The sequence below is a fragment of the Punica granatum genome, chromosome 3 (genome assembly GCF_007655135.1).
Source record: "Punica granatum isolate Tunisia-2019 chromosome 3, ASM765513v2, whole genome shotgun sequence".
Lineage (NCBI taxonomy): Eukaryota > Viridiplantae > Streptophyta > Magnoliopsida > Myrtales > Lythraceae > Punica > Punica granatum.
The window spans coordinates 5462746-5531425 of NC_045129.1; the positions used below are offsets into that span (position 1 = coordinate 5462746).

A 68680-nucleotide genomic window follows, 5' to 3' on the forward strand; every position below is an offset into this window, starting at 1 on the left:
TATAAAACCACCTAACCTATAAATGTCGGGTTTGGTTTTGCTTGATGGGTGGGGGATAAGACTCAGATGCATCATCGACGGCTGAGATCCGATGGAGGAGGCAGATATTTTTATGGGAGTTTTTTGTGTGTGTCCAGAAGGTTCTCTGTTTCCTCTCTGCAGTCAGCAGAGTCATCCATCCTTTGATTTTGACTTTCATGGTGGAATTCTATTTTCGGCGACACTTTCCTTGCCGGCCGTAAAAAGTGCTTGTGACATGACAGTAGGACTTATAAGGGACCTCGATTCTTGTCGAGAGCTACGGTCGAGAAAGAATGTCATACGGATTCTGATCTAACCACTATGAACAATAAGACCGTGTAAGAGAATTAATTCTACCATATACCGCATCGATATAGTAATTGTTCTGTCATTTTTCAATGGGACAGATCTCTCCTATATCAACTCGACGAGTGCTCGTCAAGTTTTGCTATGTGATTTGCGATTCGATTGAGAGTAATGGCACGAGCATGCGGCGTAAAGTGTGAAGCAATGTTCTCTCAAAACTGTCGAATATAACTTGACAAGATAAGCTGGTGAATGAGCAATAAAATCTTATTTAGACCGAATATATATTACTCATTGTGAGTAAGATGCGGTCATACTAAATACTGTCAGTTCTTCCTTGAGATGATGATGGCAAATAAAATGATGACGAACCACCTGATCGACTTGATATCAGGATTCTTTTATTATCATGAATCTCCCGTATCTCTCGATATCGGGAAAGGTCTATAATTTTACCTTTTAAGTATGCATTTCTCCATAGTTTATGATGCTACACATACATAGAGATTATTAATTAAGAACATTAGTGATGAATTGTCTTTTTTTTTTTTAAAATTACAAAGAGAGTCTCGTGCGTTTAATAAAATAGAAGTGAATGAGTACTTTTTAACTCGATGGCAACATGGAAATAAACAGCGTTATCCCCACAGAGCCGCCCAATCGATCCGGTTAATGTCATGGCAGGGGCACTGAAAAGTTTGCGGGATCCCACCCGCCCGTACAAACCAGAAATTCTAGCGCCAGTCCCATTCCCATTATTTCCTTTCCTTTCGGGTTCGGTGGTCTGTGAAATGTGCTAAGACATTGGTTCGTGTTGCAATTCCAGCCAAACATGTTGCCATCCTCACTTTTGGGTCCTAGATTATAGATTAGATGTTTACCACATTAACGTTGTGGAATTTCTCGGTTACATGCGCCCTCGCTCGAGGATGAGAAGTGCTCGTGATGGATATAGACCGGCCAGATTGAACCAAATTTGAGTCTGCTCCGACAGGATCAAACAAGATGTAAATTCAACTGTACGATCCACACGATGGCTAAGGCTCAACCAATCAATCAGACGGTTGATCTAGAATGCAAAATCCGCTATAACGTACATTTATAGCAGTTACTACAAAATTTGTGAGTAACGTTATATCTAATATGAAAACAGGACTCGTATCAAAAAATAACTAAGATCATGATATATGTTTTTATCCTCTATTTAAACGGTGAAAGAGACAGAAATATGGATAGGGGTTAGGATTTCTTTTTCTTCTTTCAGCTCAATAAATGAGAAAGGTGGTTGAAATAGTTGAGTATTACTATTACCACAAGGAAGAACGATAATTCTCCATATGGAATTCCTTTGTAATCGAAAAAAAAAATCATAATTCTGGGCCAAATTGATCGGCTATTGGTTGGTGCAAATTGATCAGTATATTATGTAACAAAGAATGAATAAAGATGGCGTGCCCCAGTGGCTCATGGTCTCATCTGCTAATTAAGAAATTCTTTATTCAATATCCAGTGAGATTATCGGTAAAGAATTTTTTTTTATTTAATAGCATCAATAGTTCAAAAACAACTTTTGATTGGTCCATTTATTAGCTATTAGAATAAAAGGGACTGAGCAGGGCAATTTTCCTTAAGATTTTGATATTTTAAGGAAATTTACGTATATTGTTTCTTAAATTTTGATAAAATCACTTATATTTACTCCATAATTCAGAAAAGATATATTCATATTCATCCCTTTAAAGAACCTCGTCCCCCCTTAATTCAAATTCCGCGTCGGTCCGTGTACGAAGCACCAATAACTGATGGACTAAGACCCTTCGGAGTCCATCTAAATCAAACAGTCTTGAGACCCTAACGAACTGTACATTTAATGAACGATAGAAATTTTCATAAAAAAATATATAACAATATATATTTTCTTATGAGGTTAATATATAACGATACATTTGTTTTTAGTTTTCGACTTTTGGTTGCTCGTACACCCTGTTCTTCTCTTCTGCTTTCAACTGAGAAGAATAATGCTCACATCCTCAGAACACAAGTTGACAGCAGAAAAAAGAGCCAAGTGGTACGACAATTTAATTTGTGTGTATATATGTTCGGCTAATATCCAGCCTGTTGACAGTCGGGACAGATTAATCCATCTAAACCTTAGGATGCCGTGACACAACGTAGACCGACAAATGGACTCCATAAGCGATTGGTACCGACACACAGATGGTTATCCGCATAAACTTTCGCTTTTAACCGATATCACCATAATATTAACAACAGATACTTTGAATGAGGAGAATATGGATCTCATCGAGATGTTATTTACTGTCACCGGCTCAGCGTGTGCTTTACATTACAAGTGCGCGTTCCGGCCGCGGGAATCCCGGGAATAGAAGCCATAGAAGAAAGGGGGGGCGACAAGTGACCAGCTACATTAATGAATTTTTCGAAGTGGTCCTAAATGCAGAAAGATCAAGAGGAACTAGCGAGATAGTACATCCCCCAAGTGGTCCTGAAGAAAAACATAGAAACGCATACAGGAAATGTCCCACGTGATACGAATCCACAGTGTTTGATTCTGGAAACGCCGTTACTACGCTTTCGAGTTTCATGTGCCTCGCACATTTTTCCTGTATCGACGTAGCTTTGGTGCCCCTCCATTATGGCCGTATACAAACACATTCACGATCAATTACCCGATGACATCTAGGAATCGACTTTGAAAGAGGAAAGGCACGCAGTTGATTTCTCTTCATAATCTTCTCGTCATAATTAAGCTCACAACTCAAAAACGAAACTGTACAGATCTCGTTGTTACAATAAGATGTAGTTGTTCTGTTCTATATAGGTTGTTTAAGCGAAGCTTGTGTGGAAACAGTAGTCTAATTTTCTATGCATTTGAGTATCGCAGAAGGACATGGATGGAGTATGGGACAAAAATATGGAATAATAATAATTATTATTATTATTAAAAACGAAGAGATTTGTAAATTGAAAAATGTTGGGTTTCTTCAGCAAGTAGATTTAATTTAAAAATTTGTGGGCAAATGGGGAGTCCAAGTTGAGGCCCTCCAGAAAAGACCATATTAAATTATTAATGCGGTCCATTCATTCACATCTCCCGTCACTTTAAAAGAAAAAAGTTGTTTTCATTCAAGTTGAAAGAAAGAATCAGAAAAAAAAAATAGAAAATCAAAAGGCAGTTTCTTGATAGTTACTTAAGATTTGGAGCGTTATAAGTGTCATTAATCTCGACGGAAAACAGTTTTAGTTCGACTTGGTTGCATATCATTTATCCTATCGCGCGACAGACATATGCTGCTTTTGTTAAGACATCTTGATAGTTTCTCGAGTGAATTGGGTTTGTGGAGATTGCCGCTTGAGAGGTTGTTGGGCGTGTTAGACTCGAAACAACAATAAGGTGATAGGGACCATTCCGCGGGAGCACTTGTCCTAGTAGGGCCCGATTGGAGATAAGTTGAGCTCTCTTATTTCGTTTCCCCCCACACCACAAATTTTTTTTTTTGGCACACACTCTAATATCAAAAAACTTAATTTATCCCGATTAATTGGATCGAACCGGACCAATTCACTAAAGGATAAAGCTCTCACAGTATAAATTTTTTCTGTTTACGAGATTTAAACTCGAAATCTTACTTGAAAAAAACAAGCCTCGAATCACTTAAACCAGTCCATATTAGTACCCCTACCGCCATTTGATAAATTATTAAACTCAACCATTTCCAAAAATAGAAATAAAACTATAAGTTGGAAGCAGCTGGTGAAACAGGCCATGTCCGTTGCTTCGCTGCAGTCATCAACCTATTTGGTACATACAATAATTTCAAGAAAGAAAATTGAAAAATTGATATATAACTCAGTGGAAGTACCTCACAGTCGAAAGTAGAACCAAATGTAATTCATAGGCTGAGAACTGTCTCATAATCTCACAGAAATAATATATAACAGCTTATAGCCTTCACATGTGCGCCTATAAAATTATTGGACTCCGAATGAAAGAGCACCCGACTGATTCTCAAATCAATTGCAGTTCTCAGTCAAGACTCAATCTCGAGTTAAACATCCCAAAAAACACTGCATACAATTTTATTCCATCTAAGCTTCACAAAAACTGTTTTAATTTACAGAATGGAAAGGGTAAGGAGTTTGGAAAGGATCATCGGGTCCTCTGATAAATCAATAACCTTAATGTTGTGTTAAGCAAGGTCTGAGAAGTCCTAGGATTTCCATCTCCGGTTCTATTTTCCGCCTGAAGGCTAAACAAAGATAGCTCCATCAAGAGTTATAAGTATCCGACCTCCGATTGGATGAGAACTCAGCTAACTTCAACTATGAGCTCCGAGCTGGTCTGGATCTACAATCTTGAAAATCTGTCAAAGACGAAACAACGAAGTTGGAAAAATAACTTAGTCAGTTCCAAGTAAAAGTTTGATCTTCTGGGAATAAGAGCCAGAATCGTGGATCCACTGGACTGGGCTGAGGTTGGGCACGACTTTTCCAGGCCTAGAATGGTGCCTGATCAGCCCAAATTAGTCATTTTTTTATTAAGAATATAAAGGAAAAAAATTTTGGATAAGCAAAAAAAAAGAAAAAAAGCATAATATTGTGAATGACCAAAGCATAATATTGTGATTTTTCCGACATTTTTGTGTCGAAGGTGGATCAACGGAGGGAAAGTTGGTACCAGGCCCAACCCACGTACTTGACCCAGCCAATTCTTTGGTGCGCGGATTCAGGCTGGGAGAGCAGTAATGAAGGCTGCCTGGCTCGCACCCAGTCCAGCAGAAGAGTATTTTCTTTTACACTATTCATAGCTTGCATAGAAGCTCGAGCTTACCAGATTGATGTGCGGTCTAGCTTTATTGTGCTCTGAGTGCTTTGACCCAATCAATTTCCACCCTGAAATCACCAGGTCCTGTCCTTGCACCAGAAACTCCACCCTCGGCATTGACCGACAGTGACATCCCAAGAACACGAGAGGGATTCATCTCCAACTTTGCATCTATTACATTTCCTCTCCATGTTGGCAAATATCGATCAAGAGGAATCTGGAAGGCAAATGCATTACTAGAATTATTTGGGGAAAGGAAAAATGAGGAGAAAATTGAACGACAAGTCTATTCCTGTGACCCTTCATCATTTGAACATACGTCATCTTGCGATCTTGGTCATCTATATGAAATTGAGGGATGCATCACTCAAAACCACTTGGCAGGGTAATTGCTAGACCTACCTTAGCAACGTACCAATTGTCCTTCGGCGCGAAAACAAAAGCCTGCCACGAATTATCTTCTAGTTGTCCTGGTGAATTCACCCAGTTCTCTGTATAGATCTGCATCAGATATTGTTACAGGATCAGTTTAAAATAGTTAGAAACTTGGAAAGGTGGGAAAACACAATTTAGCAAAAAGGTGCAGCGAAGGAAGCATACAGTGGATATGTAACATCTGCCATCTCCTTTAAGCTTTAGAGCTATGGTATCATATGAGTCCAAGTCAATGAAGCCATCAAACTACCAAAGAAAAGATTAAATAAGTGAGAACTCCAGTTGCTCGTACTAAGAACTCTGGTATAAGGATATAAGAATAAGGAGACATTTTGAAGACCAAATCTTCAATTCACCTTCTTGGACCGCATTCCACAAAACCCACTACGAGTGAAATTCCATTTTGCATCCTCTGCAACATCTAAGGAAAGGCTACCAGAAAATATTCCTGGGGAAGAAAAGAGAGATAATAGGTCTCAGAGTCAAGTTTTAACGGCATATAAAAGCAACAGTATATATCATCTAGAGGATACTTGCAGAAAATAAAAAGGTATTTAGAATCAGCAGCCGAAAGTTGCATGGTGAAATTAAAGTGGCTAAATTTAACAAATACAGAGGTGCTTTTGTCATACAAAGCATCGAGTTCAAATTCTATGCATCTGGATATTTTGGTTAAAGCACCAGCATGCAGAAACAACCTATATGTTGGGTAGTGACATTACCCTTTGGTCCATTTCCATCATCCGCAATCTCCAAAGAAGCTGAGGACAGGCCTGAAATAGTAATAGTGATCCACGAATCAACTGTTAGCGACTACAGTACATAGCATTGCCAATTTAACAGCACATTGTAAAAGGTCATAATCTGTATAAAAATAGCAGGAGATCAAGTCATGCTATAATCTCATTACCTCCATATTCTGAATCTGAATATAGATGCCACCTTTTGAGCTCTTCTTTCGAATTAAAATTGAAAATATATTTCTCACTAGGGGGGACCAAGTCTTCGAGGTTCCATGTAAGAGCTGAGATATGATACCGAGTAGAAATCATCAATAAACATGAAGTAGTCACAATGGACATAGGAGAAATTACTTTCTTAAAAAATGACCAACCAAAGAGTTTAGGGGAATAACATTGTGCTTATGCACAGCAGAAGCTTGGTTTCAAAGAGAGAGGGGACAAGAGAGAGAGAGACTCAGGAACTAATAGAGTTCCAGGAAAAGAATTATTACGTACACCTGTATTCTCCATTGCTTTCGACCGGATCAAAAGACAATTAACAAAATTCAACCAGCAAAAAACAATCTTTTACTGATAATAGTTGATAGAATAAAGCTCCACGCCTACTTATTTCATCAACTTTACAGAAGTATGTCAATGGGCGTCGACACATTATACAGCGGCAGCATTGATAAAGGTGAAAAATCCCAGGATGAAGAATAAATTAATGGTACAAAATATATAACCATCTGAACTATCATTGACCATTACCTCTCTTGGTTGCATTTACAGAGGATTGCCAAAGAGCTCTAAACCTGGACATCTCGGCTTCCAATCAGACTTTACAGATCAAAGAGAAGGCTTTCGGACTTTGGAGTTCTCACAATATCTTGTAGGAAATAAAAGCAGCCAATATCAGATGAGTCAAAGCAACACAAAGTGATGCAGAATCACAGATGTGGATGCAGTCAAGACTTTCCATGAAAAACAACTTCTCGAAAAGCAGAAAAGCACAAATTTTACATTCTTGACAATTGACATATCACCTGGAGAATGAAGCTAGAGCCTACCCATTAGAATACTAATATGCCCAATGCAACATTCATACTACAAAATAGATTCGTCTCAATGCATATGCAACGCCTTCGCACGGCCCGGAAATGCAGAAAAGAAAAACGCAAATGAATGACGATGCTCCGAACCAACAGGTTTTAACATTCAATTGAGGCACAGGCCAAGAAAGTAAAATATTAAGCACAGCTACGCTGCAAAAGCAAGACATGTGCCATGACCCAACAATGCGATTCAGCCCCAGCAAAGAGGCACGCCCCCACACGGTTCCGAAAAGCCGAAAGCGTGGAACTTTTATGGTGAAATCACCTTAATAAGCTGCTCCAGAACACAATTCAAATTGGAAATCGGGCAGTATCACTTCAACTAATGGATCATTCGGCAAGTCCGCAGCAGAGAGCGGACAAGTTGAAATGGAGAATTTGTAAGAGAGTAGAACGAGCGAAGTGCACGCCGAGGTGGGAATCAAAGCAAGTAAAAGAGAGAGAGAGAGAAGAGGAGCAGACCAGACTTCCGGTATAGCTTGAGCTTCTCCGCGGTGCGGTGGCAACTCCCGCAGTTCACCTTCAGAAGCTCCAACTCTTATAAATTGTACGTGCGTGAAGAGAGAGAGAGAGAGAGAGAGAGAGACGAAAGAGAATGAACCGGTTGCCCGTGGCTGATGCGGTCTGATTCGGTTCGATTGAATTGGGTTTAGTCTGTGTTACAGCGGCCATCGGTTTGGACTGACACACATATATATCGATTGAGCTTCAAGGCGTCATTTTTCCAACTGACACACGTATTGATTGCCGATCCTTTCGCTTCTTGCTGATCTGGGACGTCAGGGTCACAGCTCCATTCTCCCTCCTCGCTCGTCGATTGCTTGATGATTCTAAGGATCAAGAGCTTCGCCGTCGTCTTGTGAAGTTCGCGGCCTTCACGAGCTATATAACTTGCAGAAGGAAGGATAGCTCTTCGTCTTCACTCTTCAGGGTCAACGGAGCTCTAGAGAGCCTCCCGCCGGAACTTCATATTGGGCCGAAAGGTTACGGTTCGAATTTTCACTAGGCCCAATAAGGACAATAATATGGATAAATTTCCCAAAAAAGATGATTTTTTCGAAATTTATTATATATCTTTTCACATCATCTAATTTTGTCCAAGAAAATATGTGAATGTGCCCTAACCGTCCTCCTCCGCTATTCTCATGATCTCGTGCTGAGCCACCGAACGGAACCCTTGAGGCGTCACTTCATGAGTGGAGGAGGGGCCTCGACTGACTCGGAAAAGTCTAATAATTTTTAACTTAATTTAATTATAAACTTTTTAAAATTAAATAATGGTTCCATAATTTTTTTATTTTCAAAAAAATACCTTAGCTCCCCTCTCCATCATCGCACTGTTCATCTTCTTCCTCTCTCGCTCCATTTTCGACCTAATAGAATTGCTACATTGTCCTCCTCTTGGGAAGAAAAAGTATTTGCATTGCACGAGCCTTTATTGAAACATAGCATAATATCTTACCAACTCTCAATTAAGTTGGAGGTCCTGGAACGAACTATTGTGAGATATAAACATTACAGTCCTTGAACCTTCCTTGGAAAAGAAAAAAAAACGCTAATATACATGCATATTTTGCGTACTATTGATTTACAATGATTAGTAAAAAGGACTCAATCAACATTGATATATTTGGCCCAATATTTCTAATAATGATAGAGAATTAATTTATGCATATCTATATGTTAGAATTCTTTGTCATACTACAACAACATCACTTTGTAGTATAACAAATATCAGAAACCTGCTTGAAAATATCACATTTGCAACCGCAATTTCAATCAAATTATGGTTTCAAAAACTCTCACCAAACACCATATCTACTTAAAATTATAAGAAAAAGTGATTATGAAACCTTCCACCGCACTCCCAAATGAATTCTATAAATGACTATGGTGCAAATATATATTTTAAGTTTAAAAACTGTGACGAATGCGAGTAGAATTTTTTTTTTTGGGTTATGAAACGGAGCAAATGCGAATAGATTTTAATGAAAATATATAGTGGACAGAAATCGCACCACATTCTTTGCATATCTATATGATTAGTTTAGTATCATTTTCTAACTCCTTTCTCAAGTTCATGGCACCCCTATTTGATTTCTTAACCCGTTTAATAAAATATAAGTAATTAAAAAGATAGAATATTATAAAAATTTGATTCCTTAATTTTCTTTTAATAATCCACTTTTAGCATGATCTTTTTTTTCTTTTATAATTGTAACTTTAATTTAAGTTCAAGCATGGTTTTCAGTGGTGCAGATGTCAAATCTATTATATTTGATAAATGTTTGGACTAAGCTAATTATATTCTTTTGCCTCTTAAATTAGAAGCATATAATATAATAATAATCAATATACAAGAGCAGTCGTTTATATTTAGAAATTTGGACGTATATAATTTGCTATTAATTTATGTTTAAATGCTTGTTTTGTTTCAAGTGAAGGATTGGCTAATGGAGTTTGTAGACCAACCAATTGACTTTCCTATTTATAACCGAAGAAACAAACGGAAGGGAAAGGAAAAGGCAACCCGACAGTTAAGAACACATCAACACAAAAACCTTTGGAGAAAATCACGTTTGACCGCTACAACCCCATTTCCAGCCCCCTCCTTTCCCCACCTCCGCCGTCCACCACCGCCTCCCTCCGCCGCCCTCACCACAAGTTCTTATTACTTGTGATTGGAAATTTTTACATTGTCGCAACTTGTCGGATTCTTCTTCTCTTCGGTCTCCATCGTCACGTAGATTGTGATCTTGGGCCGAGGTAACATCATTGGAGGGATTGGTTTCCGGGTTTTGTTTGTTTCGTTAGTCCGCTTTGGCCATGGCGGACATCGTGAAGCAGATCCTAGCGCGGCCGATACAGCTGGCGGACCAGGTCACGAAGGCTGCGGATGAAGTGAACATATCATTCAGGCAGGACTGCGCCGAGATCAAGGCTAAGACAGAGAAGCTGGCAGGGCTCCTCCGCCAGGCGGCCAGGGCCAGCAGTGACCTCTATGAGCGGCCTACGCGTCGCATCATTGACGACACGGAGCAGGTCCTTGACAAGGCCCTCATCCTCGTCCACAAATGCCGTGGCAACAGCCTCATCAAGCGGGTCTTTACCATCATTCCCACTGCTGCGTTCCGTAAGATCTCCATGCAGCTCGAGAACTCCATTGGGGACGTCGCGTGGCTCCTCCGTGTGTCTGCCTCCACGGACAACCGGGACGATGAGTACCTGGGGCTCCCTCCCATTGCATCAAACGAGCCCATCCTCTGCCTCATTTGGGAGCAGGTCGCAATCCTCTACACCGGCTCGCTCGAGGACCGGTCTGATGCTGCCGCCTCGCTGGTCTCCCTTGCCCGGGACAATGACCGCTATGGGAAGTTGATCATTGAGGAAGGCGGTGTCCCACCGTTGCTGAAGCTCGCCAAGGAAGGGAGGATGGAGGGGCAGGAGAATGCGGCGCGGGCGATAGGCCTGCTGGGGCGGGACCCGGAGAGCGTGGAGCAGATCGTTAATGCTGGGGTGTGCTCCGTGTTCGCGAAGATCCTCAAGGAAGGGCACATGAAGGTGCAGGTGGTGGTGGCATGGGCGGTGTCAGAGCTAGCTGCGAACCACCCCAAGTGCCAAGATCACTTCGCCCAGAACAATGTGATTCGACTCCTCGTGAGCCACCTGGCGTTCGAGACCGTGCAGGAGCACAGCAAGTACGCAATCGCAACCAAGCAGAAGATGTCTATCCATTCGGTGGTCATGGCAAATAGTAGCAACAACAGCAGCGGCGATGATCATCACTCGGAAAACCTGCACAAGGCCGATGATTTCCATATGCCGCACCCCATAGGGCACGAGACTTCGAGCCAAATGCACAACGTGGTGACCAACACAATGAACCAGCAGCAGGGCGGTGCGGCCGAAAAGCCGCCACTGCAGAGCCACTCCAAGAACAGTAGTGGGAATACTAGTAAGTCCAACCACCACCACCATCATGTGGCCTTTGCAGGGGGAAGCATCAAGGGAAGAGAATTTGAGGACCCAGCGACCAAGGCCCAGATGAAGGAAATGGCAGCGCGTGCCCTCTGGCAGCTCTCGAAGGGCAACGTCGGGATATGCCGGAGCATCACGGAGTCAAGGGCCCTGCTCTGCTTTGCGATACTGCTGGAGAAGGGGCCGGATGATGTGCAGTACTATTCTGCTATGGCACTTATGGAGATAGCAGAGGTGGCGGAGGAGCACGCAGAGCTGAGGCGGTCAGCCTTCAAGCCCACCTCGCCGGCTGCAAAGGCCGTGGTGGACCAACTACTTAAGGCGATCGAAAAGGCCAATAGCGACCTGCTCGTGCCGTGCGTGAAGGCCATTGGGAGCCTGGCAAGGACGTTCAGGGCCACAGAGACAAGGATCATCGGACCACTAGTGAGGCTGCTCGACGAGCAGGAACCCGAGGTTTCTGTGGAGGCCACTGTGGCCTTGATCAAATTCGCGTGCACGGACAACTTCTTGCACGTGAACCACTGCAAGGCCGTCATCCAGCACGGCGGCGTGAAGCACCTGATTCAGCTCGTATACTTCGGGGAACAGATGCTCCAAACCCCGGCCCTCGTGCTCTTATGCTTCATCGCGCTCCACGTCCCTGATAGCGAGGTCCTAGCACAGGAAGAAGTTCTCATCGTGCTCGAGTGGTCCACCAAGCAAGCCCACCTCAACGACGAGCCATCCATCAGGAGCATACTCCCGGAGGCCAAGAGTCGGCTCGAGCTGTACCAGTCCAGAGGGTCAAGGGGGTTCTACTGATCGACCCAACGGGATTGACGAAGTGTAACTTACCGACGTTTAGACTAGTTTTAGAATTAAGGGCGGCCCAACACAAATTTTTGGTTTCTTTGGTGTAATCACGTCACATGAATGTAAATAGAGTTTAGAATTATTAATGCCAAAGTTTGATGTTAATTAGCCAAACAAGTCCAGAACGATAAAGTCTAGGGATTTGACCTAGTGGTTAAGAAAGAGTTCAAGTATCAATTCGATTCCGAGTTCCAAACCTTTTGGAACCATCGAAGCGCCTTTGGCGTGATTACCCGTTTCGTGCATTATCGGAGGTTCATGGAGTCTCAGGGACTAGTTGAGCGAAGCCTGAACACCCAGGGTTAGAAAAAAAAATGAAAAAGGAAAATCAGAACGATCAGGGAATGCTTTCAAGGCCGACGTTTGATGATTAATATAGGTAATCTTTGGCCATCTTTGCTTTTTATTTCCAAAAGATTTTAGTAGAGACCACGGGTGGTAATTCAATCGATCGGCAATTCAAGGAGATGATTCAATCTATTAAGACCATTTCTCAATGATTCTCCGGGGTGTAACCAGACAAGATAGAAGGAACAGTTCATGAACTCGAATGAGACTCCTAATCTAGTGTAGTCGTTAGTAGTTGCTCGGAAACGTCCACAACATCAACAAATCGTGTCAAAATTAGTCCAAATATATATACCCAAATCATAAATAAAATGTCCTGGTATATGCGTCGTCAAGGATTCAATTCGTGAAAACAGTCTCAAAATAGGTTGGCGAGACATTCGTATTTTTTTACCAGTTTGATGATCTGTGGACACCATCAAAAACATCAGATGATTCTATCTACCAGTTTGGTCCAGCAGTAAAATGGGACAACAAAAATCTGATGTGACACGCACAAGTGGGGTGTGTTTGGTTCGCAAGAATTCGGGTTCCTTCCCCATGAATTTCATATGGAATACTAATTTCCTAGTTTGCAAAACCACTAATTCGGAATAGGAATTCCGGGTCAGGCTTCTCATCAGGCATGGATGCTGAATATCCATTCATCACATGGACATGTTGAATGGCCAATCCAGATAGAATCCTCACGAAGAATAGGGGCGAAATCCCATAAATGTCTTCCTCCATTATTCGAATTTTCGAAGTGTGCCATCCGCATGTATTGTTTAATGTTTATCGTCTTCCTCATCTCCCCTTGTCTCTCCTCCCTGATCGATTCTGCCAAAAAGAAGTCACTTATTCTTGTACCAAAACCCATTATTCTGGTTGAATTTCCTCATCATTTTGGTGCTTTTTTTTTTAATGAGAAAAGAAGTTAAAATGTTACTTTTTCTGTGACTTTACCTCTTCTGCAACTACACTGCCTCATTACCCGATCCCCCCTTCGATCAGCAAGGCGAAGATGTAACGATGACATGGCCAAGGTGTGCGGGCTACGCGGGTATAAAGACAACGAAATTTCTGAAAATCGAAAATAACCTTCCAAAACCATAGTTTCCGATTTGAAGTCTTTGGAGATTGCTCTTTCGCAGCGGCGGCAGGGTGGTCCCTCTCCTTCTGCAGCAGCGATAGTCGGCTTTGTCATCTCCCGATGGGTTCGTTGGCCTTGGGTGGCCTTAGCTCAGGGGTCCGAGCACAGGTCAGACGAGCCCAAGGCTTATAAAGCACTGAGCTAGAGAGAGAAGTTTTTTTAGAGAGGCCTAGCCTGGGTTCACCCAAATCGAGGGATCCGATCATTGAATTTAGAGTTGAGTTGAGTTGAGTTTTGGTTTTAATTAGGCTCTGTTTGGTTTCAGAGTTGTATTTTAGAATCACAATTCTAACTTAATTCTACTCACTACAAAACAAAATAACTCATACAAAGTCAAAGAGTGGGTCCCATTTATATTACTTTTTCCCACAACAAAACAACATAACTCTTACAAAGTCAAAGGGTGGACCCCATTTATACCACTCAAAATCAAAATCAAAATCACAATTCTAAAATCCTACTATGAAACCAAACACCACCTTAGTTTGTAATGATTGTATTGTTAAATTATGATAAAAAAATATAAAAAAATAGTGAATAGTTGAGAAAAAGTAAGAGTAAACCAACATTTTAGTCCCTAACGTTTGGACCGGCCATCAATTTCGTCCTCAGCGTTTTATGGCCATCAAATACACCTGGAACGTTGGCCTTCTCTCCATCAATTTGGCCCTTCCATCAACTTACCGTTAACTGTGTCAATTAAATGCTAATAAAAAATTATATTTTTTAATAAAAAATTAGAGGTACAACTCTTTTTTGTAAATCTGAAAAAAACGCCAAGGAGGGAGGAGGCTTGGCCGCTACCTCAAGAGGAGGACCAAATTCATCGTCTTCGGTGCAAGGAGCCAAACAAACAGACCCCTCCATCTCCTCCTCCTTCCCATCCTCAAGCTGCCGCTACCCTTCAAAAGCATTTTCCGATCAGCAGGCCACCGAGACCACCCCAGCTCAGCTCTTCCTCCCTCCACTGCTCGTGGCAAGGACGATACGAACCCGCAAGCCTCCCTGAGCTCAGACCTCGATGCGGCCTTCCTTCCTTACCGCTCCGACGACTTCCTCCATTTTGAGATGCGGCACTGTCTCTCCTCTAACCCTTTGAGCACAGCTCCACTGGGATCCTCTGTCGAGCATCTTCACTTCAACTTCCTCTACTGAAACCTCCAAGCTCCCGACATTACACGATTCTGGGTGGAGGAATTTAGCAAGATTGATTTCGGATTCCCCCGGCGCTGTTTGTTGGTGGGGCGCCGCTAAGATATAGATCTGATATGTCTCGGCAGTTTCTCAATGGGTATACAGGCAGGGGCGGCGCTGAGTTGCATGGAGGAGAGGAGCAGCGCTAGGGTTTCGGGCATGAGGAGGGAGTCGGGTGAAGGAGGAGACATCTAGACCCGAACCGAACTGATTCGGGGTGGGAGCTTTCGGGTTTCACGAGCCGGGTTGAATGATCGGGTTCGGGTCTGGATGTCTCCTTCTTCACCCGACTTCCTCCCCATGCTTGAAACCCTGATGTGGCATGTCTGCATTAGCCTCCCCTGCATCCTCGTCGATGTTCATCCTTACGTGCCATTGTCGGGGTTGATCTCCAAAGTCTTCTTTCTCGACTTGTGTGAGCTCATGCTGTTGTTTTGTCTGCTGGCTCGTTTCCAAGAATTGGCAATGGCGCGTGTGAAGTTGAGTTCCAAAATAGATGCATTCCAACGGCAAGGCCAAGCTTGGTACAAATTCTGCTATGGCGTGAAACTCGAGCTCACTTCCTCGAATATTGTATATCTCCGATGTGCAGCTGATGAACATCTATTATTCGATTTAGATTGGCCCCCATCTGGTTTTGAATTTTTCCAAAAAAAAATTGTATTTTCTTTTATTTTTAGTATTTAATTAATGGTGAGTTGACGGCAAGGGCCAAATTGGCGGACATAAGGCTAACGTTCGGGGTGTATTTGATGGCCATGAAACGTTGAGGACGAAATTGATGGCCGGTCCAAACGTTAGGGACTAAAATGTTAGTTTACTCAAAAAGTAATGATTAAGTAATGATTGTGTTATTGAATTGTTAAAATGTAATGAATAATTGAGAGAATTTAATATTAAAAATTGAATTGAATGATTAAAAAAATTTTAAAAATAAAAATAAGTAATGGTTGTGTTGTTGAATTGAAGATAAGTGGAGTTGAGTTGAGTTGAATTAAAAATTTTCTTATCTCTATTTTTATGTCAAAATTAAAATAGGGGTATATATGTCTTTTGATTTTGCAACATATTGTATTCCTCTTGCATTCCGGTCAATCAAATATAAAATTTCAATTCTCAATTTTATTATTCCCTCCAATCAAATAGATAAAATTTCATCAGAATTTCAATTTTATTTTCTCTCAATTCTAATATTTGTCCATTCTATTCTGCATAAATTTTATTCCGACGGACCAACGTACCCTTAAAACAAAGCTCATTACTAAAACCGATTCAGTTTTCTGGTTGGGTTTTCAGAAACTTGTGAACCGGATTTTCGGGTTTGCTTCCGATTTAAGACACACCGAAGCAAACCGAAACATGTAAAACCCTCGTCTCCTTCCCCAAAACCCTCTCTCTCCCTCCCCCACTTTCAGAGGTGCAAAAATGGTGGCAGTTCCATCCAAGCCGAAGAAATCTCAGGACGGCGCAAACCCGGTAGACATCGAGCTCCTCAAGTCCGATGTAGCCTCCTTTGCCTCCTCTCTCGGCCTCGCCGCCGCCTCCTCCTCCTCCGTCCCTTCTTTTGGCTTCAACGATTCCGATTTCCGGAAGAAGGGATCCCTCAAGCCCCGGAGCACCAGAAAAGAATCCAACTCTGTCGACAGAGCCCCGGACGCCAAGAGTAAGAAGCCGAAGGCCGAGAACTCGAAGGGCAAAGATAAGCCAAATCCTCGGCCCAAGCCGCCTGTGCTGTCGATCGGCGACGACAGCAGCGGCCGGGGCGTGAAGGGTTCTGATAAATTTAGGAACTTGCCGAAGCTTCCGCTGGTCAAGGCTAGTGCTTTGGGGGTTTGGTACGAGGATGCTGCTGAATTGGAGGCGAAAGTGCTAGGGGAAGAAGGGAGGAAGCCATTGCAGGTGAATGATGCGGAGGAGTGGAAGAGCTTTGTGGAGAAGAAGAGGGAGCTGGGCGAGAGACTGATGGCGCAGTATGCTGGTGATTATGAATCTTCCAGAGGGCAGAGTGGGGACATTAAAATGCTCATTGCAACGCAGAGGTCAGGAACGGCTCCGGACAAGGTCTCCGCTTTCTCGGTCATGGTCGGGGACAATCCTATAGCCAACCTAAGGTCCCTTGATGGGCTTGTGGGTATGTCCTCTTTTCACCTAATAGCAAAGTACCTCTTACTATTTAGGAAAAGGTTGCGGAAATATGTATTAGCCGGCACTGAGTACATTTGAATTATATTTCTCTGTATCTGGTTGGTTAAAGCTATATGAATCTTATGCAACTTACCATTTTAGCTGAGTAATTTTTGGGCCATAAGGCCAGTAAAGAGTATGGTCAGGAGAAGACGTTCAAATTTTGAATCAGTTGGGTGTAATGGTGGCAGATCGAGTTTAGAGTGGTTTGGCATGTTCGTGAACCTTGCCTTTAAGGATTTCATAGTAAGCATCTTATTGTATGGATGAAATTGAGAATTGATATGGTTCTTATAGAGGGTCATTATTCATGATAATCTGCATAGTTGGCTCTACGGAAAATGATTCAAATTTTCGCATATTGCTGCAAATTTAAGTGAAAATTTTCCAACTTCAATCCACAATGATGTTTCATGGAAGAGAGAAATTTAATCTTTAGTCTAAGCTATATGAAGACCTGGCCTTTGTTTTTACTAGGGGAAGAAGTGGAAGCGCCTGTATTACCCTGATTAGTGCCAAAATAGTTGGGAGAGTTTTGTATGCTTATGTTCGTGTTCCCAGAGTAATAATCAGTTCTAGAGGCTTACAAGTTGCATGATTATTGTGATTGCAGGAATGGTAACATCGAAAGTTGGAAAACGCCATGCATTGACTGGCTTTGATGTATTGAAAGAACTATTTGTGTCGAGGTATATTTTTATCTATGTTTTTCTCTATCCCTTAGGTATAAATTCATGTGTGGGCATGCATCTTAAAGGTGCTTCTGGCACTCGTCTACAAGATTTTGACTTAAGAAGACATTGTTTTAAACCTACATGATATGTCACTTTATGAAATTTATTGAAGGAGTTTTGCCGTTTAAATGCATCTTTTTCCCACTTTGAACTTTTCTGCTACTCAAGTTATGAGATTATGCTGATTTATTCATTAATCTATCTTAACATTCTTTTGATAGTTTGTTACCCGACCGGAAGTTGAAGACCCTTTTGCAGAGGCCACTAAAGCTTCTTCTTGACACTAAGGATGGGAATTCCCTTCTCCTCTTTTGGTATTGGGAAGAACGCTTAAAGCAAAGGTATGTACGCATCCTCTTCTTCTGAATATTAAATGCTTTTGAGTAGATTTTTTCCTACTTGCACTGAAGGCCTACTACTTTTAGTTAGAAATGTGTTCCACTTCTGTGGTCTTCTTAATATATGTATTCTCGATTGCTGAACTTCCTGATCCTTTAAGGTATGAACGCTTTGTTTTATCTCTTGAGGAAGCATCAAGGGATATGCTGCCTATTCTGAAAGACAAAGCCTTGAAGGTTAGCTTTTCAATTCATATCTTTGATTGTCTTGCAGTGGCTTGGTAGATATACTATACCAGGGAGTAACTTCAAACATATCCCATCATTGTCACTGGCATCAAAATTTGTATTTTCCAGTCCGTTGAACTGATTTACTTGTAGGCCATTTCATTCTCTGTCAGATGCTGTTGGTATAACTTATTGTAAGATGCCTGATTCAATTAAGTTTCTTTTGGCTTGCAGACCATATACCTATTACTTAAAAGTAAATCAGAGCAGGAGCGTAAGCTTTTGTCTGCTTTGGTTAACAAAGTAAGTTTGCATCAAACTGCTCGTATTCTCTATTGCATAAAATTAGTTGATTTCTACCATTTTAATTTGAACTTCCTGCAACTCCCTGTAGCGGCTCGGTAATCTGTTCTTGTTTTTGTATGTGGGCAGCTCGGAGATCCTCAGAATAAAGGTGCATCCAATGCCGAGTTTCATTTATCTAACCTTTTATCGGAACATCCAAACATGAAGGTGAGTTATCCCGATTGGTTTCAAGCGCAAACTTTGAGACCTGTAGTTTGCTTAATGTCTTGAATGCTTGGTGACCTCTATTTGATTTTGATGCTAAACCAAAATTTCCGTTTACAGGCAGTAGTTATTGATGAAGTAGATACCTTTCTTTTTCGACCACGCTTGGGATTGCGAGCAAAACACCACGCTGTATGTCCATATAGCTTCTTCTGGTTTTCATTGACAATTTTTCTGTCTTTTCCCCCCAGTTATCTGTTCATTTTGGTGATATTTTAGATTTTCTGCATATGCAGGTCAATTTTCTCTGTCAAATTCGTCTTAGTAATAAAGGAGATGGGCCCAAGGTGGCAAAACGGTTGATAGATGTCTACTTCGCCTTGTTTAAGGTATAATTAAAATTTTGAATCTTTGTCCAGTTTCTCATTGTTGCTCTCAGGCTAATTGAAGAGGTGTTGAAGTTCTCCCTTTCGTTAAGTAATTACATTTTCTACATTTGTTTGCATTAGGAACTCGCAGCATGGAATTTAAATCGACTAGGTAGACGTTATTCATTGTTTGGAATTTCAGGTGTTAGTTTCTGAGGCACGCAATGCTCAAGAAACGGCGAACAGTGGCAAAAAAGAGCTGAAAAAGGCGTCTGCTGCTGAGGGCAAGAAGAACGAAGCAGAAATGCATGTCGAATTGGATTCAAGAATTTTATCTGCTCTCTTGACTGTAAATTTCTTCTTGCATACTCTGTCACCCACGCTGGACTATGTAGTTCATACTTGTATAATTATTTAAAACAAAGAAAGAATAAAAGAGAAAGAAATGCAAGAAATCTTGATAACTCGTTTTGCTTTTATTTTACAGGGTGTAAATAGGGCATTCCCTTTTGTTTCAAGCGCTGAGGCAGATGACATTGTTGAAGAACAAACTCCAGTACTCTTTCAGCTGGTAAATTCAAAATCTTTCATGTAAATTTTAGCAAGTTAGCACTTGTTCAGTCAGTTGAATTGGTTTGATTACATTTATGGATCACATAAAGAATGTGAATTATTGAGTTCTGCTCGGTTGATTGAAGAGCTGACTGACTCAATCTTTATTTATGGACTATGAGTAACACATTCTAAGTCCTTAGCTGGATTGGCAGGGATTGGCTGTCCTGCCAATTTAAGGCATGACCAATAAAACTGGCTCAGTTGGTCTGGTTCTGAAACTACAGGATTTTTCCAAGTAATAGGCATTTTCTTCAATGATATTGCATTAGATTGATTTTGTGTGATGCGTAGTGTGAATATAATTTCCCTGTGCAGGTACACTCAAAGAATTTTAACATAGGAGTACAAGCTTTGATGCTTCTCGACAAAATATCGTCGAAGAATCAGATTGTCAGTGACCGGTTTTACCGTGCCTTGTACTCGAAGCTTCTACTTCCAGCTGCCATGAACACTTCCAAGGCAAGTGAGACACAGAAAGCCTCATCGTCTTTGTGGTTTCTCTTCATATCTTGAGAATGAGATTCAAAATGCATTGGTCTCCTCCTAACCTTTTTCTCAACATTAATTTCAGGTGGAAATGTTCATTGGACTTCTTCTGAGAGCAATGAAGAATGATATTAATTTAAAGCGTGTAGCTGCCTTCTCAAAGCGTCTATTGCAGGTTACCAATAAATCACAGATAATATTTTGCTGAAATTATGCTTATAAATGGATCTCCTTGTTACTAAGGATGTGGAAGAGGATCTTTTGTCTTTTTTTCCCGGTTGAACTGGGGATTTATGGAGCGGAATGATCTTAATCCTATTATAGGCGGACCATGCTTTCAAGTTAAAAGTAAAATTGTGCTTCTGTCTTGAACAGGTCGCTTTGCAGCAGCCACCTCAATATGCCTGTGGATACCTTTTTCTACTCTCCGAGCTTCTTAAGGCAAGACCCCCTTTATGGTGAGAATTTTTGTAATGTGTTCCATGTTCCAAGTGTTGTATAGTATGGTCTTGAAGAGTCATTGTTTTGCTCATGTAATGCATTCCATATAATTGTTAATTAGTAAATGTAGTAATCTGTCTTCACGTACTTAAGTCCAGGCTGGTTCATATCTCTTAATGTTATCCGTTTCATTATTCCTTTTGTGTACTTTCAGTTTCTGTTTATTTGAATCAGACATAGAAGGGGAAAATTCAGGGACTAAAAGTATATTATGCTTTTCTTTTCTTTACAAGCCTGGTTTATTTCTTTTGTGGATAAGTAAATAGTCTGAGGGTTTTCGGGAAATGCCCTGGCCATACCGTACAGGAACATGATACAGCAAAATGAGTTGGTTGATGAAGAGCTCGAGCATTTTGAGGATATCAAGGAAGATAGTGACAATGAGGCCGGTGTTGAGTCAAACAAACAGAATGATGTTAAATCCCATGATGCTGAGGGGGAGAGCAGTTCTTCAGAGGATGAGGTCTTGGATGACGCTCCTGCCTCTAGCTCCGATGATGAAGCCGCAGAAGAAGGCGATGAGTTTTTACTCAAGGATGTTCAGGAAAATGGTAAGGGTGGGGGCCACGATAACAACAAGAATCAAATTAGCTTAGATTCCAGCAGATCCATGCTTCCTGGAGGGTATAATCCCAGACATAGAGAACCTTCGTACAGGTATTATTCCCACCTTCCCCTTTTTCTGTGAGTTGTTTTGTTAGTTGCTATTGTATGCTTTGCATTCAGACCTCTTCTCACACTGTGAGTTTGTATGACTTTTCAAGCCTGTATATATATATATATATATATATATATATGAACTCTAAATGTATATGTATGTATGTATGTATATATATATATATCTTAAAAAATCAGGACCATAAATTTTACTGGGAATTTCCTTCTTGAAAGGAGTAGAAGAAGCTCTGAAGGAGTTTTGGCTGATGAATGGTCCAGAGTCACAAGCATATTAATTCGGATTATTGGAACCTTTTTTACCAGGAAAACATAAAATGTGAGGTGTCGTATGAAATGAGACGATGTTAATGATGCGGTGTTTGATCTCTTGGAATAAAATACTAGATATAAATCAGCATAATAGCCGCAGGTAGCTAGAACTAAATTTAAATGTATCATTTTAGTTCAAGAGGTGCTAAAAGCAAAACTTGAGGGGGAGTGTTGATGATCCCACTTGCTTAGTACTCATGGAAGCTGGAATATCTCGGTGGCAATGAATGACTTTATTTTCGGGTTATTTGGGAGGGTAAAGTGCATCGGAACAAGTTGTCTCTATCTCTACAGAATTTCAATAATCTATTGAGAGCATTCTTCTCATTCTTATATTGGTTTTGGGGGCACAAAACAGCAATGCTGATCGTGTCAGTTGGTGGGAGCTGATGGTTCTTGCTTCGCATGCCCACCCATCTGTGTCTACAATGGCGAGAACACTCCTTTCTGGGGCCCATATAGTTTACAACGGAAACCCTCTAAACGACTTGTCTCTCACTGCCTTCCTCGAGAAGTTAATGGAGAAAAAACCAAAGCAGGCTACGTGGCATGGTGGTTCTCAGATCGAACCAGCCAAGAAGGTGAGCAAAAGTTCCATTATTTTTCTCCCAGCATAAAGGGGAACAATTTTTGGAAAATGTGTCTGGCTTTGCTTATGCCTAGTTGTGAGGCCTTCTGACTGGTTTTATTGTTTTTCGTCCCAAATATTTCCAGCTTGATATGAGCAACCATTTAATTGGGCCTGAGCTTCTCTCGCTTGCCGAGACCGAAGTGCCCCCGGAAGACCTAGTATTTCACAAATTCTATCTGAACAAGATGAACTCCACGAAGAAACAAAAGAAGAAGAAGAAGAAGGTGAAGGAAGAAGAAGACGCTGAGGAGTTGCTTGATGTGGATGGTGGGGAGATTGAAGGTGGCGACGAGAGCGATAATGAAGAGATTGAGAATATACTGGATGCAGGTGATGATGCTTTGGAGGACGAGGATGGGGAGTATGACTATGATGACTTGGACAGGGTTGCCTTTGATGACGACGAGGACTTGGTCGGTGATGCCAGCGATGCTGAGATAGATGTTCCCTTTGATGTTGTTGAGGACGAAGACATTGATGATGGCGATGGCGGTAATGAAAGTAGTGATGGTGGTGATGATCTGGACATTGGGGATGCCGATGATGGCAGTGACGACAATGAAGGAAGTCCCCCTAAAAGAAAGAGAAAAAGAATAGGTGGGAAGAGTGGCGCGTCTCCTTTCGCCAATCTAGAGGAATATGAGCACTTGTTTAATGAGGATTCCGAGAGCTCAAAGCCGAAGAAGGAATCTAAGAAGGGCAAGGGCAAGGGCAAGGGCAAGATTAAGTCCAAGTCGCGGAAGAAGAAGACGACAAAGTGATCTACCTGAGTTTTGAGTTTCACCTCATTGTACGATTCTTGAATTACGTCTTACGTCCCCTTGAAAGTCGGAGGGCCAGGCTTGCATAATCCCGGAACAAAAGAAATCTTTATAGAGGTTGCAAGCTCTTCATATCTATCTATCCTCACTTTGTTCATCCTCGCAATTTTGATGGAGTTGAGAAAATTGGTTATATCAGTTCTGTCAGCCTTCTTACTTCTGCTGTTAGTTTATTTCCAACTTCAATTACATATCAAACTATATTATGAGAAGCTGATTTACGTTCATAATTCGATAGATTCAACTATATGTCCGATCCAATTATCGTGTCAAGTGGTTAACAAAAACATCAACCTAGAAATTGAGATTAATGCCACAGGCGTCGGTGCCATAGAGAAATTCGTGTACAATGACCATAATCGGAGGGGAAAACCTAAACAGATTCCTAAATCTTTATGTACGGCAAATGTCACGATGCAGAGTTGTTAATCGAAAAATATTTACAAATACTTGCACAGATAAAGAGTTTCGTAACTCGAGAAAGAACTAAAGAATATGGAGAGCTTACTGAAGATCCTCCTACGATGATTAAATTTAGCCTATTATCTACAGGGGACTAATGAATGGAAATGAATGAACGCGAAAATTTACAGTTCGGCAGTTAGTCGCACGGTCTTTATTCTCCAAACTTGCAACTCGCATCCTTCGGATGGGTTGGAATGGGATGATTATGTACTAAAGCCAGCCTCAACTGTTGTCAAAATTTCAGGACATCACTCGAACAATGCTCCTCCGTCTGCTACCCAGTTAATGAACTTCTTGGACACACCGGGGATTGATATTATCCACTTCTCCTCTCCCTGAAGGAAAAAAATGAACACAGTGAGACAGGGAGACATTAATCCCAAACACCAGAAAGCTTCTTATCATAAAAGCACAGACCTCACACAAGGAGAAAAACCGAAGATGGCGTATGCTTACACGAGGATAAAAAACAGAAAAGAGAGATTTTTGTATGCATCTGTTTTGGAGGGTCTACAAGGTATGAGAGCAGATGGCAGTAGAATCGCGATACCGACCTTGACAGTGGATTCAGAAGCGGCAGATGCTTTCCTTCTGAATATTGAGCCTCTGGAAACAATTGCATATGATACATCAGTAACTGAGCGCAGGAGGAAAAGGAAGGCCGTGAGAGCCGTGGTAGGTGATCTTAAAGAGGTTAAACTAAAAGCAAACAGCCTGATGGAATCTCTCATTCTTAGGATAAGACAATGTTGTCCTTTCCCTCAAAGAATCTATGCTACCATGCAGTATTTTGGGCTGAGAATTCTCAAAGATGTTTGGAGAAAGTACCTTTGATGTGCATCTTCTTCAAAGATGCTTTCGGTTGAGGAAAGCCAGTCTAAATTAATAAAATCCGAACAGTCACAATCATCTCCACGTTCATTGTTGCAACCCGGATCGCTCTCATGGTCATCCCTGCTAGCCTGCAAAAGCTGACTGCTGGCAATTGATGGTGTATCTCTGCATAATGAGCCAATGTATGAGTCAATATGACAATAAGGAGAACTAAGGAGATAAAAAATACTAAAATCTATCATGAGTAGGGCTCTTCATATTAAATCAGATTCAACGAACTTGTCATGCACATCGGAATGCCCGGATAAAATTCAAGAAGTCCAGATATGGATATTGGATATACTGTCTCAGAAAGTATCAGTTAAATTAATCAAATCAGGAGAATAGATCCAACTAACATACAACAATCCCTGTTTAAAACTGCAGGAAATAAAGCCCGAAAAACATTAAGATGAGGGCAATAAATCAGAAAATGTGGACAGACCTGCAATGAGATAAAAGTTCGCCGGTGGAGATCTGTGGTGATGACTCTGAGAGAGGGGTTCTACCACGAACAATCTCCACTGATGGCTTCTGAAACATATTTTCAAATACTTGATTCACATCACTTCCAGCGAGGATATTACCGTCCGAGTATGATCTTCTGAAAAATAAACTGCAGGAAAAGCAAAAGTTTCAGTTCTGATATACAAAAAACATGCATCAGGAAGAAACGATCTTCCATTTTAGAAAATCTGCAACATCATACCGGCGAAAATGTTAGACAGGGAAGTTCATTTTCCAAAAACAATTGCACTCACATTAGCACATCTTTGTAGAACATATTCTGCATATAGAGTTTGTTAAAATTGCATATTGCAAGAGTGAATCTTTCTACTCTTTGCAGTCCATAAATACGAGAAAATAGGACTAATCAGTATTGACACTGCCAATTTTCAAAACCTCGAAATTCGAGCAAGAAATTCTTGTCGAATATTGGTGAACTACCATAATAAAGCTCATTGGCTGACAACTTGTGATAGCTCTATATGGACCTAGAACTTCGACTGAGATCAAGTAGTTTCCAATTAAAAAAATTTCGCATTTTCTGAGCACTTTGATGTATGCACATGGAACTATAAAAAAATTGAAATTGAGGCATGCAAATTCATAAAAATAAAAAAAAAAGAAGCTGAGGCAGTTCATCAAGATCTAATCAGATACTCATTCTGCAAGAAGTTACAAAAGAAATATAAAACATCCCGTGAAAACTAATAAAATTATTTCTCTAGAAAAAGAAAATTAAAATAAAAGGATATGCATCAAATGGAAAAGACCAACAGTAGAGACAAAATAAAATACTACAAAACTATACCAGCAAAAATTGCGTATTCATTTTACATTTCCTGGTAGAGAATAAAAATTGCAGACACAGGCATATTAATTTTGCCATGAATTTAAATCCACATCATGGTTATTTTCATATGCTCTTCAATAAAGTCTTAGTTGTTAGTAGTACGATAAAAGAACTAAGATTACCTGGCATTACGATACTCATCATAACTGACTCTCTGCCCTCCAGCATTCTGGTGCTGATTGGAATTATGAGCATGTTCCCATATTGCTGGTTTACCCAGTTGCGGTCGATAGTGGCCCAAAAATCTGCTCAACATAGTCGTCAACCTCGTAAGTACAGAAGAGCTACAGGTAGAAAACAACTTCACAGGATCTTTCAGAGATCAATATGACAAATCGATATAGCTGGCAAATGTAACTCACAGGTTAATTGCATCTTGTTTCTCGGGGTCTGTATAGGTGTTATTGATGTACCGTTGTACAGTTCTGAAAAGCTCCTGGGACTGAGTTGCTGGCTTCCACTGACCCCTTATCTCACAGAAAATCTGTTTCAGCAAGCCCAGTGAATATAATTTAGAGGGACTGTGAAAGTAATACAGTAAACCAATTTGACATGTACCAAGAGAATTTTCCACCTATCATGGCTGAGCCATTCGAGCATATAGAGGCCCAAGTACTCATAGATGTTGGTATGGTTATAAAAATACTCGTGCTGATGACAAATGCAACAGAAATGAAATAATATCTTTAAAACCAAGACCAAAGAATAAAAGTCCATTTTTATCTCTAAGTATTTTATTTCATTTGCCTCAGTCTGATAGATGCATTATGCACTGTCAATTCTTCCAATGATTATTAAGCATTGAGATGGATAGTTCAGGATAATCTGTAAACTATTTAACTGAAAAGTTACTTATAATAGTAAAACATGGTCACATAGTGTTCTGTGCATGTTCATCGTTCCTGAATTTTATGAATATCATATAAAAAGACAATGGTAAAAATAGGTCTATAGATGATTACTTTGTTATGAGCTGCGGAACCACCATACTGCAGGGCAAGAGTGTCACCCATGGCTTCATAAAGATCCATCAGATCCTTAGCCAACGGGTTATCAAAGTCAATCTCAATATCGTCTGAAAGTCCTAAAGCTTGAAGCTGCCTTCCAAGTGCAACCAAGCCATATGCGAATTGGGCAACATTTGTGCGATCTATACAGTCTATGCAATTGGTTCTCAGAACACCATTCTGGAGCATCCGTTGCTTGATTCTTGGATTTTCACTAGCATCACCAGTACAGTTGCTGCCTTTGTTCTGTGAGCTATTTTTATCTCCAACTTTGCTGGAAATCTCTTGTACGCTGCTGCTATCGCTGTCAATTTCCCTGCATCTCATTCAGTCAGTGAAAAAATTTGTGGATCCATAGTTCCTCATGGTTGGGATGAAGAATGATTTAGTGCTCTATGTACTCGATGGTAGTACTATTTATGCATAACGCAAAAGGCAAAATGAAACAGTGCATGATAGAACATATGTATGTGTATTTATATGCATGTATACGGTTTCTGCTGTGACGTTAGCGATTCCTTTGGCTGTAGATCTGCCACTACGTGATGATAGAATAGTCCAGTCAAGTCTAACGCTTTTCTCGCGCTCTTGCAAAGAAGTGACAATGCATTTGTAGCTCCACTGCTAAAGAAAAAGAATAGAGAGCTTTCAGCGCCAATAACACTTCTGGGAAAGGATAATAGACCTTGAATGAGCTCTAAGCAGAAAGAGAAACTACCTGCTGAAGTATTTGTTTAGATCCAGATGATAAAACACAAGGCCATTCTCTTCGCTCAGATCTTCCCTTAGAACTCTGGCAGCCCTCAAGAACTCTGCAGAAAGAACACTTTCTCGAGGCTTTTTCTCATGCGTCTGGCAATTATAAGAAACACGTTGTCAGGTCTTCTAAATTTTGGATTGGACATAACACATTAAGTTAAACCATGGAAGACAGTACCTCAATGTTTGCAGAAATTCATACCTTAACTAAATCCAGTATAACAATCGGGTTTCCATATCTACTGAAAAGGTTTTCAAAATGAAGCCTTGTAGCGCCATACTTTGGATCCTTCTTAGATACTGCAAATTGAAATTTAAAGTCAGTCAAAAGCAACTTAACATGAGAGGGATATGATTGAGAGAATTCACAGGTCCTACATATAATTTCAGGCCTTAGATTTAACCGCGAACTTTCATGAGACCATACAAGGGGTATTGAACCCCGGTTTTGCACAACAGAGCTTATTTGGATTGGGCGTCCTCCGAAGACATCTTCTGTCACAATCTGTTCAGTCTCCACATCATTAGCTACTTTGCCGTTCTCATTAACACCCCGTGTTAGATATCTGAGACATTTTGACACAAAATGAGCTGCATGTGATGGAATAAGAATGCATGATATTTTTTGAAAAGCTAAAGGAAGAAAAAAGTGTATCCCACAATGATATTGTTGAGAAAGGATAAAAAGAAATTGGTAACCGAAAGTACTCATTAACTTGAGATCATAGAATTGGTTCTTCGCAAAGTAGCAAGACTCGAGGTTCACATTGTAAGAACAGGTAATGGGAAAACTCAAACAAACTCATACAGAAAGAGAGCCAAAACTTCTGGCTTATTTGACCTGTTGTTTCAACAGTATGAGTTGAGAATGAAAGCACACCTGGTACCTGCATAATGTTGGGAGCGTCTTGCTATCAGCGTGAACTTAAAATGCTTGCCAAGTACTGAAAGTGTTACCTACACAAGAAAGATCAAATGATTGAGAACTTTTCAACCCTGAATATGTTATGTGAAGAATGAAAAGCGCAATATCCACAAGCCTTCAAAAATTATTCTGCTGAGAATGCCCTCTGCGTAAAAATTCAATTGGTAATCAATTTCAAAGGCAAACTCCCAACATTGTGAATATGAACAATGCCAGCTAAAAGAGCCAAGAAAACCCCATGAACAGTCCAGCCTTATCAAGCAGTAAAAGCCGAAAAGGTCATTAAAAGGAAGTGACCCAGCAAAAATCTTCAGGAAAATGTTACCTTGCGAACCAATCATGCTCAATTTACTTACCGCAGGGCATTGCCATCAAGGATTTAAATTTTGCATACCTGCTTAAAAAAGCCATAAACTAATGCAACCGTCCACAGGGTGCTCCTAAGGTTGTTGCGGATCTGACGTGTTAGGTACCCGTTCCAAACAAACATTGTTTCATGCAGAATCTGTCCAGTCTCATTGTCACAAAGGTTCTTTTGAAGACTAAACATAATATTGTATGAATAGCTGAAAAAGAAGTCCTTCCTAAGATCCACAATGCGTAGGAGCTTCTTGTATCTATAGGAACAAATAAAAGACACACAAGGCAAGACATGTTAAACCGTATCCAATAATAAGATCAAACAACTTGGGTAAGTAAATAATTGGTCAGTAAATATAGTCAGTGCATTAGTAAGAGAAAAGAAATGTCTCCTTCATGATACGTTCAAAAGGTTCTATTAGCATCGTAAAGGGCATAGCTTTTTCCCTGCTCGTTCACGAAACTGAACTGGGAGTCGCCCTAAGCAGCTAAGAAGAAAGCACAATGTAATCACAATTTACGTATTATTTCTTCAACAATATATTAATTAATAAATTAAAATATGAGCAGGTAAAACATAGATATAGGAGCAGAATGCAACTGAAAGCAAAATTTCTTAATAATGCTCTGTACTTGTCACGTTTACAATCAGAACGGACAAAGAACCTTTTCTCATCTTTAGACAAAGCCATATTTGACAGCACAGACGAATTTGGAATCGGAATCGTATCAGTCTCGGTAACAGTATAAACTGAATGACCACAGATGGTACCGATCTCCTCTCTCTCTGTTATGAGCAGCATGTAGTAAGGTCCCAAAAACTTGATAAATCCTAGTACGAGAAACAAAACATCAGGATGAGTTCCAAAACTAATACTCGGATCAGTAAACTTTATCAAACCTGGAGACTTACCAATGATTCCATAACAACGCTTCACGAGCTTGAGGCCGCCATTGGCCTTGTTCCCTTCTCGCAACCGCTTCAACAGCTCAGCGCACTCCCGCTCCGTGTATGTTGTTGGATCTTCGACAATATTCAGCTCCGAAGGTTCTAATCTACTGATCTTGAGCACTCTCCAGTAGGACCTAGTCTTGTCTCTTCCTATAATATAGAAGTTCTGCCGTGGGAAACGTTAACGAAAGTGAATGACTATCAACCAGTGATCGTATCCGGAAGGATAACGTATCAAATAATGATCATAGCTAGAAAAAAAGGCATAAACCAATATATTGTACCCGCCAATACAATAAAGTTTGCTAATTTTTTCACTAAAGTTTGCTTATTTTGTCTGTAACTGTTCGAAAACCACACAGATAATTTTCAGCAAGGAAAAAGACTTTGTCTTTGTATTTGATTTGCAAAGGAACTCAGAGCTGACATTGGCCCTTCCCTATTATGAACACATGAAATCCGATTGTAGTGATGATATCGTCAGAACAACGGAAACTAAAGGCTGCGGAGGAACTCCGACAAAAGTGATCAAAGGAACTGCGATTAATCGAGCCGGGATAATCGAAACTAGAAACCAGCAATCCAATCAAGCAATGATCAGAGCAACCGAGAACGAGCAAATCACACGCACCGAGAGAGTCTCCAAGAGGTAGAACTTCTGCAAGAAGTAGGACTTGGAATCTGCTCCAGCAGCGAGACTGAGAGAGCCCTCCTCCTTGTCCTCTGCCGCTCCCGCCATGGAAGCTCAGCTCAGCTCTGCTCTGCCACCGATTCTCCAGGAAGAGGACTGAGTCCCCTCAGATAAGAACGTGGAACGTGGGAAGGAGAAAGGAGCGATGATGATGGATTCGCTTGATGGACTCCGCTGACTTCAGCAATCCCTTTTTTATATATTTGAAAAATCAACGCATAAAGACAGGCTTAATTTCAATTCATTCCCCGAAAATTTCTCTCATATCCCAATTAGACCTCTCCTTTAGTTTAGTTGTTTCGATATTGATAATATCCACTGTGATCTATCCATATTCTTAAGCCAGATCAGTCATAATATGCGATGAACCACACCTTAGAGGATCAAAAAGGAGATTAGATAGGGGGAAAATAACGATTTTAAATTTGAAAAAAAAATTATGAATCTATTAAGGCAAGGGATTAAAAGTTGAATGTGAGATTATTTAGCCACAATATTTGCTTAATAAGATATATGACTATAGTATCTTGCATGATCATGTGACGATCTGAATATATATGTTCTCATGAAGTTTTTTTTTTTCCCTAATTGTGTCCTCGCGATTTTTCTTCTTAGCAGTTTTGACAATGTAAATATAATCTAGACAGGGGTCGTATTCGATGAGATGATATAGTTTAAGTTATTACAGAGAGTTTCTGAATTTCGACATATGACTCGCACAACTAAAGGTTACTGGGAGTGTTTTGGAAGTAAATGTAAACTATGGGGAGCAGTTTGAGATTAACCAAAATACCTAGGAAGTCAAATTATGGCGCGTAACCACCCCACCCGCCCTGAAGGGACACCACTTCAATCTTCGTACGCTTCTTCTCCGACTTTAGTATATTTAGAAAAACAATCATGCGGTTAGGGTCAGTCAATTTCCTCCTATATCACCTTGGGCAACTCGATGCCTGAATCGGAATTAGTTTTTCCACCTCATGGTCTCATAAAAAAAAGCTTATTTTTGTAATTATTTTTATAATTATTAATCATCCATTTTACGAAAAATACGAAATCATGATTTTTTGTAGGTAAAAATCTCGTGAATCTTTCTGATTTTCTTAAGTATCTTTTTGTTTGTTATTAATTATTGGCTGGAAAATCCATGGCCCAGTTGGCCGAAATTTAAATTATAGATCATCTTTTGAGTGTTGATCCCAATAATTAATTATTTGTGCTTGGAGAATTTTTTTAATATTTATTTGTTCGAATGTTGATTTGTTTCTGATTACGAAATATTTTCAAAAGATTTTGACTTTCTAAATAAAGTTCACTAACTGAAAACTTAATTTACCTTCGAATCACATTCTCAGAATATTTGACATCAAATAAACAATAATTATTGAGATGATATCTCTTGCTTTAAGTACAAATATACAAAGTGTATCTTTCATCAACGAAGTTGCTTGAAAGCAAGTATGTTGCTAATGGAATCTGAAGATTGGCTATGGATTCTCCATTATTTGTCTCAAAACAAATTCCGGAACAAACATTGAGCTAACGAATTTATCTTTTAACTTCACATGCACGCACACACAAACATACATATACATGTATTTATATATATATATACATACAGTAGACGTAACCTGTGTTATGCACTGAATTTAATTTAAGAAAGTGACTCGTGCTACGTATAGGATTTTCAATGCAAGTTCAATATAAGAATCTCACACACGGTAAATTTATTTTATAGATATATAATATAGGTTCTAAAACTTTTTTATTGATTTTAATATTAAATAATAAAATTAATAAAAAATAATATTAAATAAAAAAATTAATAAAAAAATATTGAAGAAAAATAAAGATAGAGGAACAGTTTTGGGAGAGCGAGAAGAGGGAGAGGGTGGGGGAGGTAGACATTAATGGGGAAGTGAGGAATTTTTTTAGTGGTTAATAAATATGAATTTATCAAATTATCTTTTAAACTTCTAATGATAATGGTTAGTCAGTAATTTTATTTTTGTGATGGGCATTTCGGGGACCAACTTTAAATTCACTGTATTCCCTTTTGTAATATAGATATATGTATATGTAGATAAAAAAGGACCTCTCTCATTTTTTTCCCCAACTAAGGTCTCGCATTACATACTTAATAGCTGGAGATTACATTGAAATTGATTAGATTGAATTATAGATGATATCATTTAGTTAATGTACTAGATCTATAGAATATTATGCAATCTTCCAAAATATATTTTAAAATCATACCGGATTTATTTTGATACTCATGGTATGATACCAAAAAAAAAATCAAGTCTTCAAAAGCAATTACTGAAAAAAGTACCAAAGTGTAATTTGACTTGTGTCTAACCGAGTATCAACATCAAACTTAGCGTGGCCTAAAAGTAATTGATCCCGCCAGAGCTCGTCAACATAAAGCTTCTATTTTTTGATATGCGCTTGGCTCTAGTATATGTTGAGAGAGCCAAAATGTCCCCTGAATAATATGGAATTATTTAAGTCCTAACTTTCAATTGAACTAATTAAGTCCAAGTCATTATTCAGACTTGACCTCGCCTCATGCAAACACAATGCCATTCTCACGCCATCTCTATCTCAAGATCGACTTTGGAATGAGTTTTCTATACAAAACGTATTTCTACAATATAATTAAAAATATGTTAATTACTTAATTATTTTGTTTGGCTTTATTTATGAAGAATAACTGGGCGATTTACATAATCTAGTAGGAAAGATGAAACAATAAAAGCCCAATAGCATATTATGGAATAGTAATTAAGTTTTCACAAAAAAATATGCTAAGAATTTAGTAAAATGTACATAGTAAGAACGATTTATAGTTGCAATAAATTAAACATAATAATCCAACCAATATTTTGAAAATAAATTTCTTATTTAATGTACATAGACGAGATTAATAGCATTTACCGAAAATACGATAATCATAACAATAGAGATTATAATTAATATAATTTTTACTTATATAACCTACATGTATATCAAACATGTACAAAAATTATAAGTTCTTATTGTATAGAAGAATAATAATAGGAACGATCTCTGCCCATTAAGGAAGATAATATAAATTTGACAAATTTTATACTTCTTATCATATCTATCTTATACGTCTTATCTTATCTTATCTTATCTTATACTATCTTATTTAAGGAAGAGTTCGATTTTATAACTATCTTTTTATTTATAAGGAGATTGAAAAGTTTTAAATATTCTTTATTGTCATTTCAAATATCACCGTCATAAAATTAAAATAAAATATAGAAATTTATCCATTTGACATTATTCAACCTATCTCTTTGCTCCCGGATGTCAATCTCTCCTTAGCTTTCTATCCTCTTTCAATCTCAAGTTCCATCATATTATTTTTGTTTCTTTTTCAAGTTTTATATCAACTCTTATCTTTTATTTTTCTTACTATTAATTTTTTGCTTCCTCTTTCAAATCAATCTATAGCGTATTGGAAAAAATCACTGCAATAGTCGCGTGGTATGCATGGGTAGAGTCTAGTAAAATAAAAAGGAAAAAAATTGTAAAGATTATAGTTAATTTATTTGTATACAACAAATATATACAATAAATACAGTTTCATTTCTATTATTATTATTATTATTATCATCATCATCATCATCATAGTAATTATTATTATTATTATAAGAATGTGGGAAGGAGAAAGGAGCGATGATAACGGATGGATTCCTTTTATGGACTCCGTTGACTTCAGCGATCCCTTTTTTATATATTTGAAAAATCAACACATAAAGATAGGCTTAATTTCAATTTATCCCCTATCCCAATTAGACCTCTTCTTTGGTTTAGTTGTTTCGATATCGATAATATCCACTGTGATCTATCCATATCCTTAAGCCAGATTAGTCATAATATGCGATGAACCACATCTTAGAGGATCAAAAAAGAGATTAGATAGGGCATAAATAACGATTTTAAATTTGAAAAAAAAAAGATTACGAATCTATTGAGGCAAGGGATTAAAAGGTGAATGTGAGATTATTTAGCCAGAATATTTGCTTAATAAGATATATGACTATGATATCTCGCATGATCATGTGATGATCCGATTATATATGTTCTCTTGAAACTTTTTTTTTTCAATGGTGTTCTCGCGATTTTTCTTCTTTGTAGTTTTGACAATGTAAATATAATCTAGGTAGGGGTCATATTCGATGAGATGATATATTCTAAGTTATTACAACGAGTTTCTGAATTTCGACTTATGATTCTCGCAACTAAAGGTTACTGTGAGTGTTTTGGAAGTAAATGTAAACTATGAGATCAGTTCGATTTTATAACTATCTCCTTATTTATAAGGGGATTGAAAAGTCGAAAATATTATTTATCGTCATTTCAAATATCACCGTCATACAATTTAAAATAAAACATAGAAGTTTATCCATTTGACATTATTCCCATATGTCAACATTTCCTTATCTTTCTATCCTCTTTCAATCTCAAGTTCCGTCATATTATTTTTGTTTCTTTTTCAAATTTTATATCAACTCTTATCTTTTATTTTTCTCGCTATTAATTTTTCCCTTCCTCTTTCAAATCTATCTATAGTGTGTTGGAAAAAAATCATTGCAATAGCCACATGGTATGCATGGGTAGAGTCTAGTAAAATAAAAAGAAAAAAATAATTGTAAAGATTATAGTTAATTTATTTGTATACAACAAACATATACAATAAATACAGTTTCATTTCTATTATTATTATATTTATTTATTTTTATTATTATCATCATCATCATAGTAATTATAATTATTAATATCATCATCATCATTATTATTATTATGTCAAATTAACTTATATGTGTAATTAATCTACCAATAATGTAGATCTTTCTCATTTTTTTAACTACCATTATTTTTGTTATTAATTATTGATTGGAAAATCACTGGGCCAGCTGGCCGAAATTTAAATGATAGATTATCTTTTGAGTATCAATAATCAATAATTTGTTCTTGGAGAATGTTTTACCAATACTTATTTGTTTAGATGTCGGTTTGTCTCTAATTATGAGGTATTTTCAAATGATTTCAATCTCTCACCCCACCACTAATTGAAAACTTAATTTATCATTGAATCATATTCTCATGATATTGACATTAAATAAAAAATAATTATTGAGATGATATCCCCTACTTTAAGTATGAACATACAGAATGTATCTTTCATCAACAAAGCTGCTTGAAAGCAAGTATGGAAATATATATATATATATATATATATATATATTATAATGGATTTACAAGATTGGCTATGAATTCTCCATTATCTGACTCAGAAGAAATTGCAAAACAAACATTGAGCTAACGAATTTATCTTTAACTTTACATTCACGCGCATACATATATGTATGTATATATACATATATACTAAACGCAGACCTATGCTAAGCACGTAATTTAATTAAAGAAATTGACCCGCACTACGGGCAGGATTTTCAATGCAAGTTTGATATGAAAATGCCACATATTGAAATTTTATTTTATAGATATATAATATTATATAATATAATATTGTCAGTTCTCAATCTTCTATAGAGGTTGAATTTTTTTTATTTTAATATTAAATAGTAAAATTAATAAAAAAATCGATGAAAAGAAACTGTGGAGGGAACAGTTTGGGAGAGCGAGAGGAGAGAGAGGGTAAGGGGAGAGAGAAATTAATGGGGAAGTGAGGAAGTTTTTTTGGTGATAAATAAAATATGAATTTATCAAAATTATCCTTTTAAATCCCAATGATAAATTGATAATGGTTAGTTAGTAATTTTATTTTTGTGATGGACATTTTGGGGGCTAACTTTCACCATATTCCCTTTTGTAATATAGATATATGCATATGTAGATAAAAAAGAACAACTCTCTCATATTTCTTTTTTTTCCCGCTAAGATCTCGCATTACATATTTAATACCTGAAGATTACATTGAAATCAAATAGATTGAATTATAGATGATATCATTTAGTTAATGTACAAGATCTATCGAAATAATATGCAATCTTCTAAAATATATTTTAAAATCATACCGACTCTTTTTTTGATACTCACGAGATGATACAAAAAAAAGTGATTAGGGCTTCAAAAGCAATTATCGGAAAAAAGTACAAAAGCGTAATTTGAGTTGTGTTGAACTGAGTATCAACGTCGAACTTAGCTTGGCTAAAAGTAATTGATCTTGCCAGAGCTCGTCCTGAACCTCATCGGAAAGCTGCTATTTAAAACATGTGCTTGGCTCTAGTACACGTTGAGAGAGCTAAAATGTCGCCCGAGTAATATGGAATTATTTAAGTCATAATTATGTCCAAGTCATTTTGCAGATTCGACCTCGCCTCATATAAATGCAATCCCTTCTGACACCATCTTTATTGAGATCAACTTCGGAATGGGTTTTCACTACAAAATGTATTCCCACAATATAATTAGAAAAATGTTAGTAATATAATTATTTTGTTTGGTTCTATTTATGAAGAAGATAACTGGGTGATTTGCGGAATCTGCTGTAAAAAATGAAACAAATAAACCCAAATAGCATATTATCGAATAGAAATTAAGCTTTCATAAAAAAAAAGTATACTAAGAATTAAGTAAAATGTATATAGCAAGAACGATTTATAGTTGCAATAAATTAACCTTACTAATCCAACCAATATTTTCAAAATAAATGTCATATTTAATGTACATATACGATAATAATAACAATAGAGATTATAATTCATCTAAGTTTTACATATATAATATACATATACATCAAATATGTGCAAAAATTATAAGTTCTCATTATATATAAGAATAATAATAAAAACGATTTTTACCCATGAAGAAGAGTGTATAAATTAGACAAATTTTATACTTTTTATCTTATCTATCTTATACGTCTTATCTTATCTTATCTTTACCATCTTATCTACGGAAGAGTTTGATTTTATAACTATCTCCTCATTTATACGGTGGTTGAGAAGTTGAAAATATTCTTTATTGTGATTTAAAATATTATCGTCATACAATTTAAAATAAAACATAGAAGTTTATCCATTTGACATTATTCTCCCTCTCTCTTTGCTCCCACATTTAATATCTCCTTATCTTGCTCTATCCTCTTTCAATCCCAAGTTCCATATATTTTTTTTCTTTTTCAAATTTTATATTAACCCTCATCTTTTATTTTTCTTGCCATTAGTTTTTTCTTGCTCTTTCAAATCAATATATCCATCCATGAGTGTATTGAAAAAAATCACTGCAGTTGTCACGATGTATGCATGGGTAGAGTCTAGTAATAGAAAAAAGGAAAAGAATAATAGTAACGATTATAGTAAATTTATTTGTATACAACAAATATATACAATAAATAAAATTTCATATCTATTATTATTATTATGCATAGTAAAATTGACTATATGTGCAATTATAGCTACCAATAAATGTAAAATTTACACTATTAATATAAATATAGTAAACAAATTTTTAAAATTGGCATGTTTATAAATTCTATCAGATACTAATAACTTATCATATGGTTATCATTTTCATAAAAAATATATCACAAGATAGTAATAATATATATATATATATATATTTTCTACATGGTATATAAAATTTATATATTTGAAAATGAGAACGTCAATAATTTAATCACAGGGGAATAATTATATGATCTTACCGTAATATAAAAATTAAATATTCGAAAATAAATATGTAAAGAATTTTATATCTTAAAGAAATGCACATAATAAGTTTATAAAAGAAATTAAATAAATCTAAGAGGCCTAATAAGACCGTTGGTCATAAAATATGATTGTTATATTCAAAATTAGTCCAACTCTATTAGAGATTATCTTTTAGTATTAAACTACCAAATCTACTAAATAATATTTTATAAAATTAATTATCGAACATTTTTGTTCAAATAAGTAAATTAATCTTTCGAAATGTGATAATCATTATAAAATGAAATATAAATATATGAACACGAACCCTAATCCTAATATATTTGAAGTGAATATATGTAATATATCTTAGTTTGATATTGGCGATAAATAAATATGCAATGCTATTAATAAAAACATTAGTTGTAATTGCGTCACTAAAGAACATAATCTTCATTACAATTTATTAAGTGAGCGTACACAGAATATATCTAACGAGTACTATATTTTAAAATTAACTCCATGTAGTTATGTTCACAAAAAATAAACTCCAATTCTGAACCTAAGGATATTTATTATATAATGCTAAAAATTTGTTGCTAAATCATTTCAAATTTGTCCAGTACATTAGATAAATATTACTAGCGGAAAGTAAGGTTAATTATGTGAAATTCCTATTGCCCTTAAGAAGTAAAATTTTATTATATATTGAATTTGTGGTAAAAAATTAGATTTATTGATACAAGAAATATTTAAATAATTGAGGCCCGTTGGCTGCTTGGTTTTTGTACCGGGCCCGGCCCAAATGCTTCGTCTGTGAACTGTAGAGTGAAGACTAAAGAGGCGATCGACCTTGTCGTTGGCTTCAATGGCGACGCCGGCTGGAACCATGGAGAACCCGGCGGCGCCGGCCCCTCCGGCCACTGACATGACCGGGATATGCTTCAGGGACCAATTGTGGCTCAACACTTACCCTCTCGACCGGAACCTGGTGTTCGACTACTTCGCCCTCTCCCCATTCTACGATTACAGCTGCAACAACGAGCAGCTCCGGCGCAACTCCATCCATCCCCTCGACATGTCTCATCTCGCGTAAGTTCAAGCCGAGCTCCAAATTGTCATTTGCTTCTTCAATTAATTAGAACTTCAACCTCTGAACCTCTGGGGATTTCATCCTTTCGTGCTGATCGTCACTGTAAATTTTGCAACTTTAGGGTAGAAGGCAACCCTTGCAGTAGAACAGCATTGCTTGCTGCCTTGTTCTTCTGAATTGCGGAGTCTGATCACCTAAGACGATAATATTACTAAATAATAATTATGTTGCATGGAGTCGTCGACTTGGCTGTGTTAATTTCGTTCGCGTGTTGTCGGGATGAATTGAATCATTTTGGTTGTCGGAAAGTAGCGATTACGGGATTATAAACAGCTGGTTCATTTTGATACCATACTGCTGATGGAGCTTGGTTTTAATTGTGGGTGCAGAAGTAGGATCTAATCTTTCGGTGCTTAGATTGATGGACTAATGGATGGTCGTATTATTGACAGGAAAATGACCGGTGTTGAGTATGTGTTGAGCGAAGTACTGGAACCTAACCTCTTTGTCATTCGTAAGCAAAAGAGAGATAGTTCTGATAAACCGACACACATGCTGACCTACTACGTTTTAGATGGTTCTATATACCAAGCACCACAGCTTTGCAATGTATTTGCAGCTCGAGTTGTAAGTCTTATTTTTCTGTCATTTTCATTCTAGTGAATGGATGGTGTAGCTATGTTTTAGATATCGAGATTCAACAGAAGAATTTAGTTCTTATTTGGCAAACTATGTGGCAGGGGAGGGCTCTTTATTACATATCGAAGGCTTTTTCAACTGCTGCCTCGAAGCTTGAAAAGATTGGTCATGGTACTTTATTCAGATTCCCTTGCATTTTTTTTTTGATAAATAATAACAATTATCAATTGTGGATCTTTTCGGCAAAAATGTATTTTAGCGATCTTGATACTGCATAAGAACTTTCTATCTGTTTGTGAACGTCTTCTAGGTTGTTGCATACATTCCTTCTACCGCAATGGTAGAAGACATATGATAATATCCTTTATGTTTTAATGTAGACAACATGCAGATTGATGTCTGTCTTGGCATATTCTTTATTCTTCTAATAATTTCTTCATATCTGATGAAGTTGATGAAGAAGATGAGAGTTCCCCTTCGGAATCACAGGCCAGCAAGGAGACAATCGACTTCAAAGAAATGAAGCGAATTGATCACATCCTTGCAACCCTACATCGCACGGTAACCATTATATATCCTGATGTAGGCTGTCGTCAAAGAGATATAAACTGTAACAGTACATGTACCAATTGATTTGGTGAAGAAAAATATCAGAATCAGCGTGGAAGGCCTCCAAATTCGGATGTGATTCTGGGCCTGAACCGTGCTGATCTCTGATACTCCGTGATGAATTTTGCTTTTGGTTTTGTTCTTGGCATAATTTGTTCATCGATCAATCTTTCTGACAACAATTCATGCTTATTGACAACAAATCAATCTTTGCGTTTTGTTTCAGCTTCCGCCAGCGCCTCCACCACCATCATTCCCTGAGGGCTACACCCCTCCAACTGCAGAAGCCGAAAATAAAGGCGGTGAGGCACAGCCAGCAGGAGAAACAGTTCCTTCTGTCGACCCCGTCATTGATCATGGCCCCGCTAAAAGGATGAAGTTCTAACAGAGGAATGCCGTTACTCTTAAGTCGACTGTAGAATTTTATAGTCATGGTTCGCCTGTATTTCTAAAGCTGTCTGGAAGATTATATTTGTATGTAAATTATTCGAACAAAGGACCATTTTCTTATGAGGATCTTGTACCAAAAGTTCAACTTGTAAACTTAGCATTCAACAGGTTCTCCCAAACAATGTCATATTGCAGATTTCGGAATGATGCATGTTACGTAGGTCAACCCATCTTACAAACCTGATAATGTTGGAGTGCACACTGCAGACTTCGATGGAGATTGAGCTGATCTATTGCATTTTGGAATTTGCCGGGCCAGGCTAATGGAGCATCCGAGCCCGGCCTGGAAATTAGGCTAGGCCTTGGCTGGTCTCTCTGTCCCGGAAAGGCCCGACATGCCGGAGATATGACTGGGTCTCTCAAGCCGGTTAATAATCATCGATAAGGTCTACTTTGTGTCGCATAATTGAGGGATATCCTTTAGCAGCAGGTTGAGAATCAAATTGATAAATGCCATTAATTTCAAAGTTTGCTTAAGGCCCATCATTAATTTTCTCAAACCCCTTGAAAGAGATCCTTCAAATTGTAAGGACTCAACTTATAAGTATCTCCTTTTCCAGCCCACATCTCTTCTGCCAGATGCTGATAAGCCCTCAGTCAAATGATAGGAGTCCCAATATATGTACCTGCTCACAGTTACATACTCCTCCACTATCTTCTTCCTTCCACTGCTGTATACTCCCCGGAACTTACCCGTCCCGCAGCATGCATCTTTTCCTCTGACTAGTGTATATGAAAGCAGGAACCTAATGGGTTCCGTCAAATAGCCTAAGAATGCTCCGTTTATAAATTTTTCTCAATTTTTATTTATTTATTTATTTTTTTAATAATTTTTAATAAAAATAATTTTTTTTCAAATCTTAAAAGATACTTTATAAAAAAATATGAATGAAAGATAATCTTTCTCTGATTTTCCAATGGGCCATTATTGGTTACATAAATATAATATTTAACAAGCCAAGAATTTTTTGAATTTTTTAAATAGAATAAATAATTTTTATAAAATATCGTTATAACATAATATTTTTGAAACATTTGAGAAAATTAATAAATATTTTTATATAAAATATAGATATCACATAATATTTTCTGAAACTTTTGAGAAAAAATATTATCTATATTTAATTTAATAATCTTGAATTTTTCATTTAAGATAAAAATAATAATTTTATAATCAAATAAATATTATAAGTCATGAATCTTCTAAAATTATAAAATTGAATGACTATTTTTCATAAGATATCGAAATAACAAAATATTTTTTAAAACTTTTGAAAAGATTTTATTATATATATATGTAATGCTGAACAATCTTGAATTTTTATTGAAAATAAATTAATATATAATCACATTGATAAATATTAAAACAATTACATATTAAGATATGTATAAATAAATATGATATAAATATATCAAAATAAATGTATATTTTTTGTGATAATATATGACCGCACGGACAATATTTAATATAACGTTTTTACTTAGTTTATTGGTAAATTCAATTAGCATAAGTCATATATATCTAATACAATGTATTTATATTTATTTTAAAAATTTTGATTTATAATAGTATAATAAAATTTTAAAAAGAGAAACTAAATTAGTTATATTTCTGCAACTTATGAACTCCACGACTAGATGACCCAAGAACACTTTGTTGGTGAATGAAATTTTCTCGACTTTTTGAGATCTTTTTACAAAGACACTTTTTGATTTTTAAAATTTAGAGATAGATTTGTGGACAAGTCGTTATTTTCTCGAATTTTCAGTTTTCTATAAAACAAATTTATTATATTTCAAACATATAAATATAGAAATCTGGGATATGTAATTATTTTCACAATATTTTGTAATTTCAAAAAAATAAAGAATTATTAAAATGTCCATATAAAACAAATCATATAAGATCACATTTGCTTTTCATAAAACAAATTAGATCCTATTTTTCATATATATGATATATTTGATGCCTTATATTTGCTTTTCAATAAGCCAATCAAATCACATTGTTACAAATGTAAATATGATGTGTTATCTATATTATATTTTGTATGTTAGGTTATGTACTACCACACATAATTGTAAGTTGTAACAGATCCGGCTCTGAAAAAATATAGCTACCACTTGATGTACATTCTTTAATTTTTCACCAATGTGAGATTTTTAAATTTTTATTTTTTCTTTTTTAGGTATGAACTTGTATAAAAATTTTGAATTCTTCAATTTTATATAAAAATTTTGAATTCTTCAATTTTTTAGGAAATTCTATATGGTACAATCAATAAAATTAGTTGCATCATACTATCAAGTAAATTACTGTGTGTTTGGATTGAGAGTTGAGTTGAGTTGAGTTTTGGTTTTAATTGGTTTGTAATGATTGTATTGTTGAATTATGAGAAAAAGTGTGAAAAAGTAATAAATAATTGAGAGAAAATAATGATTAAGTAATGATTGTGTTATTGAATTGTGAAAAAGTAATGAATAGTTGAGAGAATTTAATATTAAAAATTGAATTGAATGGTTAAAATATTTAAAAAATAAAAAAAAGTAATGATTGTGATGTTGAATTGAAGATAAGTGGAGTTGAGTTGAGTTGAGTTAAACTTGTTACGAAAACAAACACATTCTAAAAGACTTTTGATATGAGATATGTCTACACGAAGGCGGAAATAACGATTGATCGGGTTGTCTAGTCAGCTCGCTGATGCCTTATTAAGGGTCGCTCAATGACGAGTTTACTCTGATCGAGTTTAAGCGCAATGTTGTTCCCAACCATTTGTGCTTGCTTGCGTGTATAAACAAAATGATGCAATTTTTAACGTCTAGTATGACAGGCTTATGGCAAAAATGAATCTTAGTAATCTTGGAACTACATAAGAACCTTCTATCTGTTTGTGGACATCCTTCTCGGATGTTGCTCGGGTTCCTTCTACTGCAGTGGTTGAAAACAGACAAACATCCTCAACACCTGCCCTCACGTACAATGTATGGTGATCTTTTTCTGCCTATACGTTGTCACGTGTTGTTAAACATTGGGCGAGAGGAGACTAACACGATCCAGGTTCTTCTTTCGTGCTCGGGCGAGAGGAGACTAACACGAGGCGCATTTTGACTACACTCAACATTGGGCCGGCGTAGTGTGAGTGCTTAAACTTGCGTGAACACGCATACGCATAACCTTGACTCTGATACTATAATGAATTTTCATTGAACTTATACAGGTTTGAGTTCATTTTCACTTAAAAACTCAAACTAATAAGCGGTGTTACTCAAGTTTCATATTCGTTCATATTTTTTCACGTGGGATTAATATTTTCAACGTAATGATACTTGTACCAGTTGGTTTGTCGAAGAAAAATATCAGAATGATCGTGGAACCAAGGCCTCCAAATTCGGATGTGATTCTGGCCCTGAACCACGCCGATCTCTGATACTCCATGATGAACTCTGGTTTTGTTCTTGACTTAATTTGATCATCGATCAATCTTCCTGACAACAATTCATACTTACTGACAACAAATCAATCTTTAAGTTTTGTTTCAGCTTCCGCCAGCGCCTCCACCACCACCATTCCCGTAGGGCTACACCCCTCCAACTGCAGAAGCCGAAAATAAAGGCGACGAGACACAGCAAGAAGGAAAAACAGTTCCTTCTGTCGATCCCGTCATTGATCAAGGCCCCACTAACAGGATGAAGTTCTGACAGAGGAACGCCGCTACTCTTAAATCGACTGTTGAATTTTGTAGTAATAGTTTGCCTGTATTTCTAAAGCTGACTGGAAGATTATATTTGTATGTAAACCATTCGAACGAAGGGCCGGTTTCTTATGAGGATCTTGTACCGAGAGTTCGACTTGTAAACTTAGCATTCACCAGGTTCTCCCACACAATGTCATATTGCAGATTTCGGAACGATGCTTGTGTCGTAGTTCAAACCATCTTACAAACTGGTTTCGAGTGCAGACCGCCGAATTTAGTGGAGCTTGAATAACCATATATGCATTTCGGAATGTGCTGGGCCAGGCTCATGGAATGTCCAAACCCGGCCTGGAAATTAGGCTAGGCCTAGGCTGGTCTCTGTGTCCCGGTAAGGCCCGACATGCCGGATATATGATCGGGTCTCTCGAGTTGTTTGATAATCATCCATAAGGTCCAGATAGTATCACATAATCGAGGGAAATCCTTTGGCAGCAGGTTGAGAATCAAATTGATAAATGCCATCAATTTCAATTATTCGATTGATTAAGGCCCATAATTAATTTCCTCAGACCCCTCGGAAGAGATCCTTCAAATTGTAAGGACTCAACTTGTAAGTATTTCCTTTTCCACCCCACATCTCTTCTGCCAGTTGCTGATAAGCCCTCTCAGTCAAATGATAGGAATCCCAATATATGTACCGGCTGGGGTCTTCGCACAGTTCATACTCCTTCACTATCCTCTTCCCTCCACAGCTGTAAACTCCTCGGAATGTTCCCGTCCCGCAGCACGCATCTTTTCCTCCGATAAAACCTTCATCGAAACAAGTGAATTCGCCCATGTAAGCTCGATTATAACTAAAACTTCTAATGCGATTCGAATTAATTGCAATTGAAAATAAGATGAAGTCTAGCATCAATAGGATATAATAGCTCGAATTTTTTTGTGGTTGAAAATGAGAAGAAGAAGGATAGATAAATTCTTAATTTTGATGGAACAAGGAAAGACAAAACGCATCTAGTTTCTAGATAGTTGTACATGACAAAGGTGGGCCTATTGATGTCGCCCAACAAAAGATGTCCATAACAATAATTGAGACAAAAGCTGTGGTCAATCAATCAAATCTTGAATAATGTTCACATGTTATTCTAGTTCCCTTAGATGTTGAACTGCATAATGCCTAAAACCATACACGAATTTTTAACGTGTCGACAATATGATATCTGAAACCCCATTATTGTCGAATGAGGTCTCCTTTCGCTTAATATGGAGGGCTTGGTTAGTATATATGCATGGAGGGCTTGTGTACCATACAATGGCAAAGAATTTGTCTCTCTATGTCAAAAATTCACAGTTAAGCATTGTTTCCTATATGAGAGTGCATCCATTGTCCAAGCAATTTCAAAGATATATTTGTTATCGTTATCGAAAATTTTGAAAATTTCTAACTATGTCGTAGAAATGATGATCGGGCAAACTATCTTCGACAAATTAATAAGAGAAAACCATAGACTTACCATATTTGGAAGGATGGTTGATCCTTTGCCGTAGGAAGGCATTGAAGTCGTAGAGAGAATATCTGAACCGTCGGAGCTTATTCTTCAGCGCGACGAGACGTCTCGACAGTGCTTTGTTATGCAACTCTGCGAGCAATGACACTTCCTCGTGGCACTTGCTGTCGTCGGATGCTCTGAGTATTCTGAGGCCGGGAAGACACCCCAGGGGAGGTAAGTTGATAAACCCGAAATTCCTTCCTCCCTTCGCATATATGTCCTGTTAACAAAAAAAAGTAAAACTAGTTAAAAACTGACCGATTGCATCCCCAACTAGATCATGAACTTGAATCCGTAATGCATTGGTGCATATTGATTCTTTAATTAGTATTGACTCATTGTGTGGTCCGGAGTCATAATTCAACCTCAACTTGTAGTGGCCCCGACCTCTCTAGCTATGGGATCATTCTAGTCCTCAAACCTTCAATCGAGGTGATGAATTGTAGCTACCGGATGAACTTTTTTTCCAGTTGGAAAACACCATAGATGAAATAAATACTTGATCTAAAGTGTTATGAAAAGTTAAGCTGGTTAAACATGTTGAACAATGTGCGGAAAATAATGAAAGACACAAGGAGATTAAATGGATCCATTTTAGAGGTTGAGAGGCTGCATATATGCTATACCATGTCTGAGGGACCACATTAATCCAATTGAAAATTGAAATTCCGTCCCTTGTACGACCAAGATCGTCTCTCTCGCTCTCTCTCTCTCTCTCTCTCTCTCTCTCTATATATATATATATATATATATATAACGTGCATGAAAGCAACTAACTTAAAATTCCAACCTTATCTATAAGCTGGTAATCTAATGGCAGATTAGCTGTCAAAACCAAGATTGGGGACAGATATCCATGCATTGACTTACTAATTTTTGGGGGTATAGCATTGGGGAAAAAAATTTAAAAAATCCGAATTAATTGGGAGCACTACGTAATTTAATCAAATAATAATTTAATTTAATTTAATTTACCTTGATGACGGTGGTCAAATTGCCAATCACCATTTCCACATACTTGGAGTCGAGGAGTGAGCTGGCGGAGGAATTGGTCAAGAAAGGGCTCATGTAATCATTGCTCCCAATGGCAAACATGTAGACTGCCTTTGATAGTTTGATCCTTGCTTTGCTTTTCCCTAACTTCTGCCTTAACCGATGCTCCACTTTCTTGAAGTACCTCAGTTGTGTTTTCAGATCAATCACCTAAAATATAAAAATTTTAAAAAAAAAAAGAGAGAGAAAAGTCGGTTTAGGTTTTCATTTAAGATCGATTGGTCACGTTGGGACAATCTCGTATTTACTGCTGAAATTTTCATGAAATATATATACGATTGATGTGATAATTTAATATGTGCAAGATTTTAGCACGGAGCATCCTTTAAAAAGGTAGGTACGACGACTGGTTCTCCAAGTTGATTTCCATTATATTTGTGGATAATAAGTTGCATAAGACCACTTATACAATAGGACAAGGGCTTGGGCAAGGGCTAGCTAGGGGTAGGACTTTATGTTTTGTGCAAACCAAGTAAATCCAACTCAAAGTTGTGGACTCAATAGGAAAGATGACCACAATTTTCTATTTTGGCCGCCGAAGAGTACTTAGCTGAGATGATGATCTGTCCTCCTTTATTAAAAAAAAAAAAAGAAATAACAAACCTTTTTGTTTAATTATTTTGTCTGCTCAATTTTCATTACAACATTCACGTCTTATGCAATGTAAAATGACCCACATTTTAATTGCTAAATATGAGATGGTGAATTATCTCTCCATCCCATTTCGCTTAAAAAGGTGCGACTCATCATGCATGTGCAGTTTGTAGTGTCTTAAGACAATGTCCTATGTATACCATATTGGTATGAATGTACGTTGACAGAAAAACCAGAACAACATAACGTTTTACATATAAATTTGGCCAATTTTTTTAAAACCAAATTATATTAATGACTCTAAGGAAAAGATGCTATAGTAAATATAAGGATGGACTTGGTTGCAATGTGTATATGGATCTGCTAGGAGTTGTTCGATACGTTGGCACGATTCAACTGTGTCAGTCAGTCCTAATGATATGCTTAATAGTAGAGCAAAATAGGCTAATTCACATGGATTATGTTGTCCCTCAGCTAACATGATATAAACAGCTTGTGCCTAAATTCAAGCATGTCCCTCCCTCGCTCTGCTGGCGAAAGCTACCTCACCTTCATCCAAATTTTGTTGGGTTGGTTTCAACCGAAAAAAAGAAGAAAAAAAGACAGGAAATCAGAAGCACCACTCGAAAGACGGCTAATAAATTTGTTCCAAAAAAAAAAAAGAACTAAATGGGGAGCTATATATATATTTATGTTTTTGCAAGTGGCAACATGTGTGGCTGCATTTTGGTCGTGATTATGTGAGTCGTGTCGCAGTTCAACTCCATACAATCATAATTGTAACTTCTTTGACAAAGCAGAACATGTATATAGAATTGCCCCATCAACGAGGGCGCATATATGATAAGTTGGTTGGTGATGCGACGTCATGTTGATGTGGATGAATCTGAAGAAAACCTACTCGGATTCGTGACAATGTGATTGTTAAGAAAGTTGAATATCAACATCGGAAATTGTCATGAAAAGAGAAGTCGTATACGTAGACTCTCCAATAAATTGGTATAGATATTTTCGAGAAAGAGGGACCTAGTTAGAATCCAGAGATTCAGCAGTTCGACTCTTCCATGTCCCGGTCCCTTCACTTTCTCCTATCCCCTAGTAGGTTCGTGCCAACTTATTCCTTGTAACAGATCGAAATTATTTTGCCCTAACGGAGGTTTATGATGAAAATTTTCAACACGTTATCAAGAGTTTGACTAAGGCAATATATATCTCAATAAATATAAATAATTTGGCCAAGAACAAATAAATATGATAATATAACTAAACATTTAATCTGGTGAGGAATGCTTTGCGTTTGACACATATTTTTCTTTTAGTTTACTATTAATAGGAAATCGGCCGATCTGATTCAATGGGGAAGTGAATCAAAATTATGACAAAATTTAAATCATAATAAATACAAAAAATGAATAAATAATGAAGAAGACATACCGAACCTTGAAAGGTTTCAACGAGAGCGCCAGCTCCAGCAGAGGCAAAGTTAATCCCAAAATGGTGACTAATCCCCGGCTGTAAAAATGGTGGGATGAAAGGAAGCCTTGCCTTCTCAGCTAAAATCAACGATATATTTATTTAATTAAGATGAAAAATCTAATTGATTAATTTTAATAATTACAATTATTTTTTTTATTAAGATGTAATTATTGGTACATATTTCATTTCAAGTACAGCGATCGATGTTTAGAGACGACAAGACTTAAAGCAACACACAAACACCTACACACATCAGCGGGCAGACAGAGAGGAGAGAATATTTGTTTGTTAACATAAGTGCCATTGGACAAGAAGAGAAAGACACACGACATGACGATTTAATACAATATGTAGGAACATAAATAAGTCATGCTGTATTGTCATTTTCCTATAGACAAAGAGAAAAAAAAATCACAGTGTCGGGATGAGAATGCAGTAAATAGTGTGAGTTAAAAACCGAATCCTCGCATTAAAAAGGGGATAAGCTTAGGGTACGGCTAATCACCGGTTCATGTGACACACAGAGAGTTTAGGAGATGTTCCTATAAACTGTTGACTGTCATATATAAATGTTGCTGAAGTAAGTGTTGTGGGGAACGTACCAATGAAATCAGGCACTACACGGCCATCGGAGAAGCGACCGCTGGGGTAGCGGAAGTAGGTTTCGCCATACGGCCAGAAGTTGGCCTGGTCGAGGGTGGTGGTGTTGATGTGGTTGTTATTCCCGACGTCGAAGAAGGAGTCGCCGAAGATGAAGAGAGCAGTACTGACTGTCCATTCATTTTCCGGCAGCGGCGGAAGACTGGATTCAGGGCTGAGGGAAGGGGAGGAGGAGGCTGCAAGGGCTGCATGGAGGAAGAGGAGGGTGAATGAAAGAGAGCTGAAACCTTCCATGCTCATTTGGATAATAATGGCCGACTTTAATTTGGCCGAGCAGTTATATGTCCAGATTTGTCTCTGAGTTATACATATGTATATATACATACATATATATATATATATTCATGTTGACCATGGGTTTGTTAATAACTTAATATACATATATGTATACATAAATATATATACATATATGTATATACGTATTGTTTGTGTATATGGACACATGGATTTGTTAAGGGAAGCCTCATGTTGACCAAATTATATTTCTTATTATTATTTTGCAAATTGGTAGGAAAGGGCTGGAAGGCAACAAGCATAATGTTGATATATTTTTTCGGTTGAGGCTCATAGTCTAATACAAGAAAATCTAAATAAATGGCACAAGTAGTCCCACTGATTAGAATCGAACTGAAATTTCTAGATTACCAGGCGATGATGTTAGCTATCGTATTACACCCTCTTTCTCCATAATGTTGATATATTCATTGGGAGCCTTAGTACGATTCCTTCTCCACTTCGAATATCCAATTTGAATCATAAATATTATAAAGTTAGTTGGGCATAAACGATCTATTATACCTCAATCTTGCATTCTTAAACCGAATTAAGCATATATGTGACCTAAGTATGTAGACATTATTACAGTCAAGTATAAGAAAATAAATTTCATACGATTAACAGATGCCCCAAACTCCTGAAAAGAAAATCGAGTACAACTCAGAGTCTTGATGACGATTTAAGGATTAAGATTCCACATATATATTCTATTTTTTTGGGATACTTCACATATATTCTATTTAATTCATAATAGTATACATTGTATATATTATAATAGAAGAATCACACGCATATCGATGCCATTGTCAATTGCTGTCTATATATAGAAAATAAATACTTATATATATACACACGCATGTCACGGGACACAATTAATTATCCCAGCTTACCCCAAAAAAAAGAAAAAGAAAAATCCCAAAAGATGAATAACTAGAAAAATTGAAATGCCAATATATTCACACAAAAGCCTGATGAGTAAGGGATTTCAGATTCAGTTTCATCGTTGTATTACGATTTTTATTTTGGTTAAAAAGGAGATCCATACATCCCTTAATTGTAACAGAGAAAATGCCAATACATAATCTACCAAAAAAGAATGCCAATACACATAAAACAATTCCTTTATAAATTCATATTCATGAAGCAAAACTCTCCTGTCTACGTACGTTTCTTTGATCCATTATTTCGTTTGATTAGAATTAGGATAATCGTGGTGTAAGAAAGTAAATGACAGTTAGGAATATATATGAAATTTATTAATTTTGTGTAGATAATAAGTCCTGTAATAATAAATTTGAATCTGAAAACATAGTGGAAAATGTATAGATATAGCAGGCGTTTGGTCACAATCCATAAGCTTGGTTTTAAATATTCTTCATGAGGCAAAAGGTACATGAAATTAGCGCACAAAAAGAAAAAAGAAAAAAGAAGGTATATGAAATTTTTACAAAATTAAGAAATTATGGGCTTTAGTCAACGGCGGCCAAAAAACTTAGACCGAAGCCAAGTTTTCCTTTCCCTTTTAAATAATAACTAGAGAGGAAAAAAAAAGAGAGTAGATATTTGATCAAACCAAGAACGTGAAAACGATGCGTATAATATATGAATATGTGCCGTCAGCTTCATCCTGCGCTAATGAGCTGTATACACATTGGCCCTGTCCAGACAAGCATGCCTCTCTTTGCTGAAGAAGACCGCAACCCCAGCATATATCCGAACCCGCTGCACGGAATCACCGGGGCATGATTTTCAAATGAGGTGATGCCCTAGCGATTCGGAATCAGCGAATCAATACATTTCACGTTCGATAAATTTCGTGCAGACTGCTTTTGATAACTGCATAAAAAGTATAAGAGTGTATTGTATAAATCGTTTACTGTAATTAGTTATGTCCATCACATTATCTGGAGCTAGAAAAAAATCACGTAAATACGATTTACCGTACTAGATCCATGTGAAATACCTTATCCATCGTGTTCTCGTTGGCGGGCGATTTTCATAACATGTTTACTGGGCGATTGTTCGATCAATTGCTCACCTTTTTCTAACAAAGATTCGATGAGGAGAGAGTTGCATCTTCAAGCCTAATGAAGAAAACAGGGTCGAAGGTCATGGGCCACGACAAAGCTCAAGTGATGAGCCCACGAAAACGATGACCCAGTGGGCCGAGACTGGCCCTGTCGAGTCAGCCCAATAAGCAAACATGGGGTGAGGATTTGAGGAATGATGTATATATCCCATCCATAAAAGGATCCACTTAATCTATTTCATGCTTGTTTACCTGAATTCATATTATACCAATGTCTATCAATATAAGGTTGGTTTGTGATACATGGCATCGACAGGATTCAAATATAATGCACATAATTCCCTCCAAAGACGATACGTGTATATATGTTTTCTGATAAGAATGATGCTTAGACGTCTCCTGTCCATACGGATTGTTGCATGCATGCATGCATGCGTGTATGTACTGACATTACTGTCCTTTTCCTTTCGTGCATGAGGCAGCACTGAATGAAAGTCGTTGTCTATACACATTATTGTACCGTGGATAAGGCTGAGCTGACAATATAGATCTTGTCAAGGCTTTTGTTTCATATGTAATGTGTTAGCTCCACGATAGTTGTTGGCGTTGTCTCCCAAAAAAAGGGGTCATCTGTCCTTTTCAGCCTTCAAAGAAGAGATAAAAATTGATGAAAGTGCATTGATACTTGGCATACGATCTCAGGCATTGAATCGGATCGTTCGTATGGAAACCGAACCCCAATTTAAGATCTGAGATCAATGCAGTGACCTATTTCTTCGTTTACAAGTCCACTGTACTTTTACAAGAAGAGTAAGAACGGTCCACGGTTTTAATAAAAGAAATTAAACTTATTATTTTAAGAAAGTCCATCGCATCTTTCGATCACTGAATGGATTCGTGGAAAGATCAGACTGAAATGGACCACTAGCGTCGCTTTTAATTACCGGAAAAAGATCGATGGAACCTTCATGGAAAAAAATCAAAAAAGATCGAACAAGACAGGTTTAACATTTAGTAAAGAGAGTAGAGACTGTTACAAGATATTTGTTCTCCTTGTTCTCTCCTATATCTCTCTTATCCGAGCCATACAGAAAAATATGAAATCATATCACCTATATATCCTTAGTGAAACTAAACAGAAATTTATCTGATTGAAAATTTATGGGTACATTAATCGATCTTCGGGGGCGAACGAATGTATGCGAGTTTTATATAAAATTGATTCTTGCTGTTAATTAATTGATCGATTTCTTTATATCTTGTTGGGAAAAAAACTATCAGATTCTGCATAAACTTCTATGAGATTATGGCCCGAGTTTTACGGACGGGGATCTGATTCCGTCGCTGTAGTTGTTCCTCAAGAAGTAGCCGGGTCTCGCTCTTCGGGCCGTCCGAGTAACAATGCCTAGAAGCTAACAATTTCCTGGTGGAGGCCTCTAGTTCTCTCATATCATCCATGAGAATCTGCCTATTCCGGCACTCTTCACTGCAAAATCCTTGATCACCCCTGCACACAATATTCAGAACATGCAATCTTTAATGCAATCTTCCATCGGAAAATATCGAATTTAATATGGCAGACATGAAGATGCAATATATGTAACATGAACTTTCCAGGCCGTTGATAAACTAGAATCCTGTGAAATACGGCCCGACACATCGTTTCAAATAGAGAAATGATATATATAAAGCTGTGGAAAGTGATGAGAAAACAAGCAAATCCGCTCGCCGGAATTCCGAGATAGCCTAGTGAATTACCTGTACATGTAAACATCTTTGTCCGGGCATAGTTTCTTGTGGCAGAGTTGGCAAGATTGGAGATAGCAGTTGAAATCATCAAGGGAGGCCCTAATTGGTTGATGATGAACTGTTGGAACACTGTTTGTGGTCGACAACTTATTATGTTTGACAACAACATTAGAGGGCAGTTTGGTCTGTTGGGTGAGGATCATCCTCAGACCGACCGCCACCGATGATGTCGAAGTTTTGCTGCTGGATTCACTAGTTTCTTGCTGCTCTTCTTCTTCTTCTTCTTCTTCCCTCTTGAAGCATGAACTTTTCCTCATCTCTCTCTTTGTTTCTGCTCTGAGGAAGAAAGAGGGAGAGAGAGTGTGTGAGGTGTGAAGGTGAAGAAGCAATGAATATTTAAAAAGGAGTTGTGGCCACAAAAACAACAGAATCATTTTAGACATGTTTTCAATGTTTTTTCTTTAATGAAATTGTTTTTCTTTCTTTCTTATTTTATTATTATTATTATTATTATTTTGCAAAAGTGGTTTACTCTTTTTGCCGGGTAAAAGTGGTTTTCACCCGCACATTGTACAGTTTTGTCATCTTTAATGGGATTCCTCCTTGCCTCTACCTTCGCTAAATCTCAAGAAAGTTAGACCCGGATGATATTCCTCCTTAATTACATTACAGGTGAAATACGGTTGACAAAAAATGTTCTGTTTGAGCGGATTTTAAGTGCAGCATAAGTGCTACTGAAATATACTGAAGAATACCTCATTATCATAATCAAATCGATACTTAAATAAAAATTAGTTTTAATCAATAAATTGAGAACCATTTTTAATTTCACTAAAAGAATTAGAATATACTATGTTCATTTTCCGAGAGGCATTTGAATAATGAGGGCATTTAGTAGATTGCAATAAATGATCGTGGTTCAGATGCATTGATACTTCTTTGGATTCATTGGGAATTCTACAGACAAGTGTTGATCGCACCTACTTCACTTATTTGATCCAATAGCATACCACCATCTGCGGATACCACTAAATGCTACATATTCCAATGGATTTTTTTTTCGTTACGAAAATCCAATGGAGTTACTGATATAGATCACATGCAATGTCCGAGCCTATCGATATTTACCGCGTTGCATGATTTTTTGATATAATAATATAACAATAGAAGAATATAATATGGAAACAGAGAAAATTTTGTGCCTTTTTTTTGGGTTGGCCCCCCCCAGACATGAGCAAACGTGAAAAATGATGAATTATTTAGGACGGTGACGCGCAAGTATTATATGCCCACATATAAATAATTAATTATATCATCATGACTCATGAATCTTATAAAAAAAATATATCATCATGAGCCTTTAACTATATTAATTAACGAAATCAGTTTTTAAGCAATTAAGTAGATATAGAGAGCTAAAAAGTCAACTTGGATGATATTATATAGGGTAAATTGCATCGGTGGTCTAAAATGTTTTACAAATGTTTCATGATGGTCCAAAAAGTTTTTTTCGCTACATGATGGTACAAAATGTTTCAAAATTGTTTCATAATGGTACAAACCATCAATTGGCCCTGACGCCGTTAACATTTTGCTGACGTGGCGCGTCCTATGTGTCACTTTTGTTACGTGGAACTAATCATAGTGCGCCACGTCATTTAAGACAAAATAAAATTTTAAAAAGTCTAAAAAATACAAAAAATAATTAAAAAAATACAAAAAAAAGAGTAAAAATTTTAAAAAAAATTTTAAAAAATTTTAAAAAATTTAAAATATTATTTTAAAAAATATAAAAAAATAAAAAATACAAAAAAAGAGTAAAAATTTTGAAAAAATAAAAAATTATTTTAAACTTTTGAAAATTTTAAAATTATTTTTTAAAAAAATTAATTTTTAATTTTTTTTTAAATTTTTTAAAATAATTTTTTTTATTTTTAAAATAATTTTTTTTTATAAAAATTTAAATTTTAAAATTTCCCTTTTTTTTTCTTTTATTTTTTTCCCTTTTCCCTTCCCCGTTTTATTTTTAAAAGTTTTTAAAATTTAAAATTATTTTTAAAGTTTTAAATTTTTAAATTTTTAGAATTATTTAAAATTTTTCGGCCACGTCAGCAAGGAGGTGACACGTAGTAGACACGTCAGCGTCGGCTTGACGGCGTCAAGCTCGAGTTGACGGTTTGTACCATCATGAAACAACTTTGAAACATTTTGTACCATCATGTAGCGAAAAAAACTTTTTGGACCATCATGAAACATTTGTAAAACATTTTGGACCACCAGTGCAATTTACCCTATTATATATACATGACACGCGAATTACGTTGTGTTTTCTAATTTTAATTAATATTTTGTGTGTATATATATATTTCTCAATTCTCTGAGATACGTCATTCATGAATAGATAAGACTTAAGAGAAAGTTCTATTGTCTAATTTAAGAGCATGATGTTATGTATAGTCTACGGATGAATGTATCTATGGGGAAGACTCGAAAATTTGATGGATTTATAAATTGAGGAACTATACTCAAAATAACTACATGGACAATCCTTATTGCAAACTTTTATTTTGATGTCCAATAGAGTCAAATTTATTATATATTTTATCTTATATTATTATTTAAATGGTAGTCTAGTTTTATAATTGCTACCTTTTATTATAGAATATGGTTGGAAAAATCAAGATACCCCTTATTCCTAATTTAAATATGATACAATTAAAATAAAGGAGAAGAATTGGTGAATAATATTGTTCATCTTAATAATATTCTTCCCTATCTCTTTCCTCTCACGAGCCAACAGCTTCTTATTTTACTCTCCTCTTTCAATCTCTTAATCCTTCATTATTTATGTCTTTTTTTTTCTCCTTCAAATTGTATCTTCAATTCCTACATTTTATTTTTCTTACCCTTAATTCTTTTTCTTCTTCTTTCAAATTACTACATACATGAGTGTATTGGAAAAAAAAATCATTATAGTTAAAGCGCGATATGATCGGGGTAGGTTGTGCTATGCATGGGCAAGTTTTTAGTAGAGATATATCATAGAAATATTTGTGCTTAACTTGTCTTATTTATGAATATAACTCGCTCGTAATCTTAATAGTGCATCATGCGTCTTTAGAAATTGTAGAAAAAAAGAACAAAGGAAAATTTTAAAAATAAGAGCATCCACAGTGACTCAATAATTTCGGTCCCAGTTGCACCATGTGGCAGAGTGAGGATGGCCCGCTTTTTTTTTTTTTTTTCCCATTGAAAGGGGGCAAAGAAGGGGATGGTCCCGGCTAGTTGGGGTAGCCCCGGATGCAGCAGGCTCCAGTTGAAGATGAAAATGGGAATGGGAACTCACCACTGTGGAGCGAGTCTTCATTTATTTTATCATCAAGGTGATAACCCACCTGGTAACGGACTTCGTCTTTCATAGGAGAGATTAAGGGATCGAAACTCGACTCAAACACGAAAGCGCTTGCATGAATAGACCATTATCCTCTACCCTATGTCTCATTGAGCCCTTTACCTATTCGGGTGAATGAAATATTCCATGGTGGCTGTGAAGCCCCTCTAGTCTCTAGAAGAGGTTGTTACGCTGATCTTTCCCTCTCGATCTTTTACCCATAAAAAAAAAAAAAGAGTCTTCATATATTTTGGGTCCCCATTTTTGGTTATGTGGCATAAAGATGGGTTCCAAAAATGGAAATAGGGACTTGCCCGGTGCGAATGCTCTAGGGTGTGTTTGTTTTTTAAAATTTTTTTAACTCAACTCAACTTATTTTTAATTCAACAACACAATCATTACTTTTTTAATTTTTAAATTTTTTTTAATCATTCAATTCAATTTTTAATATTAAATTCTCTCAACTATTCATTACTTTTTCACAATTCAACTTAACTTTAAATCCAAACGCACTCCTAATGTTTCAACAAAATAGGAGCATGAATCACATTCGTTGTAACTCATGCCCGTTTAAACCAAATCCGCTTTAATGTTTCCAGCATACCCGGTTAAACCAGGCATGCTATATAATTGCTACCACAACCATAAATATAATGCGGGTAATCGTGCTGACGATTTGGACGCTACACGAACAAATCAGAGTACTGTGCGAATGATAGGAGACCACAAATCCACGTGCAATGAGGGAGAGAGGCATGATACCGACCGGGGATTATTCAACTATATATATAACTTGAATTAATCTTATGTTTCGATGAACTATGCAACTCTCAATACTTGCTTGGCCTATTATAGTAGGGTAATAGGGCAACTAATCACGCTGTCACTTCACAAGTTTATTATTACTAATAGTTTAGAATTTTGAAGTCAAGCTAGGCATGCATGAATTAGCTAGTGATCAAGCATAAGAGAAGGGGAAATAGAAATTAACATTGTAATATGTAAATTCATTGCAAAAAATCTGTATATTAATACCGGAGATTCTTAAAGACGGTTAATTACAAGCAAATATAATTATGTAATTTATGTGGAACCCTCTTGTGGGCACGAGCGGAAAGCTTTCGTGGGTTCTCTCTGTAAGAGATAACAATAATAATTTATACATAGATTCAAAGAAATTAATCATGTCCCGACAATATTTTCCTCAATTTTGGAGCCTCAAATTTCACCATTGATCATTTAAAATAATTACAATATATCATCATTAGATTCCAAATCCATTATTAAATTCTCGAGTCGCGAATGAAGATGATGGTGTTGTCAATATCAACCAGTTTCAACTTTCAGATACGTAGATATGGCTATTATGAATCAGTTCCAATTTAAGCTTATCGTGGATTTTACCGTCATGTGAATATCGATGATGGTAACTTGGCCGGGTTCAATCGAGTTGGACTTCTTACTAGGATCTTTCGAAATAGTTTCGTGCACGGGTGAACTGACGTTCTCGGCATATCCAAAACTAAGACCCGATAGATATCTGAATCTACATCGGACCTCCATTTGGTTTAACTACTCGAGCATAACTAATTTCTTGGATCCGAAACACCCATTAGATCACTTCAATAAAAAAGTATCAAGCATTATATTTCCAAATAACTTCTAACCTACCAAGTGGTCAGATACAATAACTTCCAAATAATTATAAGAAAATGCAATCCAATTCATATAATAAGCCTTTTAAAGTTTAGAGTAAATATACTGTTAGTTAAAACAATGGTTTCAACTTGGTGAGACCATGTGGCCCGTTTGTTTTCAGGGTTAAAATTATAAAAATTTTAACTTTAACTTTAATTCAACCCACTATACAACAAAAATATACATTTCTCAAGTCAAAAATTTTAACTTTAACTTTAACTCAACACACTACACAACATTTTGTCCTTTTCCACAATCAAAATCAAAATTACTTTAAGTCTGAAATCAAACGCACTATGATTATCCTCGCTCAATTGACCGAAATTGATTCCGTTCCAAAGTCCGCCCTACTTCAAATTCCAAACAGGCTTCCGTCGTTTAATCTGCGCAAATTGCGAAGTGATTCCCGCAACCAATGAAAATTACATAATTACAGATAAGCATCGAATTGTATAATAATTAAGAATGTAATAACAATAAAAGAATTAAATAGTTACATATTTCGGATAAGTCCGGATATCTCGACAAGTCATACCCAGAGATCCATATCCGGCCACGAACGATGAATTGAAATCCATTTCCAATCCATATGCTTCCTGGATTGGGCACGGATCCAATACGATTGGATCAAATCCAGTAAATCAGTTTCAAATTGTCATCCAACAATCTTTTGCCAATCCATTCACCCATACCTTTCGGATGTCAGGTTATGATTTGAGCTCTATGATCGGTAAACTCGTACTTTGGATTGGCAAAGGAACGACAAACAGAGAAAATGGTATGCCATGTATACATGGACACGGTAATTGCATTGCCCGAGAATGACACAAGAATGATTATTCGAACAGAAAACATTCATACACTAAATGGATGTTACAGATATAAGCTCTCATACAGAGAAGAAAGTCCTAAACCTCAATTGCTGGATTGATAACTCCAAAGGCACCAAAAGAAAGAAAGAAGAAAGAAAATGAAAAGAGAGCACAAGTAAGAAAGAATAAAATTTTATATTTTAAGAGACAAGAAAGAAAATGAAAAGAGAGCACAAGTAAGAAAGAACAAAAATTTTATATTTCAAGAAAGAAATGGTTACAAGTACAGCTGAATGAGTTCGTCGCTGACTACAGAAGGCGTGAGGACTCCGAGATCTGTGAAGAGAAGGGTCAAGTACTGTGGAGGGGTGTAATCCCGAGCCGATGTTTCAACCTCGACCTTCGAAGGGATCGGGACACCAAAGTCAATGGGCCGTAAGGCAGGGGCCATGTCTTTCTGGTCCAATGGGTAAAGACGCGCAAACTGCATTTTAGGGGAGAAGGTTCGAGTCATTCACGGCCAAAAAAAAAAAAAAAGAAAACACTGATATATTACAACCCCTTTATGCTATTAATAAGAAGTAACTGATGCGACTAAGTAGAAGACACAGATATTGTTGCATCTATCTGATATATCATAACTTCAATTCTAGTTGTCCAAAACCGTATTTATCAAAAGCTTGCACGTTTCTAACCTTATGCTTCACTATTTTTATCGATTCAAGCAAGCAGCGGCTCCATTCCGTTCCACTTTATCATCCGATCTCAAAACGCTTATATTTACACCTTTGCAAGCAGTAATTCATCGGAATAACGTCAGCAGGATATATCACAAGCATATATTTGGGAACTACCTTGTAGCTTTCAGCTGCAACGTAGACGGGTTTATTCATGCTGTGGGCCACCAAGGCAATCTGGTAAGTTCCCATCATGTTAATAATGCCGCCACTTTCGACAACTCCATCGGCACCAACAAAGACCATATCGATCTCATCCATCGAATATGCCACAGCTGAATCTATCAGGAGCTTCACAGGAACATCGAGTTTTGCCAGCTCATTGGACAACCGTAGTCCTGTCCTGTCAGGTCTTCCCTCTACAAATGTAAGGATCAGAAATCTAAGTCCATTCTCCTCAAAATATTTATAAAAATAAAAAATTAGTATGATGTTATATTAATATGAATGCCCTTAGACATTATGAATGAAAGGAAAAGCTCTAAGATAGGATATATGATTAACATCTATCCATCTAAAGCTCGTATAAGAATCTATTAAGGCAACCTGTGCAAAGTACACGGAACAGTTTCTTATTCTGTGCTGCTGTCTTCAGGACCTCCAGAACAACTCTGGAGAAGCCGTGAACCAAAATGGTACAACCATCAAATATGAAATCTTGACTGAGCATCGCAATGATCCTCCGAGCCTGTAAAATTCGGCTTAATCAGATACTTCTACAGCAATCGCAATTCCATATATCAGGGAAACAATTTGCATTCCCTATGCACCCTCAGTTTACTACCTTGTAAGATATCTCCCCAAACTTCTCAGCACGTTCAATCAGCCGGGACTTAGCTGAATTAAAATCCTCATACTCCAAGGCTGAAGTTCTGGTCACATACCGCATGAACAAATCACAACCTGCTGTCAATGATATGGAAGTTGTGTCCCATGACTGAAAAAGAAAACAGATAACTACCTCAATTAGGCTATAAAAAAGGATGTGACCCTTAAGGCAACTTAGGACTCAACTAAAGATTCAACTGAGTCACACATATATATGATATATCGATCATTCTTATAAAAGCGCTGAAGGAGCAGAAATTATCATATTAGTCAACCGACAGGAAGCTAAAATTATAAGATAACTAGCTATTCTCCTATGATGCCATGTGATTGAAGAAGCATGAACAGCACCTCAGAAAATCTCCATAGAAATTCCACTCGAAAATCATAAGATGATCAATGAAGTAAACCATCTATTTGAAAAGACTTCTTCTTGCAGCTATCTCAATTGTAAATATCACTCAGTATTGCTTGCAAAATGCATGCACAACATTCTACTGCTTACAATCAAGCTTCAAGAATGGAACTTTCCGCGTACTGCACCGAGCAAACATCCGAATAGAATCAAAGATGCACCGAATTTCACCATTCGAGTATGCCCAGCAATTGAAAATGGATAAAGCACGAACCTTGAGGGAATCAGAGGCCTTCTTGAGCTCAATTTCCAGCTCCATCATGGTGGTAGCCTCGCTGGACCTGATCACCGCCGCAAGGGCCCGGATTGCTGCCACAGCCTCGGCCAAATCGGGCTGCTTCCTCCAGTTATTGAACTCATCGATGACGCTGAACGGCTTCCCGGACCCAGGGTCCGCGGCAGCGGAAGAAGACGACCTGACGTCGCTCTCCGGAGAGTACTTCCCCACGGCGGCCTGGGCCTGGGCGAGCCAGTCGCTGGTGACAACGCCATGGTGAGCCGCGCGGGTCTGGTAGTAAGCGGAGACCTTGGCGTTAGGGTTTTGCAGGGTGTCGGCCATGGTGGAGGCTGTGGTCTGGGGAGGGGACAGGGAGACGAAGTCCGGCCGGGCTCCGGTGTCGTTTCGCTTGTCGAGTATGAAGGAAGCCGATCTCCGCCACATTTATCGGGTGAATTTAAGAATCGGATGCTGCTGAAAAATGGAGGGGCTGTCACTTTCGGCGGGGAGATTCTGAGGCCGAGAAAGCGAGATTAGGGATTCCGGCGAGGGAAGGAGGATTAGATTAATTAAAGATTAAAAATGGAATTTTTAGGGTTTTTTTTTTCCTTCTTTTCAGTTGCATTAGGCGAAAATTAATTGCACTGATTAAAGGGTTCTTTGCAGGACGGCGGGTTGGGTTTGCTTCCACAAAGGGCTGCTTTAGAACTTAAATAGTTACTTCGCAGTTGTTGAAATAATTAAAATTGTCACAATTAAAATAATTATGACAATTAATCGAGTGATTAATGGTTATTTCTCTGTTTATTACAATTTGATTAATTCTTCTTCAAGTTATAAGGATCGCCGAAAAATTTCTAGGAATTCGACTTAAGTTTGGTAAGATTAGTATGGTGATGATGGGGTCTGTCGTAATAGGTACAGTTTGAATCCAGTATACACCATAAAATGTTAAGGAGCCATTAGCAAGTGGGTTTGAATTCAATTCGATCTTGATAAAATTAGCACGTCGATGATGTGGTTGGTTGTGATAGATGTACTGTGAACTTGGTATACATCTCGAATGCTAAAGAGCCATTAGAAGGAGTCTTCGGATTCAATGTGATCTCGATAAGATTAGCACATAGACGATGTGGTCAGTCGTGCTATACTGTGTGATGGGTACGGATCGGATGATCTTTTACTTGGCAAACACTGAAGAGTATTTAACACGCAGCTCCAAATTCAATGCATTTTCGATAAAATTAACAAGTTAGGTGACAAGGTCATAAGGAATGGATAGTATCACTAACAAGAATCGAGTTCGAGATATTAGTTCTTAAAAGAGAACATGTCTACTATATTTTATATATATATATATATATTTTTTTTTTTTTAATAAGTGAGGCTCATGGCCTAATATTATCACAATCACGACGGGAGGTCAGTTTTCGCTCTCTAAGGGAGTAATTTTCAATTGTTTGCTTCGTTTGGTAGATTCAAATCAAATCCCATCAACGTGGCTTCACAGGTTACTTGCTTCGTAAGAAAGCGCAATCTCTTTTCAGATTCAGAGTCCTCCCTCCTCCTCCTCTCTCTTCCTTGTCTGGGACTGTGCTGTGACAGAGGATAATGCACGAACGGCCTCGTAATGCCCGAACCGAGGGATGCAGCTGCAAAATCTCGGATGTGCCAATCTCTCCAGTCTCAGTTCCTGCATTTCCACCACAACCGCATGTACTCCTCCTCTCTGTCTGAGCTCCAGTTCAATGATCGCCTCCAGTTTCAATTTCCGAATCCAATGCTTATACTTTCACGTGGGTTTGCAATCTCTGAGCTACACCAGGGAGACTCTGCAGACCAGTGCAAAGCTGCTGGCGATCTATCTGGAGAATTACACGGTCTGGAACTATTGGAAGCTAGCAGTTGAGCACAACATCAGAGATTCCGAGTCTGATCCTGACTCTGTAAAGTTGATCTTCGATGAAGAACTCCGAGCAGTGTTAAGGATTATGCTTTTCTGATTTCAGTGTTACACTTGAACCAGAACCAGATTACTTCTTCAAGCCTCAGCTCGGTTGTTTTCTAATCCGTGTCTTCCTGGCTTAGCTTTTATACTGCAATTGAAATTGGCACATTTTGAGCATTCATCAAGAAGAGAATGGAAAGGAGGGGGACCAAAGCTCAGGGTTTTTTTTTTTTCTTTTATTGCATATTCCATGGCTGCTTTGTTTTCTAGCTAGTTTTCGCAGTCCAAACAGTTGCTTGGAAGATTTTCTTTGCTGCTTTTTCCGGTCCTTTTCTAGGTGCTGCACGCCAATTTGGATTAGGAGCACAGTATGAATATTTTTGGATTGAGTGGATGAATTTTCACAGGTAGAGAGTGCACTGAGGCAAAACTGCAAATCCTATAACGCATGGAATCATCAAAAATGGGTATTAAGCAAGGGTCATTCATCTATAGATCGAGAATTGAAGTTCTTGGGTCCGTTCCAAGAACAAGCTTCTCGGAACTTCCATGCTTGTAATTACAGGAGGTGAAACTCTCGGCTTATTTGTAATTGTCAATGAGGAATAGGTCCATATCAACCACTCTTATTTTCCTTCTGAAAATTTCGCAGATTTGTGGCCGCACTGATGAATCGATCCACAGAAGATGAATTCAAGTACCCAGAAAATCTTATTGAAAATGATGATGTTGATTATTCAGCTTGGCATAATCGCAGGTACCATTTTGTTACATCCATGTTGTGTACCAGCTGTCGCTTGCGGCGTGTCCAATGGAAGCAACATGTCCAATGGCAGCTCTCATCTCCTGATGTCATTTGAGTATTAAAGATCATAATTTAGTAGCAGAATTCTTGGCTCTATGCAATGCTTCTTAAGCTACGAGATTCTCGAGGGTGCACTTACTGAATAGGGAGAACGAATATAAAGTCGGGATTCCGTATTTGTTCTTTGGGTGTCCAAGTCATGAACATGATTTAAATAAGATATGCAAATATTTTAAACAGTACATGTTAGATTTATCTGACTCGTTTATTCAGTACGTTACGGTACATTCTTTTACGGTATACTATTGTCTCGAGCTACTATAGAAAATGGATCATCTGTTCGAGATGTTTTGAGCAAGAAGTATGATTTTGTGTATGTTACTCTGGACTCACGTAATCACAGTTCTTGGTTTTATTATCTCTGGCTCCTCGAACAAATAATCCAATCTGAGGCTCCCCTACTTGTATCTTCTTGGCCTCCCAATGGGGCTGATCTAAGTGTGTCGGGTAATAGGTGTCTTGGTGCAGCATCGAGTTTATTCTCTAGATTTTCTATCGACTTAAGAAGATTCCCAGTGGTTCTGTATTTTAATCAAAACGTAGAAGGCATCGACTCATCGACGGTAACTGCTGAAGCTTCAATTGTTACAAGCAAAGATCTTACATGGAAGCTGCTTTCACCGAAAAATTCTCAATTTGGGGGAGTTTGGGTTGCATACCGAGATATATCTAGTGTAGGTCTTGATTCGTTGAGCCCCCAGAGAGTCCAGGTGAGACTGGGACATTGCCCAGGCATGTATCTTCGAGTAGTCTTCAGCTCAGCAAACTGTTTAGGTTAGAGTACATAATAACTGCAAAACCTATTGAAACAGAATACTCTCAAAGGCATGATCATGAGAAATTTCCATGGAAAGAAGATGACTTTCGTAACTCCGAAGGACAGCTGGAAGAATCAAGTCCTCTTGCGCTTCGGGGTGGCATATAGATACCGTGACGGAACAGACAAATCACTTTCAGGGCCTTGTTGGGAGCTGGGACTGGTAAAGCCTGTAACTGAGTGGTATTTTGCAGATTGTGGATTTTGCCAGTTCTGATTGCTCTCCGTTTAGCTCTTTTTTTCTAGTAGCAAAATTGGAAAATTGATGCTTGCCAGACTTCTGATGGCTCGGGACGCTATGTTGTCTCCATGTGCAAATAAGACGGCTCATTCTGAAGAAGTTCTAGAACTATATAGAGATCTAATCAGATCCAATCCACCGCATTCTCAGTACTATAAGGACCAAAGCAGCTTGGTTTTGATGCAGTAGGTAAATTTTCCTTTCTTCAAAGTCTATATTAACGGTCCTGTCTTTTATCCCTCACCGGCCTCTCATTGTCTCAGGTGGGATCATTTGAGAAGTTCCTGTGGGTTCAAATCTCAGATCTCAGCGACAAGGAGTCTCATTCAATTGAAGTTAAACTGCTTCCATCAAATTTTATAGCCAGATTGGTTCGCTTGATGAAGTTGGGAGTGTACTTCCTCGTATAGATTGGATCTTCATCAGCCAATTTCATGTTAATCTAGAAAATCCACGCTGTCGCTAAAGTTTGTCTTGACTTCTATTGCCAACTTGTAGTTAAGCGAATATCCACAGCTAGATTTTCCTCTTGAGGTGGATCCTCAGTTTCTCTAGGCTCTTATTACCAAGTTCGGGAGATATTCGTGTTCAACTCTCTCCTCCATCCTTGATGAGTCCATATCTAATTTATATCCCGATCTTACGACAGGAATAGAGGCTCTGCAACTCCTTTCTTGCTTGAACCTGCGCAACAACAAACTGGCAAGTTTCTCTGCTCTGGAGCCCCTGAGATCACTCAAGTCTCTGAGAGCGCCGAACATCTCGTACAACGAGATCGGCTGCCACCATATAGACACCAATCGCTATCTGTTCACGTCTCCTCTGACATACTCAGGAGACATGAGGACTTGCCTAACGGAGTAGATGTTGAGAATTACTGGGCGGCCTTCATGGTGTTCAAGGACTTGGACTTGGTGCAGTTAGACGTAGCAGAAATCCCAGTTGCTAACGAGAAGCTCCAGTCATTCTTGGTCAGGATTTTTCCCGCGCTCACGTGGTTGGATGGTCGAAACTTGCACTGATGCCTTACTTATGCACGTAAGGGCAACAGTGTCGTTTCCATAAGTTATAAGATGTAGACATTGTCGTCCAGGATTACTATGAATAATAAGAAGAAATAGGTTAAAAGAATTTTAGTAGAAATGTGTTTACTTAGAAGCTTCTCAGATTAGAATTATCTTAGATCGAAATTGAATTATCTTGTGCTCAAAATTTCAAAAATCAACATGGTTTTCGGGTTGGCTTCTGACCATCTCGAGATTTGGTCTGTCTCGGATCTTTTGTTCTGGAGATGCTTGTTTGGTTTCGAAATTTTATTTTAAAATCACAATTCTAACTTAACTCTATCCACTACAAAACAAAATAACTCATACAAAGTCAAAGAGTGTGCCCCATTTATACCACTTTTTTCACAACAAAACAACATAATGCATACAAAGTCAAAGGGTGGGCTCCATTTTTTCCACTCAAAATCAAAATCAAAATCTGATTTTAAAATCCTACTATGAAACCAAACGCAACCTAAAACATATGATCCGAAGCTCCAAAGATTTTTGACCAGATGATCAGCTCCAAAGCTCTCTTGGCTCAGGAACCAATCGAGCCACACTGACTGATCAAGCTGTGCCGACAATAGTTGCCACCAAGAAGGAAAAACTCATGGTATGGAATAAGGTTCAATGGCGAGTGGCGCCCGTGCTGGGATTCGTAGCGGTTGTAGGCAGCGGAAAGAAAGGATTGAGGCAATTTCCGCTAGGATCAGGAGGCTGCCTGAGAAGGGACATTCAGGTTTGATTTATGTTCTCGCAATGTGGCTCCTGACGCCAGGACTAGGAATAGGATTCTGTTCTTTCCCAGGAGAACTTTCCCGAGGCAGAACAGTCTCTGCCCCTTGCTCCGACTCTCCCCTTCTGCGCTCACTGTTGCATAAGTTTGAGAATTCAATTCCTCTGGGAAAGCGATGAAATCGAACTCAGAAGAATTCCTTTCCATATACTATGATCTGGAAGAACTTCTGTATATTATAGTGCCGCTAAGGAGACTCAACAGAAGAGTCCGGCTGATTATGGAGGCTTCTGAGTGTTGCTTTTAGTTGACACTTATCTAAAGCCTACCAGCAAAAGAGAAATAACGAGTTGATTGAGTTCACGATGAAAAAACCATCTCTCGTCTTTCGGGAAAGGAAATATGTTTGAAGGGCAATGAGAGGCAGTTTTCCCTCGTTTTCTTCATATTTGCGAGATGGAAAAACTGGAATTATCGAGGTACTCGAAGTTGTACCGGTCCCCTACTACAACTTTTGCTGTACAGCTTCTATTTCTGAATGTTTTTCCTCCCTAAGTCCAGAACTGCTTAACCGGATAGCTGACAATGTTTGTCGAAAAGCCCATTTTCAGATAATAT

General features: G+C 37.7%; 9 protein-coding genes across 16 annotated transcripts; 4 read left to right on the forward strand and 5 right to left on the reverse strand.

Moving 5' to 3' along the window:
* Positions 1 to 4215: 4215 nt before the first annotated feature.
* Positions 4216 to 8330, reverse strand: LOC116201239 (probable complex I intermediate-associated protein 30). 2 transcript variants are annotated; one of them, XM_031532390.1, is made up of 10 exons: positions 8047 to 8330; positions 7908 to 7965; positions 7102 to 7219; positions 6519 to 6632; positions 6331 to 6381; positions 5965 to 6056; positions 5774 to 5854; positions 5576 to 5674; positions 5180 to 5390; positions 4216 to 4712 (listed from the first exon to the last, which is right to left on the reverse strand). In XM_031532390.1, the coding sequence occupies exons 3-9, from the start codon at positions 7151 to 7153 to the stop codon at positions 5202 to 5204; spliced, it is 678 nt and encodes a 225-aa protein (XP_031388250.1). In that variant the 5' UTR covers positions 7154 to 7219; positions 7908 to 7965; positions 8047 to 8330; the 3' UTR covers positions 4216 to 4712; positions 5180 to 5201. The 2 variants fall into 2 exon arrangements, with proteins under 2 accessions (XP_031388250.1, XP_031388249.1); XM_031532389.1 differs by having other exon boundaries at positions 7908 to 8330.
* A 1731-nt stretch (positions 8331 to 10061) lies between these two features.
* LOC116201230 lies at positions 10062 to 12442 on the forward strand. Its single transcript, XM_031532376.1, has one exon. The coding sequence runs from the start codon at positions 10272 to 10274 to the stop codon at positions 12225 to 12227; it is 1956 nt and encodes a 651-aa protein (XP_031388236.1). The 5' UTR covers positions 10062 to 10271; the 3' UTR covers positions 12228 to 12442.
* A 3864-nt stretch (positions 12443 to 16306) lies between these two features.
* On the forward strand, positions 16307 to 23553 carry LOC116201228 (CCAAT/enhancer-binding protein zeta). The gene is made up of 16 exons (XM_031532371.1): positions 16307 to 17083; positions 17750 to 17825; positions 18092 to 18211; positions 18370 to 18445; positions 18671 to 18739; positions 18869 to 18949; positions 19067 to 19138; positions 19243 to 19335; positions 19517 to 19663; positions 19802 to 19885; positions 20245 to 20388; positions 20501 to 20590; positions 20791 to 20873; positions 21223 to 21573; positions 22262 to 22484; positions 22618 to 23553. Exons 1-16 carry the CDS (start codon positions 16378 to 16380, stop codon positions 23293 to 23295), a joined length of 3093 nt encoding a protein of 1030 aa, XP_031388231.1. The 5' UTR covers positions 16307 to 16377; the 3' UTR covers positions 23296 to 23553.
* A 160-nt stretch (positions 23554 to 23713) lies between these two features.
* On the reverse strand, positions 23714 to 30912 carry LOC116201229 (phosphoinositide phosphatase SAC2-like). Of its 4 annotated transcripts, none has more exons than XM_031532374.1 (16): positions 30685 to 30911; positions 30015 to 30219; positions 29768 to 29933; positions 29136 to 29358; positions 28697 to 28773; positions 28195 to 28382; positions 28019 to 28116; positions 27776 to 27909; positions 27550 to 27678; positions 27013 to 27373; positions 26413 to 26534; positions 26173 to 26295; positions 25139 to 25309; positions 24649 to 24819; positions 24375 to 24426; positions 23714 to 24155 (listed from the first exon to the last, which is right to left on the reverse strand). In XM_031532374.1, exons 1-16 carry the CDS (start codon positions 30790 to 30792, stop codon positions 24069 to 24071), a joined length of 2415 nt encoding a protein of 804 aa, XP_031388234.1. In that variant the 5' UTR covers positions 30793 to 30911; the 3' UTR covers positions 23714 to 24068. The 4 variants fall into 4 exon arrangements, with proteins under 4 accessions (XP_031388234.1, XP_031388233.1, XP_031388232.1 ...); XM_031532373.1 differs by having other exon boundaries at positions 27550 to 27681; positions 30685 to 30910; XM_031532372.1 differs by having other exon boundaries at positions 28019 to 28382.
* Positions 30913 to 39232: 8320 nt separating this feature from the next.
* On the forward strand, positions 39233 to 41389 carry LOC116201236 (mediator of RNA polymerase II transcription subunit 6). Its single transcript, XM_031532384.1, has 5 exons — positions 39233 to 39524; positions 39978 to 40152; positions 40266 to 40335; positions 40616 to 40725; positions 41000 to 41389. The coding sequence occupies exons 1-5, from the start codon at positions 39301 to 39303 to the stop codon at positions 41156 to 41158; spliced, it is 738 nt and encodes a 245-aa protein (XP_031388244.1). The 5' UTR covers positions 39233 to 39300; the 3' UTR covers positions 41159 to 41389.
* Positions 41390 to 45400: 4011 nt separating this feature from the next.
* Positions 45401 to 50537, reverse strand: LOC116201233 (GDSL esterase/lipase 5-like). Its single transcript, XM_031532380.1, has 5 exons — positions 50197 to 50537; positions 49553 to 49671; positions 47447 to 47674; positions 46436 to 46691; positions 45401 to 45731 (listed from the first exon to the last, which is right to left on the reverse strand). Exons 1-5 carry the CDS (start codon positions 50492 to 50494, stop codon positions 45487 to 45489), a joined length of 1146 nt encoding a protein of 381 aa, XP_031388240.1. The 5' UTR covers positions 50495 to 50537; the 3' UTR covers positions 45401 to 45486.
* Positions 50538 to 53534: 2997 nt separating this feature from the next.
* Positions 53535 to 54682, reverse strand: LOC116201241 (FCS-Like Zinc finger 17-like). Its single transcript, XM_031532392.1, has 2 exons — positions 54318 to 54682; positions 53535 to 54066 (listed from the first exon to the last, which is right to left on the reverse strand). Exons 1-2 carry the CDS (start codon positions 54623 to 54625, stop codon positions 53856 to 53858), a joined length of 519 nt encoding a protein of 172 aa, XP_031388252.1. The 5' UTR covers positions 54626 to 54682; the 3' UTR covers positions 53535 to 53855.
* A 5526-nt stretch (positions 54683 to 60208) lies between these two features.
* On the reverse strand, positions 60209 to 63057 carry LOC116201231 (translation initiation factor eIF-2B subunit alpha). The gene is made up of 5 exons (XM_031532377.1): positions 62404 to 63057; positions 61731 to 61883; positions 61493 to 61634; positions 61064 to 61305; positions 60209 to 60693 (listed from the first exon to the last, which is right to left on the reverse strand). Exons 1-5 carry the CDS (start codon positions 62848 to 62850, stop codon positions 60487 to 60489), a joined length of 1191 nt encoding a protein of 396 aa, XP_031388237.1. The 5' UTR covers positions 62851 to 63057; the 3' UTR covers positions 60209 to 60486.
* A 622-nt stretch (positions 63058 to 63679) lies between these two features.
* Positions 63680 to 67535, forward strand: LOC116201235 (geranylgeranyl transferase type-2 subunit alpha 1-like). 4 transcript variants are annotated; one of them, XM_031532382.1, is made up of 6 exons: positions 63680 to 64462; positions 64762 to 64922; positions 65007 to 66199; positions 66269 to 66462; positions 66541 to 66612; positions 66927 to 67535. In XM_031532382.1, the coding sequence occupies exons 3-6, from the start codon at positions 66047 to 66049 to the stop codon at positions 67297 to 67299; spliced, it is 792 nt and encodes a 263-aa protein (XP_031388242.1). In that variant the 5' UTR covers positions 63680 to 64462; positions 64762 to 64922; positions 65007 to 66046; the 3' UTR covers positions 67300 to 67535. The 4 variants fall into 4 exon arrangements, 2 of the variants coding, with proteins under 2 accessions (XP_031388242.1, XP_031388243.1); XM_031532383.1 differs by having other exon boundaries at positions 63680 to 64122; positions 64232 to 64922; XR_004155845.1 differs by having other exon boundaries at positions 63684 to 64922; positions 66269 to 66466; positions 66541 to 66811.
* Positions 67536 to 68680: the final 1145 nt, after the last annotated feature.

Excerpts from the sequence above, each read along its gene's own strand:
- LOC116201235 (XM_031532382.1), top strand. The coding sequence starts at position 66,047 with ATGATCATGAGAAATTTCCATGGAAAGAAGATGACTTTCGTAACTCCG. Across the intron at positions 66,200-66,268 it reads CTTGTTGGGAGCTGGGACTG|CTCTTTTTTTCTAGTAGCAA; the intron begins GTAAAGCCTGTA and ends CTCTCCGTTTAG. Across the intron at positions 66,463-66,540 it reads AGCAGCTTGGTTTTGATGCA|GTGGGATCATTTGAGAAGTT; the intron begins GTAGGTAAATTT and ends TCATTGTCTCAG.
- LOC116201241 (XM_031532392.1), bottom strand. The coding sequence starts at position 54,625 with ATGAGGAAAAGTTCATGCTTCAAGAGGGAAGAAGAAGAAGAAGAAGAA. Across the intron at positions 54,067-54,317 it reads AAAGATGTTTACATGTACAG|GGGTGATCAAGGATTTTGCA; the intron begins GTAATTCACTAG and ends TATTGTGTGCAG.
- LOC116201239 (XM_031532390.1), bottom strand. The coding sequence starts at position 7,153 with ATGTCCAGGTTTAGAGCTCTTTGGCAATCCTCTGTAAATGCAACCAAG. Across the intron at positions 6,382-6,518 it reads TTCAGATTCAGAATATGGAG|GCCTGTCCTCAGCTTCTTTG; the intron begins GTAATGAGATTA and ends TTACTATTTCAG. Across the intron at positions 5,391-5,575 it reads ACAATTGGTACGTTGCTAAG|ATTCCTCTTGATCGATATTT; the intron begins GTAGGTCTAGCA and ends TTTGCCTTCCAG.
- LOC116201228 (XM_031532371.1), top strand. The coding sequence starts at position 16,378 with ATGGTGGCAGTTCCATCCAAGCCGAAGAAATCTCAGGACGGCGCAAAC. Across the intron at positions 19,336-19,516 it reads TCTACTTCGCCTTGTTTAAG|GTGTTAGTTTCTGAGGCACG; the intron begins GTATAATTAAAA and ends TTGGAATTTCAG. Across the intron at positions 19,886-20,244 it reads CTCCAGTACTCTTTCAGCTG|GTACACTCAAAGAATTTTAA; the intron begins GTAAATTCAAAA and ends TTCCCTGTGCAG.
- LOC116201233 (XM_031532380.1), bottom strand. The coding sequence starts at position 50,494 with ATGAGCATGGAAGGTTTCAGCTCTCTTTCATTCACCCTCCTCTTCCTC. Across the intron at positions 49,672-50,196 it reads TGTAGTGCCTGATTTCATTG|CTGAGAAGGCAAGGCTTCCT; the intron begins GTACGTTCCCCA and ends CGTTGATTTTAG. Across the intron at positions 46,692-47,446 it reads ATTTGACCACCGTCATCAAG|GACATATATGCGAAGGGAGG; the intron begins GTAAATTAAATT and ends TTTTGTTAACAG.
- LOC116201229 (XM_031532372.1), bottom strand. The coding sequence starts at position 30,792 with ATGGCGGGAGCGGCAGAGGACAAGGAGGAGGGCTCTCTCAGTCTCGCT. Across the intron at positions 26,296-26,412 it reads AAACAAGATGCAATTAACCT|ATTTTTGGGCCACTATCGAC; the intron begins GTGAGTTACATT and ends TATGTTGAGCAG. Across the intron at positions 25,310-26,172 it reads GATGAGTATCGTAATGCCAG|TTTATTTTTCAGAAGATCAT; the intron begins GTAATCTTAGTT and ends CTTTTCCTGCAG.
- LOC116201230 (XM_031532376.1), top strand. The coding sequence starts at position 10,272 with ATGGCGGACATCGTGAAGCAGATCCTAGCGCGGCCGATACAGCTGGCG.
- LOC116201231 (XM_031532377.1), bottom strand. The coding sequence starts at position 62,850 with ATGTGGCGGAGATCGGCTTCCTTCATACTCGACAAGCGAAACGACACC. Across the intron at positions 61,884-62,403 it reads AGGCCTCTGATTCCCTCAAG|TCATGGGACACAACTTCCAT; the intron begins GTTCGTGCTTTA and ends TTTCTTTTTCAG. Across the intron at positions 60,694-61,063 it reads TTGCAGCTGAAAGCTACAAG|TTTGCGCGTCTTTACCCATT; the intron begins GTAGTTCCCAAA and ends CCTAAAATGCAG.
- LOC116201236 (XM_031532384.1), top strand. The coding sequence starts at position 39,301 with ATGGCGACGCCGGCTGGAACCATGGAGAACCCGGCGGCGCCGGCCCCT. Across the intron at positions 39,525-39,977 it reads CTCGACATGTCTCATCTCGC|GAAAATGACCGGTGTTGAGT; the intron begins GTAAGTTCAAGC and ends TATTATTGACAG. Across the intron at positions 40,336-40,615 it reads GCTTGAAAAGATTGGTCATG|TTGATGAAGAAGATGAGAGT; the intron begins GTACTTTATTCA and ends TATCTGATGAAG.